A 70847-nucleotide genomic window follows, 5' to 3' on the forward strand; every position below is an offset into this window, starting at 1 on the left:
TTATAATGAATAAATCAACTGGTATTGAAATTTGTAACGCTGCATCATATTTTATGAGCTAATCACAGGTTTAAAATGTAAAATCCTGGATTAGATTATCCTACAGAGGCTAAACATTAATTATAACACAGTTTCTGATCTGTGAAACCTTTATTCTATTTGTGAAAATGCAATAAAGGCAGATTTCACTGTTTTCTCAGCATATAGACCACATTAGAACAGGTCCTGATCAAAAACCATTATGCCTAGACTTCTCAAATCTGGATTAGATTATCCTACAGAGGCTAAACATTCATTATAACACAGCTTCTGATCTGTGAAACCTTTATTGTATTTGTGAAAATGCAATAAAGGCAGATTTAACTGTTTTCTCAGCATATTGACCACATTAGACCTGGTCCAGGTCAAAAACCACTGTACCCAGACTTCTCAAATCTGGATTAGATTAATCTACAGGCCCTGAAGATTCATTCAGACACAGTTTATGATCTGTGAAGCTTTATTCTATTTGTGAAAATGCAATAAAGGCAGATTTCTATTTATTTCTATTTGGGAAAATAAAGCATTTTCACAAATAGAATGAAGGTTTCACATATCAGAAACTGTGTTATAATGAATGTTTAGTCTCTGTAGGATAATGTAATCCAGATTTGAGAAGTCTGGGTACAGTGGTTTTTGACCTGGACCAGGTCTAATGTGGTCTATGTGATGAGAACACGGTGAAATCTGCCTTTATTGCATTTTGTCCTTTGAAGGGAATAAAAGTAACTTCTCCTTTTTCTTGTTTTCACCTGTTTTGTTTCAGTATTCTGAGAGACAAAATGGGCTCCAGTGTATTCAAGGCGTCCATCTCATCTTCCCAGATGAAACCCGTCCAGCTCCCCAGCGGATATGAGGTCCTGGACGTCTTGGGAGAGGGCTGCTTTGGCAAGGTGTTGAAATGTTGGAGAAAGGACATCAAACAGACTGTGGCTGTGAAGATTCCTAAATTATTCGACAGGGACTCCATCAATGAGGTGGGAGGTGTTGGTTTTGGTGTTCCCGTTTGTAAAAGATATTGTATAGTCAGAGATGCAGTAAGCGCCTCGTGCAAACAAGCAGCTCCTTTTACTTTAAGCTACTTTAAGCTAATAACAAACGTCACTATGTAAAAATATAGTGATTATCTGTACACTAAGTTCTTCACACGTTAACACATTAACTGACTGTAAAAAACTAATCATGTCAAACTTGCTGTGTGTCTCTAGGTGTGCATGCTGAGACAGTTCAAGCGTCTCAAACTCGAACAACATAACATTGTCGAGTTCATTGATTGCTTTCAAATCAAACATGGAATGGCAATCGTGTTTGAGGTGCTGGATATCAGCCTAGGCAACTACCTTGCAAAGACAGGTTTTGCGCCTATGCGTCTGATTGACATCAGAACCATCATCCAGCAGGTATGAACTCGGCACCATCAGATGGAAAGCAAAGCACTGAGCACTCTGTCACTTTTCAGCTTTGGTACATTCTTACCAACATTGTACTTTCAGATGGCTAAAGCATTAGACGTGCTGAAGGGGATCGGGGTGATCCACGGTGACGTGCATCTCCACAACATCATGATGGTGAATCACCAAAGACGACCCTTCAGAATCAAGCTGATTGACTTCGGTTGTGCCATTTCCAGATCAGAAGCCAGCCAGGGAGCACTCCTACAACCACTGGCTTTTAGGTAGGTTATTTTTATTATTACACTGGAGTGAGTGAGTAGTTTACCATTTATTGCTCCCTTCCCAAGTCTGACAGTGTAAACATCCCGTGTGATATTTCTCCTCCACATTCAGGTCTCCAGAAATTTTGTTGGGCTCTCCATTTTCTGAGGCCATTGACATGTGGTCCCTGGGCTGTCTTTTGTTCATAATGATCTGCGGCAAACTACCGTTCAAAGGACGCTCTGAGCATGCACAAGTAAGTCTTCTCCCAAAGTCAGACAATTTGTCAGTTACTCGTTCTTGTGTGTCTTCACTCTTGCATGTGGTTTTTAGTGTCCATATACATCCTACATGTATGATGAGAAATCTTAAGCTGGGAATCAAAAGGAAATTTAAAGAAAATAGGGAATGAGAAATCATCTTGGTGTTTCGTTCAAACAGATGAAAACATGCTCTAAATTTACTTTGAGTGTGACGGAAGGAAGTAATCTGATGTTTAGTGGTTCAAAGAACTTTTTATCTTAGCTACGATGGGATAAGCATGTTGTCAAAAAGACAACAGAAGCTTTCCAGGATGACCTGCCCTACTCTGCCTCTGATTGGGTGACCCTTATATTCTTACTCAACCAATCTCACTCCTCGTGCCAAAACCTAACCAGCCGGTGAGAGCTGGCCATTCAGATATGGCGATTCATGACTTTGCCCTCCTGAGAACAATATTCTGCTTCCTCTTGCATATTTTGATGTGATGTTGTGTTTCATCTCCAGCTGCAGTGCATTATTGATATCCTGGGTCAGCCAGCGGACCGCCTTCTCAATGCTGGTATAAAGACAAAAGACCTCTTTAAGAGGACTGATTCTAACAACTGGGAGCTCAAGGTACCACAGTGAACCCTCTCTGACCTTTAATCTTTTATCAGAATATTTTCTTGTTTACGTTTCTCAGCAGTCATTCATTCAGACTGATTTTGAGGAACATTCATACAAACACTTTGAACCTTCTTTCAGACATCTTTCGAGTTTTTCAGATGTCACCTCAGCAGTGTTAACGAGGACCACAAGCTCCAGTCTCTGGACAATCTCAAAGAAGTAAGTGTGAAGTAACTTTCATTGTCACTATGATCGATTGTCTTTTCATGATGGTGGATTTGACCAATTGTTTCCTCAACTAGATGCGTCTTGAGGAAAATAATGAAACTGAGGCCGCAGAGCGAGAGCAGTGCATCGAGCTCCTGAAGGCCATGCTGAAGGTGGATGTGGATGAGAGGATCACTCCCTGTGAAGTCCTCACTCATCCATTTATTAAAGACTACCATTACCCAAAGTAAGTGTGTGTGTGAGATGTGAGTCCTGTAGGTGGTGCTTTGTTAGTTAGTGATAATTTATCATTTGATCAGTGTCCTGTCGTGTTTCTGGGACATCAGTGTAACAGTGAGTGTGTCTTTTTGTAGCAATGGGGCTTTGGCAGCAGCATTCCGTCCACGCAAGACAGAGCAATCCAAGCAGAACCTTGAGAAGATTCTGAGACCAACGAAGTCAGTCCTGAGTCCTAAAAGACGCCCCACTCTTACTACAACGTGGCCATCTTCCACTCTTACTTGGGTTCAGCCTGCAGCAGCCAAACTCACACAAACTGCTGCCACTCCTCTGAAGGAAGATCAGGGGAGCGAACTCAGGTGAGATGTCTTACTCTGGTCACAACACCCATTTCTCAGATGAGAAAAAAGTTCAGATCGCCAGAAATAATAGCAGAGACATGATTCTTGAAGATGTCACGACAATAACAGGATCATTCTGTGTGTGTGTGTTTTCATGTTCAGTGGCAGCACTTACATTTTCAACACCTCGGGAACTTCAGCATTCACTTCCCCGAGTGAGGACTTTGACTGTGAGCCTGCTGCCCCTCCTCTGACAGATGATGACATCATTAATGTCCGACCAGACAACTGCACGCCATCTCCCACATTTCTGCCATCAGGTGTGATCCTGGTTCGGCCTGCGACTGCTGAGAACACGCTGATGCAGGAAGGTCAGGGGAGCGAAGTCAGGTGAGATGTCTTCCTCTGGTCACAACACCCATTTCTCAGATGAGAAAAAAGTTCAGATCGCCAGAAATAATAGCAGAGACATGATTCTTGAAGATGTCATGACAATAACAGGATCATTCTGTGTGTGTGTGTTTTCATGTTCAGTGGCAGCACTTACATTTTCAACATCTCGGGAAGTACAGAATTCATTTCCTCGAGTGAGGACTTTGACTGCGAGTCTGCTGCCCCTCCTCTGACGGATGATGAAATCATTAACGTCCGACCAGACGACTGCACGCCATCTCCCACATTTCTACCATCAGGTGTGATCCTGGTTCGGCCTGCGACTGCTGAGAACACGCTGTTGGAAGATCAGGAGAGTGCAGTCAGGTGAGATGATGAAAAATAGTATCAGAACCTGTATCAGAACCACACGATAGCTAGATCAAGATCTTTACTATAGGATATTTTGGTGTGCAGGAGCCTCAGTAACAACAAAAATGAAAAGTCCTTGTTGTTGCTTTAAGATGTGATGACAATAGCAGAAATAACACTCTCACTTTTTCTGGTGTTTTCAGTTTTCAGTCTGGCCTGAAGGAGACGTCAGGGTCCTCAGTGACCAACACTGAAAGGAGCATGAAGTCCTCAATATGTGAGGACTCAGGCTCATGTGGTAAGGAACAGTCACCTCCAGTTGTGTCTGAAGTGCTGTGCATTTTGGAGTACGGCTGACGTCTTTAATGTCCTTTGACTTTCAGAAAACACGGGGGCAAAGAGGAAGAAGAATCGCTTCAGACGTGTCTTCTCTTGGATGAGGAAGACCTTTGGTTCATGTTGTACCTGTGCTGAGGAGGATTAGGGATGTTTGGAGGCCATGCTGAATATGGATGAGGATGAGATGTGAGTCCTGTAGGTGGTGCTTTGTTAGTTAGTGATGATTTATCATTTCAGTGTCCTGTCGCGTATGTTAAATAGTTGAATCTGTAACAAATTATCACTTTTTCCTTAACCAGTCATATATTTTGTCCATATCTGCTGTCATATAAATGCAGTGAAGTACAGTATATCTCTAAGTGAATATAATATATGTTAGTCCTGGTACAAGTGTCTCTAAAGCAGCTTCTTTACCATGTGTGTGACCAGAAACCAGCAGATGATACTTTGAAGGCTGCACACCTGAACAATTTGCCCCGTGGACTTCGTGGACGTCACGTTTCTCCGCTGATCAGCTGTCAGCCCTGCTGATCAGCGGTTGGCCTAGCAACGCAAACTTTCAAACTGGCGTACTCAATACTCTGTGGGCTATCCAACATTACTCCGCTGGTCCTCCCTCCACCACAACCTCAGGATTATTCACCGCCTGGCTCCTGTATCCCTCTCCTCTGCTACTGTGGCTGCACACCTGAACAATTGGCTCCGCGGACTCAACTTTCTCCGCTGATCAGCTGTTAGCCCTGCTGATCAGCTGTTAGCCGAGTTACGCTAACTTTCAAACCGACGTGCTCAATACTCTGCTGGCTATCCAACATTACTCCACTGGTCCTCCCTCCACCACAACCTCAGGATTATTCACCGCCTGGCTCCTGTATCCCCCTCCTCTGCTACTGTGGTCAGACTTCAAACAGACAAACAGACTTCTCTGGAGAACTTCAAATAAGACTCAAAAACCTCTCTTCAATAAGGCCTATCAGCTCTTGGTCCAGCCCCAACAATCAACTTTTCCAGTTCTTTATCTTGTATGTATTTTTGTTTATCCATCTATTCTTTGTTTTGTATGTTTCACTTTGTTAAGCATCCTTGGGTACCCTGAAAGGCACTATATAAATTAAATGTATTATTATTATTATTATTATTATTATTATTATTATTATTACTCTCCAGGACGCCTTTATTGACTTACTGGACAACCAACCCATCCCTCCACCCCATCCCTTCACCTCCTCTTCCCGGCCCTGCTGTGCTGGAACTGAACACCCAGCCTGAACCTGTGCCTGCACACAGTCCGGTCAGACTACGTGGTGGAGGTCTGCAAGACGCTTACATCCAGGCACAGGTGAGATACTAAGTATAGATTAGGCAAAGATGTCATGAGAATTAGATCAATGTCTGTATTGATACAGATATTTGCCAATGGTCGGTGCTTTGTGGCAAAAGAAGGCAGGAAAAATGTTCATTTTAATGTAAGATGACTTTGTTTTCCTGAATGTAATGTATGTATTCTTCTGTGTCTTCATGTATGGAGGAAGGGTGTCATGGTTTTGATAAATCTCTCTCTCTCTCTTTCTCTCTCTCTCTCTCTGTCTCCACAGTTCCTGCTGTATCAGTGGCCCGTGTACGGCGTCCTGATACCCGCAACAGCAGCCGTCAGTCACCCTGCCGCTCCTCCACACACAGTAAGACCCTGGTTCACCAGACACACTCTGAACATCTCCACTGTTTGGCTGCAGCAGAGGTTTTGTGCTGTAGGAGAAGGATATCAGTGCAGGAACAGTTGCAGCTTTACAGGACAAACACAAGTAAAATCTGACTTTGTCCTGTGGTTCCAGTTCAAAGGTCCCTTAGAAAAATGGCACGTTTTAGAATTATTTAAAGGAAAGTGAAGCTGTGTGCTCTTGAAACTCAGTTTTATATTTTGCGAGGGTTTCTGGTGTCAGGCTGAGGCCAAGTACATCTTAACATTAAATGACTCTGCAGGTTATTTTGGAGATCTCCGGTGTAGTTTCTTATTCCTCAAAGTGCAGCTGGAGACCCGGGGTACCCTCCGGCAGCCATAATCCTACTACACTGGAGATCTCATCAGGGTGAGTCGATAATGACTGAATTTTGTTTTAGAGTGGACTATTCCTTTAACAAATGAATGGAGGCATTAATCAATTCATAAAATAAAAACAAAAATTGATAATTGTGTAATGTGCTTCTGTATTTCATTATGTATTTACTCCATTATGGGGGAAAACTGGTGAAGGAAATGTAGAAGAAAATATACTGAAATAATTAAGTTAGTGGATTTAACTGGGGGGCAAACGCAAAGGGAAAATAATACAGAAATAAATGCATTAAAAATGCCTAAATAAATGTTAACATTTTAAAATGAATATATAAACCTGAAATGAGATGGGAAAGCAAATGAAAAAGACATTTTGGCACTTTCAGTCCTCCACAGTCCCTCAGCAGAAACATGCAGACATGTCATGGCTGAATGCTGTAGACTATCCTGATGTGTTTTAATCCCACAGATGTGACAGCAGCTCATTGAAAGACTTATGATAATTAATTGTGAGGGGAAATCCTGACACCTGGTGGACACAGGGCACCATCGCAGCTCATCTAAGCACCTGTTCTGTGTGTGTTTGTGTCTACAGTATCACAAGGTACCAGTAGTGAGGCTCCCTGGAGGCTTCAACCACAACCTGCAGTGTGCAGGAATGATGTAAGTAACACACTCGAATGCAAACAAACACACCAGTACACACAGCTATAGAGCTTCAGTTTGCACCATCACACACACATGGACACGCACGCACACACACACACACACACACACACACACACACACACACTATTTCTACTGTCTGATCATGTGTGCATCTGACTTGTTACCTGTGTAGGAATGGAAAGCTGTTGTTCGCTCTTCCAGCTGGAGTCTTCCCTCCTCCTGCTGTCCCTGCTGCTCCTCAGCCGAGCACCTCCAACTTAAAGTAAGTTTGCTGTGGACACTTTTGATCAACATGTACTTTTCTCCTTATTGTGACTTTCTCATAATCAGTCTTTTTAAACTGAATTCCAACAGCTGTTGTTTTATTTAAGGTGACTGTTAATTATCTGTACATTTCTGATAATCAGTGTCTTTTAATGGGTTAGGCCCCTTGTTGAGGAGGATGTTAAGAGGATGGGCAGTGCAGCTGACAATAAATTCCTGGGACGGAGAGTAAGTGTGACAGTCAGTGTTAGAAACTTGATCAATGCTTGAAAAAAAAAAGTTTTCTACAGTCTAAATCATTATCGCTTTACAGTGAATGACACCATTAATGATCAACTGTGTGCATATTTGTGTCTGTTGTCAGTGTGTCGTGTGTGTGTGTGTGTGTGTGTGTACGCTAACGAACAGTGTGTTGTCCCTCTGTCCACAGTAAAAGTCACTGTCAGCGGAGGAGCAGACCATTTACTACCAAGAGGCCGACAGAGAAAAAGAGCTCCACGCCCAGAGACACCCGGCTGGTCTGTCAGACAAAACTATGGAAGTACACACTGCTCACACACAACTCATACATGTTTGCAATACCACATACATCACTGGACAAAAGTCACTGCTAACCGTTTTCATTGGCTGATGTCAGATGTAAATTGTAAAGACTTGTTTGTTTTTGTGTCAGGCAAAAAAGAGGAAGAGGGAGAGCAGAAAAGCTCCTGAACGTGAGGACTGTCGTGTACATGTGATGAAAACTAGACGAAATTTAATTGTTGAGCTACATTGATTTTACAAACAAGAAACTGTAGATTTTAAGGTATTGAGTACAAGTAGTTCAACATTTTGGAGACCTTATTTTCTTCTGAGAACAGCTCGTTTATTACGTTATTGAAAAAATATATATTTCTGAGTTTGTGTTGTTACCTCATTAATTTCTACTACATAGTGGCCCTGATCTGTGTTTTTGTTTGTTGGTGTTGCAGCGTTTAAGATGCTGTGTGTCACCAGTGGCATCCACCTCACGGGCAGCTGTGATGGAGGCCTCGACCTCACAGAGAGCTGTGGAGGAACCACGCTCCCCGCAGACAGTCCCAGTCCTGTCACAGCTTGATCCTCCACCAAGTCCATCCAGTGCAGAGCATCAGCGGCCCTCCTCTCCTCACTGTGGACTTCTGGGATGTCGTGGAGATGGATCGATGGATGTGTAGATAGATGCACAGATAGATGTAGATAAATGTCTAGTTGTATGTATAGATTTATGTATAGGAAGATGTATAGATGTATGTATTGATAGATAAGATGTATGTTTAGATGTATGTATAGATAGATAAGATGTATGTTTAGATGTATGTATAGATAGATAAGATGTATGTTTAGATGTATGTATAGATAGATTAGATGTATGTATAGATAGATTAGATGTATGTTTAGATAGATAAGATGTATGTTTAGATGTATGTATAGATAGATTAGATGTATGTTTAGATGTATGTATAGATAGATTAGATGTATGTATAGATAGATAAGATGTATGTATAGATAGATAAGATGTATGTTTAGATGTATGTATAGATAGATTAGATGTATGTATAGATAGATAAGATGTATGTTTAGATGTATGTATAGATAGATTAGATGTATGTTTAGATGTATGTATAGATGGATTAGATGTATGTTTAGATGTATGTATAGATAGATTAGATGTATGTATAGATAGATAAGATGTATGTTTAGATGTATGTATAGATAGATAAGATGTATGTTTAGATGTATGTATAGATAGATTAGACGTATGTATAGATAGATAAGATGTATGTTTAGATGTATGTATAGATAGATAAAATGTATGTTTAGATGTATGTATAGATAGATTAGACGTATGTATAGATAGATAAGATGTATGTTTAGATGTATGTATAGATAGATTAGATATATGTATAGATAGATAAAATGTATGTTTAGATGTATGTATAGATAGATTAGATGTATGTGTAGATAGATTAGATGTATGTATAGATAGATTAGACGTATGTATAGATAGATAAGATGTATTTATAGATGTATGTAAACTGTAGATAGATTAGACGTGTGTATAGATGTATGTATAGATGGATAAGATGTATGTATAGATTGTTTTACAGATGTATGTATAGATGTATGTATAGATTGATTAGATAGTTGCCATCATTTTAAGTAAATCATTTTAAACTATATTTATCTATATGATTCATTTTCTGCAATTACATGGTAAATACACAAATAACTGTGTTGCATCACACTAGCTTATTTTTTTATTTTTTCAAAATGATTGTGTTTTTTCACAGTGGAGTTTTACTAAATGGTACTACAGAATACATAAAGCTGTGTTTAACATGAGACAGAGACAAGAGCCAAAGTTCAGTACACATTAAGTATCACAAACGACAGCAGGCATTTAAGCCAATAACTGCAGAGGTTCATCAGTGGGAAAGTGTTTCATATACAAGATAAACAAACCAAACAACAATACAAACAAATAATGTCAGGGTGCTACTTCTAGCAAATATGAATAGGGTGAATTTGATGAAAAAAGTGACTTAATCCACGGTGATACTGCTCCTACAGCCTAATAATATTTAATAAAAAACAAATGTAAGCAGACTAAAGTTATTATTTTATGACCAGTGTCTTTAGATTCAAGTATATGTTAGAGTAACTATTCAGTTTTAAAGAGTTTTAAAGTAAACCAGCTCTGCTTTGCAGCACAACACAAGATTCATGACCTACAAACTGCTGTGCCACAAAAATGCACAATGCAGTGCATTTTGAAATGTATTCATCATAATTGCATGTTATGTATAAAATGTAGCTTTTTCAGGTGCTGCACAGGCTCGTTTCATTTCAATGGAGACAAATACTGTATGCTAATCCTGTTTAGCTATTAAGGATCACTAATTTAATAATTTAAGGTTACCTTTATGCATAGAATATTAATCATTTTGTAATCCAGACATTATTTATCCAGCCGACAATAATTTATGTTTCCCTCTTCGTATCTCTCTTCATCACCTGAGCTGCAGCTGTTCACTGTGGATAACAGTATGCTAATCCTGTTTAGCTATATAATCACTAATTTCATACTTCAAGGTTATCTTTCTGCAAATAATATTAATTATTTTGTAATCCAGAGATTATTGATCCAACTATTCTTATACTTTATATTCTATATTCTACACCCTGAGCTGCTGCCCATCACTTTGGACAGAGCAACACAGGACCGGCTGGAGAGCCATGGTCATCTGTGTTTCAGTTAACTAATACCCCTTTTCTACTGGTCAGAAATCCTACTTAAACCTGCTAAGATCGGATTTTTTGTGCAATGGGAATGTGTAAACTCTGCATATGTACCCGGATCAATTGACCCTGCAGTAGACATGGGTTTTTATCACGCTCAGCTCTGATCTAAACATAAGACCCGGGTGAAGACGTTAAATTGTGCCATGCGAAGTGATGACGTGTTATCAACATCTGGTGGTGGGGCGTGAATAAGGAAGGAATTTGGGATACAGTCTATTCAAGGACGTTTTATTACTGGACACAGAGCCCCAGTCATTCCTATGAAAGTTGCTCAGTGGTGTTTTAAAAGTTTGACTTCCCGGCTGTGAAAATACCTGGATCGCAGGTGGCTAACTTCTGGTTTAGCGCCTGGTTAACTTGATGAAGGATAAAATAATTTAATCTAGACTTTCCAAAAGTTATCTGGCCAAACGGCTCAAATTATGACAGTGACACGAGTCATTTTGCAGGGGCTGTGACACTCAAAAGAATGTATTCACCTTTATACAGACGCTTCTTTCACAATGAGTCTATCACATCACGAACACTCTGGAGAGACTCGTCTTGGTGCAGCTCGGGCCCTTGGTCAAACCACTCTTGGACTCCCTACAGTTTGCCTATCTGCCCAAACTTGGAGTTGAGGATGCCATTGTCTACCTGCTCAACTGTGTCTATGCCCACCTGGACAAACCAGCTAGTACTGTGAGAGTCATGTCTTTTGACTTCTCCAGTGCATTCAACACCATCCGTCCAGCTCTACTGGGTGAGAAGCTGACAGAGATGCAGGTGGATTCCCCCCTTGTGACCTGGATTGTTGACTATCTGACAGGCAGACCACAGTATGTCCGCTTACAACACTGTGTATCAGATAGAGTGGTCAGCAACACCGGGGCCCCACAGGAGACTGTCCTCTCTCCCTTCCTCTTCACCCTCTACACCATGGACTTCAACTACTGCACAGAGACCTGTCGTCTCCAGAAGTTCTCAGATGACTCAGCAATAGTTGGATGTATCAGTGAAGGTCCTGAGGATGAGTACAGGACTGTTGTGGACAACTTTGTCACATGGTGTGAGCGGAACCATCTACAGCTCAATGTGAAGACCAAGGAACTGGTTCTGGACCTGAGCAAGACCAAGGTGCCGTTGACCCCTGTTTCCATCCAGGGGGTCAGTGTGGACATTGTGGATGATTATAAGTATCTGGTGGTCCACATTGATAATAAACTGGACTGGGTAAAGAACACTAACGCCCTCTACAGGAAGGGACTGAGTTGTCTCTATTTTCTAAGACGGCTGAGGTCCTTCAACATCTGCTGGACTATGTGTGACCCACACTGAATGTGTTCACATTTGTTTTAAATTGCATTTTATTTGTAATATAATTCTGTTTCAGAGAAGTATTAAAGGATAACTACCGTTTTTTACAACCTGGACCTTATTTCTAGCAAAATATATAATCATTTACTCACCCAGATAACTTTGGTGTCATTTGGCGTCGTTCGGACGAAACTAGATCCAGTGTAGTGCCGCGTGTATCCATATAATGCGAGTGACGGGGGACCGAAGCGCAGCCTCTATGAGCATTATCTGCCACGAAAGTAGTTCATTTCACCAATATTTTGTTACGATACGCTAGTGTTATTCCCCTCTGAGTCCGGGCTCGTCTATTGTCAACATCCGGGGTCTGTAGGTTGCCCTACTACCTCTGACCTGGAAGATGTCATCTCTGAGCTGCGCGACAACCGGCTTGTTTACCTGTAACTGCTACTGCTAGTTTGAACCCGGATGTTGATAACAGACAAGCCCGGACTCAGAGGGGAATAGCGCTAGCGTATCATGATAAAATATTAGTGAAATGAACTAGTTTCGTGGCAGATAATGCGTTATATAGAGGCTGTGTGTCGGTGCCCCGTCACTCGCATTATATGGATATATCGGCGCTACACTGGATCTAATTTCGTCCGAACAACTTCAAATGACACCAAAGTTATCTGGGTGAGTAAATGATCATATATTTTGCTAGAAATAAGGTCCAGGTTGTAACAAAACGGTAGTTATCCTTTAACAGTACTTGTGCGCTAGATAATCTCATGCTGTGGCACTAATGGACTAATTGGTGTCCAAGAAGGGAGACCAGGGAAGAGGGTCTCGACCTGCAAGGAAGCCGAACTGCTAGCTCATCAGGCGCAACACATCAACGCACATCATGTCTACAACACGCAACGAACTGATCTTGAGCATCAAAAAGAACTTATACAAACTGTCTGGTCCTGGAGCTTACGAGGTGGCAATGGCACTAGGAAAAGACCAGGGAGCAGACAAGTTGAGTCCAGCTGATGAAGAAAACTGCATAGACCATGGCTGTGTCTCAATTCAGGGGCTGCAGCCCAGGAAGGGCGCATTTGAAGGCCAATTACGTCACAACGCCGTGCGAAGGCTGTCCCAATTTGACGGCTCCTTCAAATGCAGCCCACAAATGCAGCCTGCCCTTCCCTCTTTTCGGAGGACGCACCACAGCTATCCTTTGCAGCTTCCCATATCCCAAGATCCTTTGTGCACCGCTGCTCAGTCCCGAGACTGAAGAGGAAGCAAGAGAAAATGGCGACATCAAGTGGCGCAGACATGACATGCAATTTTAAGTAATGGGTTTATACTCGGTTTTTAGTCATTTGAACATCCAACGCCAGATATGTTAAACTTCAAGGGACTATAAAACCTCCAAATTTCAACTTTCAGTTAAAATATATGACGCTGGTAATGCTATGGTAAATATAGTTGTTATTCACCAATGGGTTAATGTTTATTTTGTAATGTTGGTAATTCAATTTAGATTTGACACATTGTACACACGCAAATTAATGTACACGTTTGATAGATTTGAACCAAGACAGACTTTAATGCATGAACACCTGGTGACGCAACCAGGAAATACTCCGAAGGCTAGACCGTCCCATTTAACAATGGTGGACGCGGCCTTTAAGGTCTCTCCGAAGGACCCGGCCTCCGTGGGCCGCAAAGGCCGCGTCCTTGAAGGCTGCAGCCCCTGAATTGGGACACAGCCAACATCCTTACATATATGCAATCCGAAGATTTAGCTGAGTCTGAGGACGAGGGAATAGGTCATTTGCTGTCATTGAATGATGTTGTTTTGAAGGTTATGCATCACTGTGATTAGGGGTGTTCCAACAAGGGTACCTCACGATTCGATTCAATTTCGATTATGGGAGCTTCGATTCGATTATTGGCCACGATTCTTTGATTATTACAATTTTTTATGCTTTTTTCCATAGTGGATAAATAGCCTATCAATTAACTCAGTTCCTCTAAAACTACACTCATCAAGTAAATAACAAGGTTTTTTGAACATTTGACTTGTATTTTTCAAAGACACAAAATATTTTATTTTATGACTATGTAAACATTTGCACTTTGACCTACTTAACTTTGACCAGGGAAAGCTCCACTTGCAGGAGAGCCCCCTCTATTGGCGGAAAACACTGAAAACAGTCAAGCCCTGGATTTAATGAGGCGTAAACATGTGACGTGACGTGGCGTAAAGCACGAAGTTGGGCAGTGATCAGTGACAACAAAGTTGTCTTCAAAATAAGAGCTTTACATTGCACCCCATTGGATTTTAGAACTGGGTTCTTAGCGGGGGGCTTTTAATTTGAAAGTAGCGACCGTTCGTAGCTTGCCGCTACACAACAGCTGACAGTCAGCAGCTACTAGCTGTTTGGTTGTGTCCGCTAGCTGTCAGCTACAGAGACCGAGGAGACGGTAGCATCTCCCGGATCTCAGTGGCTTTCCAGTTGCTCATCTTGACATCCGCGGATGAAGTGATGAACTGACTGCTGTGATCAGATGTTCCCTGGTTTTAAAACTCCCGGCTGCGGGTCGCACAACAGTGCACGTTATCGACACCTCCGCCCATGTCCCGCAATTGCCGGCACATTGACGCCTCGGTTTTAGATAGCAATGGAGGCGGCATAAGTGTACCCTCAGAGGCGTCAAATTGGCGGACCAAAACAGACCGCCAATTTGCCGCCTTCTGTCTAAATGCGCGGACGTAGCAAAGCATCGACGTTAATTAATCGATGCCGAATCGTCACGTGACGCATCGCGATGCATCGCCACATCGATGAATTGCACCCACCTCTAACTGTGATTTGGTTGAAATGCCTGTTGTTTCAGATGAGGCTGCAAAGACGTCTACCTCAATTGTACAAACTACACCACCACATTTCATTACACAACCACAGCACCCTAACCCATACAACCACACCAGAGGTAGAACAGCTACAGCAGATGTTATTATTATTATAACGTATGTATATATTATATATGTTATTATAATATTATTTTGGGTGGATTCAAGGAATATTAATTCATTTATTGAACTACTTATTTATTTCTTCATTTCTTTATGATTTGGGTAGTTCCAGCAAGTTGTGCATGTAAAAACTGCAATACACATTTCATGGACTTTCCATGTCCAAAGCAGCAGAAGTAATGTTCTACTGTGTATTTTCTACTTTGACTAACCTTTTTTAACCAGTGGTCCCATAATGGGTCCTTATGGGGATATAGGGAGGAACTGGTAGATGTAAGTCACAAATGTGAGAAGTTTTGACCTTGAGACAGCCTCCTGAACATGTCTGGACAGTGATTCCTGAAAGATATTTTACTGGGACATTCTGCAGACATGCCTGGATTAGTGAGATGAAACCACTGTTGTAGTTCACTGTTGTCTTTTGTGCGACATGTATCCCATTTACAGTAGGTAGGACATTTCCGCAGGCAACGGGCGAGCACACATCTGTGCGCACAGCCTCCAACGGCGCCACAGCCTGACATGCGTGGACTGCGAGGGCCCGTTTTTCTTTTTTTTTCTTTTAAAAGGGTTCAATAGACAAGTGAGTGTATTTAATAAAGGTTATGCGTATTTGTGTTATTGGACCATCACAGTACCGACATGGTGAATAGACACTGCAGTCACAAGTTGATCTGGCCACCTCTGCATCCAAAAGGTGGCTGTGTGAGTGCTGTGAAGAGTGAAATAGGCTGTACCGCCAAACACCTGTGTGACTTCGTTGGCATGGTGTGCTAATTACTGCCTTTAAGTCCTTTATTTTCCCTCAATCAATGTGAGTTTGAGTCCCGTATTTTTTTTCTTTCTTTTTTTCCTTTCGTTTAAAAGGGTTCCAGTTCTTCTATGTAATGCATGTTTACTCAAATAGGAAGTGAAGACAAGTAAGTGCATTTAATGAATATTTATTAGAGATTAACATTCACAGGAAGAGCAACTCTCCCTTTTCCTGTTTACAACGTCTTCCGTAACAACCAGCAACGTTGATACAGCGACTGAGGGTTAAGCACGTTTACTCAAACAGGAGCCCACCACGGATCAGGTATGTTTTGCACAGAGACAATCTGAACACAGAGGCATATCCGAGGACAGCTACATCTTTTCTTCCCGTTTTCAACATCTGCTGTGGCTACGGCAACCACTGACGCATTCGGCTCATGGTCGCCAGTTAACATAGCCCCGCATTAATTGGAAACACCGGGCGAGAGGTTGTTATGGAGAAACAAATCCGGACAAATAAAATAAAAATCCGGAAATAAATCTGAAACCCCAATGCGAATTTACCATTCATTCATCTTACTTGCATTACTTGCTGCTTCATTTAGCTGCCACGAGCAAATAAATAGGCTGATTTGGTGTAAATATGATAGCAATGTTAGCTTGCTGTTAGCTTACAATGCTAGCATAGAGGCTAACGTCTCCTTCAAACAAATAAACAAGTGTTGACAATAATGCGGAGACAGAAATTGTCTCGACCGTCTAATAACAGAGAAACAAACTAACGGGAGCTTTCAGTCATAAGCCAGCATCAGCATGAAAGTTATCTGTGTCACAACATCCACAATAAAGACGAAAGAATACCTGTTCAACAGAAACTCCGCTGTATTATCATCGGGTCCATATCTTCACGGACCTTTAGCCACAGTTCAAATGATGACCCGATGTTAACTTGGGTTTGAGCCCTCTTTGTTTCACATCTCCGCTTTGTGTCTTTTCAGTGACCTACTTTCTGTCTTTGACTCTTTGTCAGTGGGGCAAGCAGATGCAGCTGGGGGGTATTCCAGAAAGGAGGTTCAACAAACTCTGAGTCTATCCCTGAACTCCGAGTTGACTTACCCTGTGAAGTGAAACTCTGAGTTTTCAGTTCCAGAACAGCTGATCTGAGTTAGGTAAGTCGACTCTGAGTATGTTAACTCTGAGTTGAGCTCATGCCTGACGACTAGTGAAAAGCCATCATCAATGGAGCTCCGATACTATGATTCACCATGGCAACAGGGGAGAAAACAGGAAGCAGACATTTTCTGGGAAAAAAAAAAAAAAAAAAAAAGTAACACGGCAGCGGCCGTAATGAAAATCACTGACAGAGTTTTAGATGCGGTCGTCTTTTCATTTGGAATTTAACACCAGTTTCTTTCATATTAGCCTTTGGGGAAGTGGTTGAATGTTGTTCAATGTTTTATTTTAGGCTATTTTATTTAATTTAAATCGGCTGAAAATGAAATAGCCGACCTATAAAAACAGTCTCACCATGGCTCCTCCTCCTTCTGGCTGCTGAAGGTGATTGATTAACCTGCGAAGTGATTAAAAAAACACAAAAACACAAAAAGAAACCACAGAGGATGGTTCGGTTACATGCTGGCATTCCGACATCCCAAAATTCCGACATACCGCCATTCCGACATGTCACCATTCCGACATACCGCTATTCCGACATGCGAACGTTCCGCCAATCCGACAAAGTTTCGTCCCGGCGTTCCGACAAGACTAATACTAACCCAACCCATAACCCTAACCCTAACCTTAACCCTTTTAAAAGATGTGTCGGAATGGCAACACGTTTAAAAAACAAAAAAATACCGCCATTCCGACAATGGAAACAGAAATTGTCGGAGTGGTGGGACGTTTTCAATCAATGGAAGTGCCGCCATTACGACAACTAGACGTCAACGTCGGAGTGGCGGTATGTCGGAATGACCCGCGGATACCGGATGGTTCAGATCTGAGAGCACGTCAGCGATGACGTGTAGCCTGATATTCGCTGTGCGGCCGGAGAATATAAATGACGGACTGATGAGGAGCGGTCTACTGTTCGGTTCAGTCCTCGTCAGGGAGTGAGAGCTCATCTAAATTAATTTAAATTCTCCTCCTGGTGTAAAACTATGTGAATTATTTCTGCTTCAACATGATCGGACTGAGAAGGAAAGGACAGCCGCTGTCAGACAGCTCCGTCAGACTCGGGGTTTCTTCAGGTAAACCTGCCAGTGAGCAGGTTATGTTCACAGAGTAAGTTACCGCAGTAACAGACCCAGAGTTTAAGTTATCTCTCTTTCTGGAACTGAAAACTGAAAGAGTTTCTCTCATCTCAGGGTTAACAAACTCAGAGTTTTCACAAAACCCGCTTTCTGGAATACCCCCCTGAACTGCTCAGGGCAAAACAAACCTCTTGTCCGCTTGTAGTTTCAAATGTGGAAGTGGGTCAGGACCAGACGTGAGCAGGAGCAGGAGAGTGAGCAAGGGGATTGGATCGGCAGGCAGGACGAGACATGAAGGCATCTGATTGGTTCTTCTTCTTCTTGGTTCGGAAGAATTGGTCAGAGTTTTTACAGGCCTGCAGCTGCCACAGAGGTCTGATTTATTTTGATCCTTTTTCTGAACACATTATGTATGGACTACTCTCAGGATGGAACGACCATTTCCCCTAGTATAACAAAAAGTGTTTCTGAACAGGATTACCAACTATACCTTTAAGTTTACTGCACAAACTCTGGTGCCCCAAAAATGCATTGCATCTCTTTAGACTATCGGATAGCTGCCAACTCTCACACTTTCACCGTGTGATATACGGTTGAGTGCGTGTGAAAACAGGCAAAACCATGTGTCACACGGCGAAAGCGTGAGAGTTGGCAGCTATGAAGCAGAAAAGTTCAAGCACCACACTTTACTTGTGACAATATTTCACATGAGCTGTGTAGATTTCAAATAAGGGTCAGTTTCATGAAAATTGATATTGAATGGAAGCTCCACAAGTGCTTGTGTCCTTTGCCTGACCGGACGTCTTGCACAAAAAAATCAGAAACTGGCTGTGCACCATCTGTAGCTCCATATTTGGAGTTGGAAATAAGGTAGACAGTCATACTTTAAGTAATTTAAGTTTAACAGTAAATGTTGTTTAACAGTAAACTTGCTTGACTGTTATTGGACCACAGAGAGAAAATGGGCGGGATCTATAGAGGGTCAATTGAATTGATCACATTGCGCATGTGAGGCATTGAAGTACGCCTGTATAGTTAACTTGAAGTTTGTTTACATTTAGGGACTGACCGTGATATAGCCTGCAGATAGATAGATAGATAGATAGATAAACTTTATTTCGGTGTCACTCCACAACACACATTAAAAATACATAGGCAATATAAAAATACAGTTTTCATTTTATAGATAACCCCCCCCTTTACAAAATTAAAAATGTTGGGGACCACTCAAAAAAGAGTTGTGAGACACCAACTAAAAATAAAAAGTCATGAAAAAGATACGTAAAAACGTTCATTATGGTACCATACAGACAAAAACACAAGGCAGTTGTTTTATAAACTGGAATTCATGAAAAACAATCTTCTATGAAGGATGAGGTGGCAGGCTTTGGCACATTCCTTGATGCAATGTTTACCAGCTAAAATGACACACAATTTATTTGTATCATCAAGATCATTAAAATTAACATACTTAGAAAGTGTACTAAATAGTTCAGCGCGAATGTCCATATAAATAACACAGTGTAAAAGAACATGGGCTTCTGATTCAATGGAGCCAGTATCACATAAAGTACAGTAGCGTCTCTCCACTGGGATGTTCGTATATCTACCAGTTTCTATTGCTAAAGGAGCAACTCCACATCTAAATTTAGCAAGGGCACTTCTAAGCTGTCTTGATAATATATTTTTTACATACGGCTCTGTCTCAAATGCACCCTTAAATAGGCAGTAAGTGCGTAATTTATTCCCTTCTGGTTTGTTTATTAACTGTAGCCATGATTCCTCGTCTGCCTTTGACACTGCCATATCAAAACATTTAAGATCGTTACTTGAGTAAACCATATCTGTACGAGCGAGATGAGATAAATTCATAGAACCAAAAAATCGTTTTACCATTTGCACATAGTTTTTTACATTTGTCAAATGAGCCGCCCACTGAAAAACACGTTTACATAATCGGTTATCAGGCATACCACAGAGTCTTTGCCAGTTTTTAAAGATGCAAGACCACTGGTGTTGCCATGGAGTTTTCCAACCCATATCACCCTGTATAGCAGCATTTGGGGTGTATTTACCCACACCTAGGTAAAATCTACATGCCCGATTAAACACAGCATTAACAGTAGAATAACTTTTGTAACCCCAGACAGCAGCAGCATAGGTCAGAATAGGCAGGACCAGGGATTCAAACAGTTTAGTGTAACATTTAAAGGGGAAACCACCCATACATTTACATTTTGCTATGATAGCACCTAGAGCTCTATTCGCATGCATTGCTAAATTCTTGACAGTTTTACTATAATCTAGAAATTCAGTTAACATCAAACCCAGGTATTTATACTCTTTAGCTGTTTCCAAGGAGAACAAGCCGCAGGAGAAACTAAACTCAGACAGGGGCATTGATGGATTTCTAAAGTGCACCACTTTGGTTTTATCGTAATTTACGTTCAATTTCCAGTCCAGACACCAGCTATGGACAAGATTGAGCATCTCCTGAAGCCCCTCCTCAGTTTCAGAAATCAAAACAATGTCATCTGCATATAACAGTATGGATATTTTTTCATCACCAATAGAGACACCTTTACCTAAGGCCTTAATTGCTAAAGACAGATCGTTTATATACAAGGCAAACAGAATGGGAGATAAGATGCACCCTTGTTTAACTCCAATCTCAACTGGGAACCAATCTGTGAGACATCCATTAACCCGAACACAACATTTGACATTTTCATACAAAGCAATAAGACTACTAAAAATATTACCATGTAGGCCTAGTGCAGACAGCTTATTCCAGAGCATGTTTCGGTCTATATGATCAAAGGCTTTAGAAAAATCAATAAAAGAACAAAAACTAGCTTTCTTCAACTTTTTCCTTGTGTCTATGATTGTAGTTAAAGTAGCAATATGGTCAAGGCAGCTCCGTTTCTTTCTAAACCCATTTTGCTCGTCTGCTATAATATTGTTAGCCTCAGCCCATTCAGCAATACGATTATACAGTACAGAACAAAACAGTTTATATACAGAAGATGTCAAAGTGATTCCTCGGTAATTAAGAGGTATTCTGTTATCTTTTCCCCCAGCTTTGGGGATAGGGTTAATAATACCATATTTCCAGAGCTCTGGTACCACACCATTTGAAAAACAATAATTAAAGAGCCTATATAAAATATTCAGTGTGTTACCATTTTTCAATACATCAACTGGCACCCCATCATGTCCATAAGCTTTACCTTTTTTAGCTGCTTGTAGAACCCTTATAATCTCATGCTCTGTAATCTGCTGGTTCATGAAGGAGCCCTGGTTATGTGCATATGCAGTAACTCTAACTCTGCTGGAAGGGTCACTGTGATTGTTAAGTTGGAACAGGCTGGCAAACTCACATCTCCAGGTTTCTAAAACAGCATATTTATCAGTCTGTACGGTCCCATCAGGCCTCAAGACCTCCCAGGGAATCTCCGGGTGACGTTCACTACCAACACCAAGCTGGTTAACCTGCTGCCAGAAGGCCCTTGGGTCGTTACTCACTAGTTCTTGGATGTTTTCCTGCTGTAATCTCCAGTACCGTCTTTTAGCAGCTTGGACTGAACGGTCAAACTGCTTCTGAATGTCCTTCATTACAGCTTTAGCCTGTGTCTTAACTGGACCAGTGGGGCAAGATGTCCATTCCTTCTCTGCTGAGCATAAAGCCTTCCATAATGAGGAATGTTGCTCTGTCCACCAAACTTTTTTACTCCTCCTCTTTTTGTTAGAACAGCCATGTTGAATAATGACATCTCTGTGAGGAATCTGTTCTCGCATCTCCTTTTTTAAAATGTCACAGAACTGTGTATACACAGCATCCACAGCAAGCTGGCAGGCGGCAGGGTCCCCCAACTGTGCTACACAGTCCCTCAGTGCTGTTTGACATGAGACACTTGATAGAAAATGATCAGGAATGCTGGATAAATCAAAAGCAGTGAACGAGACCATATCCTCATTCCTCTGGTTGGTAGACATGGAAGGAGATCCTGCACGTCCTGCACGTCCAACCGCCGTAATTTAACTAAGATAAAATATATGAACAAAACATAATGTGACACTTACGTTTCACATGTCGTCTTAGTACACTTCAACAGCAGCAAATCTCTTCTATTTCTTCTTCTTTCTCTTTTACGTGGTCAGTCCCTAAATGTAAACAAGCTGCTGGATGCTAATGTGCTAACATCTAGGTGACCAACGTCCTCTTTTGCCCCCCGAACATGTCCACTTTTTACATCCTGTCCGGGGCGTCCGGGCAGGTTTTATAAATTCATGAAATGTCCAAGAAGGGTTTCATTGTTTTTCATGGGACCATTAAAACATACTTGACTGGCACTTTGCACAGAAGTAGGCCTGTATAGTTAACTTGCTATTTATGTCCGTTAAACAATGATTCATAAATGAAACATTAATATGACACACATTGATTCATACCACACTTTATTATGTTGGTTAAAGCAAGGGAAACAGTCTGTATTTAATGGAAGCGATAACATTCTGACATAACTCTTCTGTCTTCACTCACATATTTAGCATGCATATCGTGTAATTGCAGATAACTGAATAAAATGCAGATTTCTCAGGGTTTGAACATTGTTGGAAACATGAATGCACACCGCATCCAAATATAACACATAGGTCTAGTCACTTGTAGACATTGTAGTGCGGAAATGTCACATATTGTACCGCCTTAAAATACTAGTCTTGAAATAGGTCTTTTATATTGTAGCTACAACAGATATGTCCCTCTCCTGGTTAAATCACATTGCTCTATAAGCATGGATGGATTACTGAACAAGCCAACTGGGCAAAAGTGAGATGCAAAATGACCAAACCAACCAAAAAGAGATTGTGGCTCCTGCTCTTATAGGAGGCCCATTGTATAATCCATTCAGGACATACAGGTCTGCTTACTCAGGGGAGCAGAACCGGCCAGCAAAGAGAATGCTCTTGGTGTCGTTATGTCGAATGAAGAAGAGAAAGGGGTGGTCTGCTTTGAAGATGGGAGTAGGTATAAAGGATAAGGCTACAAAGACAGGAGCAGTGGCAGCAGCAGCCTCGGTTCCCTCCTCGTTGACCTCCACAAAGGCCTTGTGGACGACTTTCGTCAGGGACAGGTCGTTGGTGGTAGACATTCCTGTCAGCAGAGAGGAGAGAGTCTGTTGCTTTTCCACGCACAGTAAATACATTCTGCAGACTACATGAGTGGTTTCAATTTACATCATGCTTGTTTTGCAAACTTTGTTTTCGGTAGACTAATCATTTTAAATTTTGTTTACCAGGTGATGGATAATGTTTTCATTTGAGTGTCTTTTCACTGCACTTCTCTAATCTATTCTTAGATTGTCAACAGATGATGTTTGGATTTCCATAAGGTAAGTGGAGGTCTCTTATTCGTCTTGTTGTGCTCTTGAAATAATTATTCAGCATATACTTATGACAGATGTCTCACCAGAGAAGTCACTCATTGCAGGATTAAAAGCATCCACCATGCCCATGCTGATCAGGACATCGTTCAGGTTGTACTTCTCCTCCATCTTGAATCGAGGCAGGCTCACCTCCACCTTAACTTCATACATCTTTTCTGTCCATTCCATAAATTTCTCATAGGTCAGCGCCTTCTCCAGCTAGTGTGGATACAATTTCAATTATTAGTCTGTCTCTTAAAAATTGTGCATTTGTTTACTGTGTGTGTATATTTGTCCTACCTTCTCCAAGCCTGTGGTGTCATCCTCTATCTCGTTAGGCAGGAAGATGAGCATGCTGAGGTCGTTCCCTTTGTAGGGCATCACTAGGATCTGTCCAGAAACATTCTGTTTTATTTTTATTTCATTTAAAAAGTAAACACCAAAAAAAAAAGTCTGACTGAAAAAAAGACTCTGAAAAAGTCCCTGCTTTTATGAGTTTAATAGTTACGGCTTTGGAAATTATCCTTAAAACCATGAGTCTGATGGTTTGACTACTCACCAAAATGTGGCCAGTAGTTCTTTGGGTTAATCTGTCCACCATTTTTCATTTAAAACTCTTCACAAAATATTCAAATATCAAATCTCATGGCAGACAAACATGGACATGGACATACCTTACAGTTGACCTCAGGAACATCGTTGAAACGGAATTTACTTGTCTGTCTCATCATCTTCACCGGCTTTGCGTCATTCTAACCAAAACAGCAAAAAGAACGAGCACTTTTCTTGGAGTCATTCATTCCCTCGGAAATGACACTCTCTGAACAGCATGTATGGCCTTCTGCTTAATTCCATCATTATAGTTCCGACTTATGATATTAAACACACATCATAGTTGTGAGCTGAATTAATCAGCACATTCATAGTTTCATATCACTAATGGACACATGATTAACCTAGTGATGTTCACTGCGGGGGGGGACTGGGGTCCTGTTCCACTGTATATGGAAAATGGAAATTTTCCCAAACAGATATTTGTATCGCCCAGTCTTTAAATGCATCTGAGGGCTAAAAGAAAAGAAGTCAGTCATTTCCTGTCTTACTCTTGTCCTTTAGCGACCACTTTCGTTAACTTTCCCCAGAATCAGTTAAAATACTTGACTTTCCATGTCTAAAACAAAAACTCCATGAAACACTTAAAGGACATTGCATCAACGTTGGCACTGTCCTCAAAGTGGACTTTCCAAGTTTGGTGCAGTTTGCACACCAATGGTTTCATTTCTACATGATGATGTGAAGCTGCAGCAGATTGAATTACAAGCACGATGCATCATAATGACAAGTATCACTTTCAAGCTGTACATTTAGACCTAGCTGAATCATCTCCTCCTTTAGCTGTTTTATCTACTGCTGATTTTAATGTGTCTGATATTTCTCTTAGTCTTTTGTTTATTTTGTTTCTGGTTTCTGTAGCACTTTGAGATTACTTTATGAAAAGTGCTTTACAAATAAAATTTATCATTATTATTATAATCAACATGTCTACTATCAGAGTGCCAGCTACAGAATTACAAACCTCATGTAAACTGTGCAGTATCAAGCAAAATCATTTCATAAACCCAGAATGCTGCTTTTTGTTCCTGTGTTTCTTCGTTCAGTGCTGTCTTTGTGCTGTGTTACCTTGTTGATTCTGAACTGAGCATCCTCAGTAACTTCCTCCTTGAACTGTTTGGCCCAGTTGCCTTTGAAGTAGATGGCATTGACGAGTACCAGCTTGGTCATGTCATCCACAACACCCTGGGCCAACAAGTCCTTGATTTTATCTGGTGAACAGTAATGAGCAAAACCACCATCATCCACAGGATCTAGCAACGTTGCTTGATATTGGATAGAAATTAAACTGGGAAACTAAACATATAGAAAACAATGTAACGCTTTTGACTTAAAGTATGTGACCTGATTGCAACATGTGAAAAGAGATTAACAAAGGACCAAGGACTGGTCCCTGAGGATTTACAGTGGCTGGGGAGGATTTCAGTACACAAATGGCAATGCCCTTTTAGTCTGCTGGATGAAGAAACAAACAGTCTCTACCAGTAAACTTGATGTTTGAGACACTGGAAATAACCAAATAATCAATAGCACCAAGGCTGCAGTGAACTCTGAAATAGCTTAAGGAGAAGGGTCAGTACTTTGAGAGAAAGGGACTTATTAATATAGAATTAGGTACAGTACTATGGCAGTCACAAGGGCTCCACTGATATAATTTCTTTCATGGAGAAGGCTTGACTATGGTAGGGCTGCGCAATACACATTTCAGCATCGATATCTCATCTCGTGCATATGCGCAATAGTCAGAAAGGGAAATTAACTTTAACAAGTCATGCTTCAAATGGTGACTTATGCTGACTTGTCAAATGCTTTTGCTGCTGCTACAAAACAAAATTAGTCAAATGGTCATTTCCCATTACTAATGTATAAGAGAAGTCTGTCTGACATTAGATAACTTCTGTATCCAAGAACGGCAACCATCCTCCAGGGCTGAGTACCCAGAACTGCAGCTCCTCAAATGTTCACTTGAGGCTGGCTCCAAATGCGAGTCAATCCCTGAAATAGTCCACATTAAAAGGCCCAACTTTACAGCAGAAATAAGCAAGTTTACAGCCTGTTACAAAAAACGGTTTTGGTCCGTATACCTAATCTATCTCTTCATGACAACTGTACGGGGGGATAATTTTTATACCATTCACTCATTTAATATCATCAAGGCTTGAAGCCTTAGTAATTAGAGGCGTGGCCTTTTTGAGTGACAGGATTGATAAGCCAAGCCGCCGTCCGCGTCCCACTGGACATCTCACGACCGCGGCCAACCTGTAACAAGCACCCGTCTCCCCCTCAAACAGGTGTGTTTCAAATCAATACTCAACTCATGTCTGTGCAGGAAATCTGAGAGAAAGACGTTTGTAGCTTATGACTGAATCTCTTTAGTTTCACTCTTCCTGTTTATACTTTCAAACATTTGCTGTCTTTTTCTGTTTCATCGTGTTCGCTTTTTGCTGTTTCGAGAGTCATGTTTAATCATGAGGCGGAATTTGCTAATCTTTATGTGTGAACAAAGCTTTGTTAGTATAAGTTAGTTTGTTAGCTTCCAGCTAGGTAAGCTTGTTTAATTAATAGGCTTGCTTCAGCTGCTTTGGTTGTTTGATGATTAGTAAATGTGAGATCTACCTTGCGTCTGCTTCTCCACCCAGCTATTGATGTTGACCCTGGCCGCCTCGGCTTTGGTTTTGAAGTCGACAGACTCCAGCTCAGCGCTGTAGTGCTTTCCGGTTTCTGCTAAGAAATCCTAGAATGATAAAACAGCACATTCAAATAGTCACACCACAACTAAATACCCACATTAACCAATACAGGGAGCACACTCTTATACTACTCTCTCTTATTTTGAAATAAAGGCAGCATGAGTGGAGAGCTGAATGCGCTCATTCACTATGAGCTGATCATCTAACTGTCGACAGTTGGCTGGTTGAGCAACAAAGGGAGCACCTTGTTTTAACGGCATGGCAGGTTTGATTGATTTTAATGGTGAGGCATACATTCAATTTTTTGGGTTGGGTAACAAACTACAGGGCTGCAGTTCACTCCGCTTTTGCACAACAGGTTAACACACACATACACACACCTTAACAAACTGGTAGGACTGCTCCCCATACAGCTTGTTGGCCACACCGAGGGTATACGGAGCATCTGCCTTGTTGAGATCACTCAGCAGTTTGGCAAACTTAGCGTGGACATCATCTTGACTGCTCTGGGGTTTCAGGCACTGCAAACAGCCAGAAAAGACATGCGTATGATAAAGACACACTGAGCTACCTTGTGCTAAAGATAATAGACACCAAAAATCATCATTAACCCTGCTTCTCCATGCATACGCTCTGTTGAGGCAACTATTAATAGAAAACTGAACACTTTTTGCAACTTAACGGCTAAAACTGCTGACAGAGTTAATTAATACTCGGATATTGCTGCTGTCCTTTTATAAATACTACTCAATTTGTCAATGCTAATGTGCTTGCATGGAATGCTGTCTGGTATTAATGGACAAAACTGGATGATTTAGGTGTCACTGTGTCATTAGTTGCTGTAAAGAGACCAAAGGCCAAACCTGTGGAATCTGTGGCTTTTGGGTGACCTGCTGCATCATCTGCACCTGCTCTGTCGGTTGCTCTGTCTTAGTGAAGCGGAGGACCTGGGGTTGCAAACAACAGTTTCTGTTATGAATAGGTTCACTGTTAAGGCATGCATGTACCCACATGTTTACCTCAATACAACTCTCAGGGAGAATTACATTGTTTTGATGAGCACAAATTCAGAATCACTTGCAAGTAAAATTCTGTTGAATGGCTTGGAAACATCAAAACATTTACCACCACACTTTGAAGCCTCCAAATGGCAAATGTTGCTTCATCAACATCACATGACTTGACAAATAGAATAAAAAATATGCCTTAGAGAATACAGTTGCAAATCAAAAATTCATATTTTCCTCTTACCTGTAGTGCTATTCATCCATCTAGAGTGTTTTGGTGTGAGTTACAGAGTTTTGGAGATATCTGTCGCTGAGACGTCTTCTCTCAAATTTAATGGAACTAGATAGCAATCTGTCTCTTTTCATAAATACTGCCCTGGTTAATCCACAGACCTCAGTGTGAGCACATAGGTGGGTGGATGGATGCATTTCTGCTGACTTTACCTGAGGGAATTACCCACAGTTCATAGTGTTTTTATGTTAAATATGGGGTTGTTACTAGGGGAAAACAACAGAAACTCAGATGATAGCACTCTGGAATATATGATTCATTTCATTAATTTGAAATTTATACCATTTCGGGCCCTTGCAACCTCTCTTAATCAAACACTTACCAAGTGATATAAACTAGGTCCTTGAGGGTTCAGTACTTAAGGCGCCATGGACGAGAGGCTCGTACTTGTCACAGCACGAGTTGTAAACTCAGCGGTGTCTGTCTCAGCTGAGCCTCTCTGCCACACTTCGATGCCTGTTTCTTATCATTCTGAAGCAATAATGTGGTGGCAAAACTCCAACACGATGATGCACCAGATTAACTGTCCTGACATGACATCTGGGTGTATATCAAAACCATATCAACACTGTAGTCCAAATGGGTGTTTTCACATGAGAACTGTAACTGTGTGTGTGTGTGTGTGTGTGTGAGTGAGTGTGTGCGTGAGTGTGTGTCTGTGTGAGTCTTCTGTACCTCTGACATCTGTGTGGCTGTGTTGCCTCTGGCCCCCAGCATCACCATAGCCAGGGCTGAAGAGATGCTGAAAGGGGAGTAGAAGACATTCGCGGTCTTGTTGTCCTCACTCAGCTTTTTGAACAAAGCCAGAGCGAAGGTGGCGTTGGCCTCAGATAGCGGGGTTGATGTTGCCATTTTGTCTAATACAGAAAAGAATGACAGTGCATTATTTAACACATGATAAACTGTAGCGTGTAAGTCTCCTGTTTAGACAAGACACACTGATTATGTGACATATGAACAACTCAAAGCCAATCTTACCGACAACAACAGCAATAACAACATGAAAAATGGATAAATAATCACAGAAGACATTCAGCATTGGATCATTATGGGTTTATTTTTACAAAGTCTCCAATAAGACACTGCAATTCACGGCTGGATTACAAAGCTGCTGAACGGGATACCTTTAGCACGAGGGTCCGGGCAAAATAAGTCTCTAACATGCAACTTGAGATTATGTCGTATATACATATTTGATGTTGCGTAAGAGATTGTTGCTGATGAGGTTGAGGGGTTTAATATGTTAATATAACTTTTTTTAACTGCTAAAAGTAAAACATTTCCGTCACTTGTTCCCTTCCCAATACTATTGGGGACTAGGGATGAGGTGCTACTGAAAAAGATTAGCTGAGAGCAGCTCATTATAAAGAAAACAACTTTCCCCTAAAAGTCATTTTTTCCCTCACGAATCAAAACTGATTCAGATTTAAACAAAAGTGAAATATCACCAGACTCAATACAACGTCCATCACTGGTTGACATGTTGTCATTGGAAACCGGGTGAAAAGGGGAGAAATCAAGAACTGCAAGTTGCATATTAAGCCTCTTTTCACATCATCATCATCAAAATCAATTAATAATCAAGTAACAGTACTTACTGACAGACATACTCTTCAAGTCACAAGTGATTCTGAAAAATCAGCAGAAGGACGCCTTCTGTTCTGTTTGAGCAACCTCTTATAAAAGACTGACACACCCAATATCATAAAGGTCTTGTCGCAACTTGAGAAAAGTGTGAAAAGTAGAAATATCAGTCAAAGACACACCCGACCATGGTAAAGTAATTTGTCTTGCCTCTACCATTGAGTAATTCAGCTGGTGGGAGTTAAACTGGTAGGACTACTACCAGCATTCACTGTGACCTGCAATGGCATGGGGCTTCAAGCACAGGAGCTCAGGTGAGAAGAGCTTTAACATCATCAAAAGCTCTCTGACAAAGATCTGATCTGGAACATGAGGGGGAGAGGTCTTCCCAGGCCAGGTGATTAAATAGGGTTTGCCAGTTACCTTTAAAGAGATCAAGTTTACTTATAATCTTTGCAGCACTAACCACCACATAATCCTCCATCCGAGGGCAGGATAGCCGTTTTGCTAGTCTGTTTGGCTGGTAGATTTTGGCATTCACTTTTTTGGCAAGATTGTCCAACATTTATTTAACGTCCAACTGCTCTCGTTTCTCAGGGGAGGTTTGATAGAGAACTGCTTTATCGGTGCCGCGTCTCCAACATCAATGTCATGTTCCACCAGATGTGTCCGTGTGGCACCAGTTGAAATTAATGAAGCCTTTACTGGTGGTGGTCTGAAGTATTTTATTCCTTTCAGCAATTCTTTATGACCAACAACAACAACAACAACAACAACAACAACAACAAAAACGTAAGAGCTAAAATAAAAACAAATATGTATATAATCATCTATAATTAACTTGTGGCATTTAGCTTTACTTTACATAAAATTAACTTAAATTTCAACATAAACATAAATGTACCGTAAGCCTTTACCTTGTTGCCACTTTCAACCGGGCTAATAACTCACTCTTGTAGTTTAGTTCAACACCGTAGTTATTTTCCTTTATCCGTGAATTTCCGTGTCCTGCTCGTTTACCCTTCTCTATCAACTCCCCATCAATTAGCTCCTTTTCCGTTTACCAAACCCTTCCAAAATAAAATACGTCCGTTTAACAGGAAGTGTCAAAATACAATACTATCTAAAATAATACAACGCAAATAAAAACCAACATGCACTATGTTGATGTCCTTTAGTTTGTGAGCGACCATCTTAAGAAAACAGCACATCTTCATCAGAAAAAAAACAAATAGGTTTATTGTGAAAGCAGGTCATCACAACCCTTACTAATTCTTCTTTTTAGGTGGGGACCTCTAATGGCTGTAGTTATTATTACCGCTGTAAAGGAGGAAGTGGGGGGCCTTTTGGAGACAACAATGCATTTTTGTGAGAATTGGAAGATGACCATGATAATGGAATTTGATATTTTCTAAGACTGTGGAGACAATATTCAAATTTAGAATCAAAATCGAAAATGAAAATGCAGTATAGACAATGCAGCCTATAACATGCCTAGTAAGTTTTATTTAAGTTGCACTATAATGAAAATGCCATTTTCTCACAATTTGAAAAAATGAAAATGAAAACAGCACTTAAATCATTTTCAAAGACTTAAACTGCTGTAAAGTGGAACATACTCAAATACAATAAGTGAAACGGTGTCCCGGGTATACAGCAAATACATTCACATCACCACGCTCTTTTGAAGACACAGTAGGATTGAAAATGCAATCTGTCATCTCTCATCAAGGTGTGTGTAAGATTATGACATCACGTCTGTTTGTTGCTATCGACAACATTATGAATCACTCACTTGTTCTGACAAGACAAAAAAAGAGACATTTTAATGTAACCTGCAAGTCTCAGTTTTGATAAATCCAATTGTACATTGTTCCGAACGTGAAAAACTCTTTTGTTTTGTTAAGTTTTTTATTCCATTTGAAATATGAATCTAGCTTTATTATTCTCTATTTCAACAGTACAGTGATTCAAAAAACAAGAGTGCATTTCTCAGCATTAATTTTTAATGACATTAACTGTAATATTCTAAAAGCCATTACAAGAAACTATGGATCATGTTGCTGCCTCTGCATGCACATCTTCCACACCACACAGTCACACCACTCTTTCCCCTCAATGAGTTGCTGACCCTGCACCTGACAATACTACACAGCTGTTGTTTTAACTCCAATTTGTCATTTTGCATTTTAAGTGTACATTATCATTTTAATAAAGTCTCCTATGGGTCTGGTCTCAACACACCAGTTGATTGAAGTGGACGCATAATCATTGCACATATGAGGCGCTGAAGTGGGCCTGTATATTTAACCAGATGATTATTTATATCAATGAAACACCAATAGGACATAACACTGATTCATATCACACTGTTTATTCAGTTTGTTAAGGCAAGGACATAGTTTGAATTCAGTGGCAGTAGTAAACTCTGAACTCTTTTGTCTTCACTCTGTTCTTTGTGTGCATATAACGTAATTACAGTACAGATAATTGCACTTAGAAAGGTGAGACTAAAATACTGTAGGTTCCATAATGTAGTGTCACACAGGTTTGGAAGAAGCTAAGGTGCTTCTATTATATATAAATATATATTTATTTTTTTACTCAGTATCAATGGCAGATTTATACATTCTTTCTGGATAAAGAGGAAAACAGTTTGAATTATACCACACTGTGATGGCCAAAAGATAGAGTTAACACAATATTTTGAGTCAAATACAGGAAAACACACACATATTCATGACCAGCAAGAAATTTGTTGAATTTGAGATTGAATTTGTTATTGAGCACAAACACCTCTGCAATAAACAGACTGAGGGAAACAATTGCAATCACTGTTTAGTGATAAATGAATGTGGGAATGTATAAAGTATAAAGACAGAATTATGCATTCATGCAAAAGATTTAAAAAAGATTCAACCCCACTGTGAAAAAAAATTAAATAAAAAAGTTAACCATAGTTTCCATTTAAACGCACTGTATTCTATGTATTTTCTGCTACTAGGGTTCTCCCAATCAAAACAATAAAAAAACTGTTGTCATGTCACACATGTCTGTGCCCAGAGGCCCATTGTCTCATTATCTGTCCATGTCTACAGGACATACAGTTTCGCTCATTCAGGGGAGCAGAACCGGCCAGCAAAGAGAATACTTTTGGAGTCGTTATGTCGGATGAAGAAGAGGAAGGGGTGGTCTGCGATGAAGGTTTCAGTAATCCTTGCAGAACGCACGGAAACGACAGCAGCAGTGGCAGCAGCAGCCTCGGTTCCCTCTTCGTTGACCTCCACGAAGGCCTTGTGGACGACTTTTGACAGGAACAGGTCGTTGGCAGAAGACATGCCTGTCAGCAGAGAGGAGAGAGTCTGTTGCTTTTCCACGCACACTAAAAACCTTTTTTGGGGATATTTTGAAGTTCTGATTACTTTCATTTTTGTCTTCCTGACAGTCCTGGTGATAGATAATGTTTTTATCTGAATGTCTTTTCATTACACTTCTCTAATCTATTCTTAGATTGTCAACAGATGATATTTGAATTTCTGTAAGGTAAGTGGAGGTCTCCTAATCGTCTCGTGCTCTTGAAATAATTATTCAGCGTATACTTATGGCACATGTCTCACCAGAGAAGTCACTCATTCCGACATTAAAAGCATCCACCATGCCCATGCTGATCAGGACATCGTTCAGGTCGTACTTCTCCTCCATCTTGAATCGAGGCAGTCTCACCTCCACCTCATCTTTGATCATCATGTCTGGACTAGTCCACTCGTTAAATTTCTCATAGGTCAGCGCCTTCTCCAGCTAGTGTGGATACAATTTAAATTATTATTATTATTCTGTCTCTTAAAAATTGTGCATTTGTTTACTGTGTGTGTATATTTGTCCTACCTTCTCCAAGCCTGTGGCGTCATCCTCTATCTCGTTAGGCAGGAAGATGAGCATGCTGAGGTCGTTCCCTTTGTAGGGCATCTCTAGGATCTGTCCAGAAACATTCTGTTTTTATTTTTATTTCATTTAAACAGTAATTCTTCAGTCATCATCAAAATAAAGTCTGCCTCCATGAGTTTAATAGTTGCAGCTTTGGGAAATTTGCTTAAAAACCATAAGCCTGATGGTTTTATCCCTTACAAAAATGGAACCAATAGTTCTTTGGATAAATCTGTCCACAAAATATTGAAATATCAAATTGCATGGCAGACAAACATGGACATACCTTACAGTTGAAAAACATGCACATACCTTACAGTTGACCTCAGGATTATCAACCTTCAAGAGATGATATTCACTTTTCTGTCTCATCATCTTCACCGGCTTCGTGTCATTCTAAAGACAACAGCAAACAGAACTTACACTTCCTGAAACTGTTATGCAAGCTTGGCTTTTTGAGTAATTTATGTCACCATTTGTCAAACTTATGACGTAGAATATACATCATAGTTCTGACCTGAATTAAAGGTCCAGTGTGTCGGATTTAGGAGGCTCTATTTGAATAATACAATTATTCAACACCTGAACCTCAGAAGCAGTTGGTGAGGCCAGTGGGTTCCAGTAAATCCTATACACTGGACCTTAAATCAGAATACTTATAGTTTTCTGTCTATAGAAGGCAATTAAAAACATTTTATTATTGCGACGGAAGCTTGATGCCTGACACATTTTGTGAAACATGCAAAACTGTTCCATCACAGGATCATTCCAGTAATATTCTGGGATCAAGTGTGCAAACACTCAGGGAGTACGTGGGTTCATGCCCAGTCAACAAATCCCCCTAAGGGTTAAAGAAAACCAGTGATCTCCCCTCAACATTTAGTGTTAGGCCCACTCCAAAACACACTGGATGGTCACTGCACTGACTCAACTTAAACTGCTTCATGTTGGATTACAAGTAAACCAGCAAGAGTCAACACAATGGGCCCTATTTAAATGATCTATGTGCATTGTCTAAAGCGCATGTGTGTTAAGGCCGTGTCGAACTCCACTGCTATGTAAATGGCTGATAATCAGGATGCAAAGTAAGGTGCAAGACGCTGTTGTAGTTAGACTCTTAAGTCTACCTGTCCTTGGGCTTTCCAAGTTTGGTGCAGTTTGCACACCAATGGTTTCATTTCTACATGATGCTGTGAAGCTGCAGCAGATTGAATTACAAACACGATGCATCATAATGACAAGTATCACTTTCAAGCAGTACATTTAGACCTAGCTGAATCAACAGGTCTACTATCAGAGTGCCAGCTACAGAATTACAGACCTCATGTAAACTGTGCACTATCATGCAAAATAATTTCATAAACCCAGAATGCTGCTTTTGTTCCTGTGTTTCTTCGTTCAGTGCTGTCTTTGTGCTGTGTTACCTTGTTGATTCGGAACTGAGCATCCTCAGTAACTTCCTCCTTGAACTGTTTGGCCCAGTTGCCTTTAAAGTAGATGGCATTGACGAGTACCAGCTTGGTCATGTCATCCACAACACCCTCGGCCAACAAGTCCTTGATTTTATCTGGTGAACAGTAATGAGCAAAACCACCATCATCCACAGGCTCTAGCAACGTTTTCATCCAAAATTCAGGAAAATGTGTTTTCTTATTCTTTTACAAATTCTAGTAATTGTAGTTGCTTGATGTAACATAGAAATTAAACATGGAATATAAACAAATAGAAAGCAATTAAACACTTTCAGAGAAAGTGACATTTTTAAATAGAAGTTGGAAGATGGAAGGAAGGATCAGCTAAAATCGAGACTCAGTCTCTCCACTGATGCAATTTTTTCATGGGATGGGGAATGCGTGGCTACGGACCCTAAATTTAGCTCCCAATCTATGTAATGTACTTATGGGTGCATGTTAATGTGAGATCTACCTTGCGTCTGCTTCTCGACCCAGCTATTGATGTTGACCCTGGCCGCCTCAGCATTGGCTTGGAAGTCAACAGACTCCAGCTCAGCGCTGTAGTGCTTTTTGGTTTCTGCTAAGAAATCCTGGAATGATAAAACAACACATTTTAAAAGGGGCTCTTTGTAACCATTTGTAGCAATTTACATGTATTTATCACTTTTTTTATTGGCCATATGCTTGGCCAATAAAAAACGTGACGTGAAAAACAAGACCTTCCCCGTACGTCTCAGTTACCTATACAAGCCTGTGGAGAATTTGTTAAAGTTGTTTAATGCATCTGGACAGTGGATTTCTTTTTAAGGACTTGGTTGGACACACACACACCTTAACAAACTGGTAGGACTGCTCCCCATACAGCCTGTTGGCCACACTGAGGGTATACGGAGCATCTGCCTTGTTGAGATCATCCAGCAGTTTGGCAAAATTTGCGTGGACATCATCTTTACCATTCTGGGGTTTCAGGCACTGCAAACAGCCAGAGAAGACCAGCATGTTAAGTTATGTTTAATGGATCACTGGCCGCGTGGTCATCTTGCATTTAAAATGATGAGAATAGACACCAAAAAATTATTAACTGTGCTACACTTTTGCATTGATTAAATTAGGAAAACTAGATTTTTAGCAGCTTTTAAGCTTACAGTGAGAAAACTGGGCCATATTACATGAACATTACATGACATGAAATAGAGGATTTTGGAAAATCACTTTTGGCAAGACCCCCCCATGATGCTACATTTTTCAGGAGTCTAATTCCTCTTTATGAGCCCCCAATCATCTTTTAGAAAGATTATGGAAAAGGGCAAAAACAGAACAAACCTTCACACTGTTAACGTCAATATTAAATAGCCCATGAGGAAGCTTATTGTGTGAAATACTCTGGAACTAAACTCTCAGGTTTCCACCTTAAATTACTCCATCAGCTCTAGTTGTTAAACATTGCTTTAATTTTGGCTTTGTTAGTACCCTGCGCAGATACCCTGGCAGTCTGGATGACTGCTGCATCCGCATTCGCATCTGCATCCGCGTCTCCATCTGCATCTGCATCGCTGCCTGCAACCCCGTCTGCGTCTGGGACTGGGACTGCATCTGCATCTGTTCTTCTTCAGCCTCTGTTGGTGGCTCTTTCTCAGTGAAGCAGAGGACCTGGGGTACAAATGGTAGTTTCTTCTATTAATAGAATCACTGTTAAGTTCAACATTTTTGGAGTGTGTGTTTGTAGGGGCAGATTGATTTAGGCAACTGCACCCTCTGGTGACTGGCTGGAGAATGGTAACCGATCCTTAGCGTCATGTTGAATCACGCACCAAGGCATGCAATGACTTTAGGCATGACTCTTTGCCAGGATTATGCTATTTTGTTAACCCACAAAGTCAGAAGCACTTCTTAGAAAGGCTCTCAACGCCTACTTGGCAAAACATTTACTACCACACCTGACGCCTCCAATTTGTCTGACAGGCAACTGTTGCGCCAATGACATGCTGTGTCTTAGCTTGTGTTGGGAACAAAATTAGCCTTAGCACACAAGGTGAAGCCAGCACTTTTCAGTTCCCATTGATTTCACTAAATACACTATATGCTTATTCTGAATTTGATGGCAGCAACTTGTTTCAAAGAAGTTGGGACATTGGCAACAAAAGACTGGGAAAGCTGTGGAATGCTGAAAAAACAAACTGTTTTGAACAGGTTCATTGGCAACAGGTGATAGTATGTTGTCAAAAATGAACGATTTTTCAGTACATATTGATATTGAAGTGTTTGAAACTGATTAAATACAAATTTTCTGCACTATTGACCACCTGTGTTTTCCCACTCTCATAACTTAAAGTGAAACTCTCGCCAAAAAGCAACCGAGGCTTTATTTATGATTGGGTATGAGTCAAACCTTCACGTACAAGCACACTCATGACCAAAGAGGCACTTTTAAGATTTACCGTAGTTTCGTTTTGGGGCAAGCTCATTTTGAACGGGAGTACATAGGGCATACCACGACGGCATCAAAATGTCTATTTTTAGACCACTAAGAAGGCTCCACACATCATGAAACTTTACTGGTAGCATCACCAGGGTCTCTACTCATGACACGAGCAGTAAGAACATTGTTTGTGTACACAAAGTGTGTGAAAAAGACGGTTTTGAACTACTTACGCTTAGCTACTGGGACTCCGGCGCGCCGCCGCCATTCCAGGCAAAAAGTGTCGATCTCCGAGTGCGGCCATCATGACGGAGAGTAACGGTGGGACGCCAGCATGGACGTCAGTGTTGCTTTTGACTAACGACAGAACAACGAATTATCCGCGAATTCATCTGGAAATAAGCCCGAGGAGCGTCCCACCGTTACTCTCCGTCATGATGGCCGCACTCGGAGATCGACACTTTTTGCCTGGAATGGCGGCGGCGCGCCGGAGTCCCAGTAGCTAAGCGTAAGTAGTTCAAAACCGTCTTTTTCACACACTTTGTGTACACAAACAATGTTCTTACTGCTCGTGTCATGAGTAGAGACCCTGGTGATGCTACCAGTAAAGTTTCATGATGTGTGGAGCCTTCTTAGTGGTCTAAAAATAGACATTTTGATGCCGTCGTGGTATGCCCTATGTACTCCCGTTCAAAATGAGCTTGCCCCAAAACGAAACTACGGTAAATCTTAAAAGTGCCTCTTTGGTCATGAGTGTGCTTGTACGTGAAGGTTTGACTCATACCCAATCATAAATAAAGCCTCGGTTGCTTTTTGGCGAGAGTTTCACTTTAACGCAGAGGTTGTGTGCGCAACGTTAGTGAGTGTGCAGTCAAGAAAGAGAAGTCAGTGAACTGACCTTGAAGGTGGATGAGCTGTCATTTGAGTGACAAGCTGCTTCAAACAAATGCACTAAAAAGTGTAGTATTTGCCCCTGAAATTGAACTATTATGGAATTTAACTATTCTTTTTCCATCAGAGTTAGAGCAGAGCAGTTTCCCATCGTTTTTGCTCACGCTGTGACGCAGAATGAGTAATTTATGTGGGTGCAAGCCCTTTCTCCTGCCACACCTCACTCTGACAGACAGTGAAAATATTCCACTGAAATACTTAACAAAACCTGTGCACATGATGAGCAGAAACCTGAACCCACGGCTGTTTCCTGTTATTCTGACGCAATATTTTGGTGATAACATTGCATCACATTGATGAAACGGATCAAGTGACTGTGTGAGTGTGCCTGTATGAACACTTTGGTTTTAATGGGTGTGTTAGCACAGAGTAACTTTTGTACTGCTCATTTTCACTGTGTGTATGTGTGCGTGTGTGTGTGTGTGTGTGAGTGTTGTACCTCTGACATCTGGTTGGCTGTGTTTCCTCCAGTCCCCATCATCACCATTGCCAGAGCTGAAGAGATGCTAAAAGGAGAGAAGAAAACATTCCCGGTCTTGTCCTCCTCGCTCAACTTTTTCAACAAAGCCAGAAGGAAGGAGGTGTTGGCCTTGGGTAGATCAGTTGTTGATGCCATTTTGTCTGACAGAAACAAAGGGGGGGAGAGCATAATCACTAACTGTATGTTACAGCCCTTTATTTAAAATTTGCGTTGATTGACTGCAAATATGAAAACCTCATTTATCTTGACTGAAAGGCTACTGTGCAGGATTTCTTGGTTGCTGTTTGTAAACAGTCCATTCAAAGTTGATTTTTGAGTACCATTTATCATTTATTATTTCACTTATTTGGGTTGGCGAGCTATCAACCCAAAGTATCGGTGTTCTACCTGGGAACACTCAACAATCAGCTAACTTTTAAGAATCACCAACGCCTAGAAATGTCCAGAACACAGCAAAATAAAAGAAGACAATGCAGGCAGAGGGCAGGGTCTCTATAGATACAGACACCATCACACACTTGTAGTGGGTCATAACTGATGACTGAGAGGGATTGTTTTCCTGTGAGTCTAGCCATTACTTTACAGAAAACCCTGCATTGTATAGCTTCTAGACTTTCTCAAAATTGGGTGGACACTGTCACTATTTCAGCATGCATCAAAAAGTAACACATTGTGGTACAGCTCACTTCTTTACAGTGTAATATCAATATGTGAATCTGGCACTAATCGAAACTGAAGTGCAAGAAAATGGTGTTAACGCTGATATTTTGCAGAAAGTGTACTTCACAGTGACAGTGCTGATAGGTTGCAACACTGTTGATAGCACAGTTACCCCCAAAAGTATTGATCGATATCGCTACTTTATTTATTACAAAAAAAGGCTAACAGAGCATTATTCATCGCATTGTAAAAAGTAGAAGTGAGAATTTGTCTTCTCCTGCATTCTTGCACTTTTTATGAGTGTGTGTATGAGAAACCCTAGCCTAAGGCCTCTGTATTTGCTAGTTGGTTGAATTTGCCAACTACCAAATAGCGCTTGGGTTTAAAATTGAAGCAGCTTGTGCAAACCTTAAGAATACTCTTCTCAGCAGTGACCTCAAACAACCCTATCCCTCCACAGATATGTGTAGACAAATCCCCATTTTGGAAACTTTGCAATCATTTTTTCACCCACCGATAAAACCAAATTGATTTAGATACTTTTGACGGAAGTGAAATGTCACCAAACTCAATAAAATATCCACCACTACTCAACCACTGCTGCATTTAAAAAAAAAAACAGGTGAAAAGGGGATGAGCTGATGGCTGTTATCTTTTCACATCACTCTTATAATCAAAATCAAGTGACAATAAGGAAAATACTTACGGACGGATGGACACTCTTCTTCAAGTCACAAGTGAGCCTCAAATAATCAGCTAAAGGAAGATTCCTGTTCTGTTTGAGCCACCTCTGTGTTATTAAAGACTCTGACACACCCAAGCTCACTCAGGTCTTGCCACAGCTTGACAAAGTGTCTCGAACTCATTTCATCACTGAAAGACACACCCACACACATCATGATTTAGTTATGCGTCTTATGGGTGTGCTTTCTTTGTGAGAGTCTGCAAACCACAGACAAACCACATAAGGTTCAATAGGGTAAACTGATACAGAAAAGTACGGATAAACGGACGGATGGATAGATGGACAAAGCAATCGTGTTCAGAAACATCAGTATAAGAAAAACATTTAGATGAGTTTAATAACACATTTTATCAAACACAAAGGATTGAACAGAGCTTATAAATTGCTGATATTGTGGCAGTACATCTGAGATGCTGACTACAGTTTCACATTATCTGCCATCAGTTGTTCAGTGCAACAGTGTCTTCAGGAGACAGGTGAAACATGAGCAGCCATGCAAGGAGGAGACAATTATAATAGAAGATATGTGAAGAAGAAATTTCATATGTGATCCTTTGACACACAGCATTTGGTCCCTCGTTGATCTAGTGAGGAATATAAAAAATGTAAGGCTTGCTTCCACCTGAATGCTAAATTTTGTGGTCTACTGCTAACAGAAGAATCTGACTCTTCCTCTTCCTGTAACCTGAACTACCACAGAACAGATTCCCACCTTTCTTACTGACGCTAGGAGACAGAACAAATAAACAATGCATGTGCAGGCGCTTTCTTCCTGCCACACCTAAATCTGTCAGACAGTTCAGTTGAAGTTTTCCTAACACCTCATACTAAATACTCATACCGTGTTCATGACGAACAGGATCCATGCCTTTTTCTTCCTCTTATGAAGCACCAATATGGTGACAACATTTTATCAGAATAATGAGCCAGATCAACTTAAGTATTTTGATCAGGTACAGCACTTGAGTGAATTTTCATACTGTAGATACTTTCCACTGACAGAACTGAATCGCTTGAACACATGAGCGTTCACTGCCTGACCACACAGACTGTCCTGTAGCTCTCACTGGTGTGTGCCTAACAAGGAGATGTATTAGCAGCTAGTTCATGATATTCAACAGGCTCTCTTAGATTTTTAGACTAATAAATACATAAACGAACAACTAGAAATTGAACAACAGAAATTGTGGCTGCACTTTCTCTGCCATTCTTGTGCCGCTAGCTCGCTAATAGCTTGAGCAATACATCTGCCCCGTGTGTGCAGGCTGGCAGGTATGAAGCAATGTTTCGTAGACAGACAGGTAGCTTTTCATGCAGGCGGAATAAGAAGATCAGATGGGCTTATTAGAGGCCTGAAACAGCCACAGTTGGATTTTTTTATTTTTTTTGCCATGGCATTTGATTTATTGATTGCTGTCAGGCTGTTTTTTCAACTAAACTTACAAAAACACTAAAAATAACGTACCAACCCTAGCTTTGAAATACTTAATAAAACCAGTGCACATGACAAAGAGAAACCTGAACCCACACCTGTTTCTTGTGATTCTAATCCATTGATACAGTGATGAAAAAACACAATGAATCATCACACTTTGGTCCAAGTGTGTGTGTTAACATGAGAACCGTAATTTTTCCACTGTTCATTTTTAAAGTGTAAGTGTGTGTGTGTGTGTGTGTGTGTGTGTGTGTGTGTGTGTGTGTGTGTGTGTGTGTGTGTGATTTACCTCTAACATCTGGTTGTGTTGCTTTTGGCCCTCAGCATCACCATAGCCAGGGCTGAAGAGATGCCAAAAGGAGAGAAGAAGGTAGACCTGTGCTTCTGGCTCAGCTTTTTGAACAAAGCCAGAGAGAAGGTGGTGTTGGCCTTGGATGGAATGGTTGATGTCACCATTTTGTCCAATACAAAAAAGGGATAACAGTGCATAATTCAAGACATTATACAGGCACATCCTTTTATCTGAGAAGTTGCACTCTCTCATTTGGAGATTCCCTGACTATCTGACACATAAATAGCTTTTAAAAGTCCTAAAAAGTAAAAATGGGTAGTGATCAGTCTCATTCAGCCTCAGTGGAGGTAAGAATATTTTTCATCTGCATTCTTGCATCTTTGCATCCTCTCTGATGATTTTCAAGGACCATAAGATTATTTCAAAGAAGCTGAATGAAAATGATGTTGTTTGTCTCTTGGTTTAAGGTTTCAGGTGCTGAGGTGCAACAGTTTCTTCATGACAAAAGTGCAACATGACAAACCATTCAAGTAGACAATGACTATTTGCAAGAAAATAGTTATTATAGAAGAAGATATTTAAGGGAAATTTTCAAATATGTTCCTTTGTCATGTAATGTCCATCTCCTAATTCCTTGTGGGTCTAGTGAGGACTTTAAAAATATAGCTAAGGCTTGCACCAGCCCTACGGAAGCCCTTAAGAGCCATGCATTCATACATTTTATTTCCTCCATTTTCCTGTGATAACGAGTTAATTTCATTCGTTTTCTCGAGATCTCGAGTTATTATCTTGAAATAACAACTGCCGTTTTCCCGAGATAACAGGAACATTTTCTCGAGATCTCGAGATAATGAAACTTTGTTTTTCCGAGATAACGATATAATTAATTTGAGATCTTGAGAAAACAAAACAATAGTGTAGTATATTAAATCATTGCAGGAAACATCATTCAGTGTAGCAATGTCAGAGGAGCAGGAGCATATCGATCACTGCGTCACATATCTTTTCAATCAAGGCCTGACACAGGCTGAAATAGCATTATGCCTTGCTATTACAGATAATATACACATTAGTGTGCGTAGACGGTTAGCAAGGCTTCAGCTATATCAGCAGCGCAATCTAAGTGAGCCTGATGTCGTCATTAACTACATAGCTGACCAGCTACGAGGTCGCGGGCGTCTCCATAATCTCAGGCCTATCATATCACAGTCATTATCTCGAGATCTCGAATTAATTATATCGTTATCTCGGGAAAACAAAGTTTCGTTATCTCGAGATCTCGAGAAAATAATCTCATTATCTCAGGAAACAGCAGTTGTTATTTCGAGATAATAACTCGAGATCTTGAGAAAACAAATGAAATTAACTCGTTATCACGGGAAAACGGAGGAAATAAAATGTACATGTATGAATGCATGGCCCTTTAGGGCTTCCATACTTTAGGGCTTCCGTACCAGCCACTACTTGAATGCTTAATCTTTTTCCGTGTGCATGCAGAAAATTTGTGATTGTGTTGTTCACATTTTGTCAATTTATAGATATATCAATGCCACCTATTTAGCTTGTGTATGAATGCATATGAGAAATTTGTATAATTTTATAGAGAAATTTTGAGGGATGAGATTGTGCAGGTCAAGCCTGATTTGTGTTCAGTCAGTTGCTCCTTTGTGGTTAAAGGTGTGGTGACCAATGATATTAAACTGCATATTTGGTTAGAAGAGTCTGTATAGCTTAATTTTCCATGTACATAGTGCAGTTCGAGACTCATGTATTCCTCTACTGCAGGTATTGCTCAAATAGATTACAGATTCTAATTTTAGACATTTTTAGGCATTTTTTTCCCTTTGAAAGATTTTTTAGGATCCATTTCATTTTTAAAAAAGGAAGAAAAAAAAGGGGATAATTCCCAAATTGTATGGATGAACATTTTTTGAGTTACTGAGACTTTTTTCATAATTAGTGCCAAGCACCTTTGCAAGTATAACCTTAGCCACGCAAGAAATCTGAGGCACACACACTATGTGTCTTCATTCAGTAGGCTGTAAAGAAGAAAGATGACAAAGAGCTCACATTGCAGTACAGTACAGTACAATGCACTGCAGTATTATGTGTGCAACAGCGCCCTCACGTGGTTATCCTGACGCACTGCAACTGTCGTAGTCTGAATTCAAGCGAGCTAACATGAGCAGGGCAGGAAGAGAGGCAGTGCAGTGGATAAACAGCAACAGGAGAATCGGACATCGGGCTACATATATGTAATAACATTAATTTCTGAAGAGGAAAGATACTGACCTTCTACGGTAAGCGAAAGTCCTTGTCATCATGCGTCATCCTAGCTTTGTCCATACAGGCTGCCCGTCCTAGCTTACTAGCTAACGTGACGGTAACGTGATAGCCATATATCCCGGGGTCTAACAGGGAGACAGACGACAAGCCAAATGTGGTTTAAAAACGAGTCGGTTAAGCGTTGCCTTTAAATATTATTGGCAAAATACCTTAAAGAAAACAAACTAAGACATGTGACGAACCATTCGACAATGCCACTCTATTCGGCACGAGTCTAACATCATATGCAGCTCTGATTTTAATGCAATTTTAGTTAACCTACTTTGTTGAGACTTGTGTGAATAGGAGGCAACTGCAACTAAGTTACTTAAGGTAACCCAGCTAACGTAGAGGTGACTGGTTTGCTTGGAGAATACGTCATTTACTACATTAACTGTTTTACTCTAAAGTCTTTGCCATTGAAGCCAACATTACCAAATGTACATGGACCAATAACTGGTCAGCAGTCCATTCACTCCACTGACATATTCTGTTAATGGAGTTCGTAACGTTCAGCAAACGGACGTTGTTTCAGTTAGGTTAGCTCGCGTGCTAACCTTCGCCTCCCGAACGTTAGCCACGTTGTTAGCCACTTTTTAAAAGACGTGACATAAAAGTACGAAACATTGTATCAGCAGCCACTGTTGTGTTGTCATGTTGGCTCCAGACGCAGCTCTTTCGTCATGTGCACCGAAATAGCCGTAGTCGAGAGTGAGTGAGCAATACCTGTCATTTTGTTTACACCTGATATATTTACCTTTTCATCCTTTCTACACATTCTGTACTCCCAATGACATGTAGCTACATTAGTAGCATGTCACTAGGATTTTCATTTCTAATCATACAGAGGCACAGGGCTGCAGCAAGGGCAGCGGCAGCTAGCACTGGCTCCTCTGCGCTCCAGTGGTGCTGAATTAACGTGAGCGCGGTTGACAGGTAGCTGCCAGCCTCTCAGTCTAAATAGAAATCGATTTATGACCCGCTCTTCCATGTAAACCAACACGCAGGGTCCTCCTTTATCTCCAATCAAAGCATCATGGCTCATTCCTTTTTGCAGCATCCGCTGGGATTGGTCAGACTTGAATCGGAACTGATGGATAAAATCTAATCACCAAGATAATCTGACACACCGATTATCGACAGGTCTAACAGCCTTTCCTTCCATCATGAATTTTACACATAATGCACAAATCCATAAATAATGAATGACATGTGGCTCATGTCAATAATTCATCAGCCCTCACAGTCTAGTACCCGTATTTCAGGGTAATGTTTGCTGACAGATTCTGCTCCATTAGTGCGAGTTTCAGATTTTTGAATACCATTGTTTCCTTCCAGATAACAACTCTGATAGGGGAACTTGTGTATCAGCTGACACCGTGCACAGATACCAGCGCATTAAAGATATAATATGTAACATTTCTGCCTGAAAATGTCTGAAAACAACCAGACCTGTGTTGTATATTGTTGAGTTGTTTACTACGCCATAATTTTCAGGAGAGGGTCAGGGAGTGAGGAAGGAAGTCAGCGAACGGGACTCAACCTAACACGGATAAAAATTAATAACATTACCTCATCTGTGAGCACGAAGGTAGATTTTCATTAGCAATGGCGGTTGTTAAACAATGAAGGCAACAACTCCCATGATCCCACACATGCTGTGCATTTTTTTAAATAATTATTTATGTTATTATTTTTGATCATCTGTACACTACTAACCCTGTAATCCTGTCATTGTTATATGGCCTGGCTAAGGTTAAATCCCTTATAAAACATAAGTGCGGAAGAACTCTCTTTTATTATGTAGTTTAACAGGCACTCATAACTGAAAAATAACACAAATAGATAAATCTAGGAATAAATATTAATTCTCTTAAAAGACTAAAGCAAATGTACACATTTCTGTTTTACTGGAGGGATTTCTCAGTGTATAATATTGCCAAATTGATGACATGCTTGCTCTGACAAATTACCAGAAATCAATTCACTCCACTCTAAAACATTTGTTGCCAGTGGCAGCACAATGAAACTTGTAGGCTACTGTTATGGAGCAGCGAGGAAGGTTTGATTCACTGGAAAACAGCTGTTTTGTCGGTGTGAAAGTACCTTTAACTTGATTTATTTTTGTGCTTGGAAGATACACAAGTTGTTTTGTGTTTATGGATATTGGCTCCTTGGGCAGTAAAACATATGTTCGTCCCATGCAGGTCTACTGGACACTGCTGGGAAGAATATTTTCGCACTAATAAATTGCACAATATTAGATCAGTGCACTGACTCATGTACTGGCCTCTACCCAATCCTGAATTTAGGCTGTATTGGAGGCATTTCCAATACTGGTATCAGTATCAGAACAATCCTTGTAAGTTTTAGAGTATTCTGGAGAGCCCTTTTTTCTCTGCAGTCTGTATTTGTTGAAGCTCATAGGCAGTTTTGATCATGATAAATACAATAATCATACCAAATTATTCTTGTCTTTCCTTGTACAGGTTGTTCAGAGTCTTCATCATAACACAGCACCTCTGAAGCAAGCCAAAGTCAGTGTAGGTGTGAAGAACCCTGCTGACTACCTCGGTGGTGGGACAGGAGCACGCAGCTCAGGAAGATGGCATCACCCTTTGTGCCTGTCCCTGTGCCCATGGACAGAGCCTTGTCAGGAGGTAGCAGCAAGCTCAGACGGCCACAGCGGGCATCATCAGTAGGCAGCGTCTCCAGCAGCTTATCCTGTTCCTCCATCGACAGAGCGGCCAGGGAGGACCACCGAAGAGGGAGTGAAGGATTAGGTTCCCAGCACCAATCCCGCTGTACGGACAGGGGCAGCCGGAGCAAGACACCGCCACCCATTCAGAGCCCCGTGACACGGGCCAGGGTGAACGGGACTCTGGATGGCTCTGTAGAGTACTCCAGCTGCCCCCGCTCCATATCAGATCCTGTTGGGAGCCAGCAAGGCGAGGAGAGGCCTATTACACCCACTGTGCTGGGATATGAGGTCATGGAGGAGAGGGCCAAGTTCACGGTATGAAGCCAGGATATCAATCCTGACAGCCTTTTGGAACATGCGTAGTATATATGGCTCAGCTCTCCAGCTTAGTGCTCTGATTAATGTTCAAATGCTACGTTTTTTAGCTTATACTGACATGTTGTTTGGCAGCAGTTATAGTTACAGGACGACACTTTCACACAGGGGAAGGACACGCTCACAGACAGGATGAAGACATGCTCACTGAGGACAAGCACACAGCAGGATGCATACTACAGATACAAGTCTAATGTCAACATTTACTCAGCTCACAGGCGTTTTTATTTTGATAGAAATCAACAATGGAGAAACAAGTTGTTTTGCACTTTTGTTTTACAGAAGGGATGTCAGTATTTTTCTTCATTCCATTACAGGAGCTGAACTTTGGTGTACAAGTGTGGGCTGTGTAGAAAGAGGAGGACAGGAATAATTGACATATATTGGACATATGACATGTTGGCGAACAATCAGGCAATAAAGACTATGCAGTTTTCCAATTAAATTAGGTCTGCAACTAAGGATTATTTCATTATTGATCATTCTACCAATTATTTTTTTCAATAAATCGATGAATCATTTAGTCTTTAAAATGTAAAAAAAAAAAGAAAAAAAATGCTCATCACAGTTTAAGAGAACACAGAGTGATGTTTTCAAATTGCTTCTTTAGTCCGACCAACAGTCTAAAACCCAAAACTGTGTTATCATAAATGAGCAAGAAAAACAGCAAATGCTTACATTGAACCAGCACGTTTGATTTAGCTTGAAAAATGACTGGAACAATAAATCGATTATCAAAATAGTTGGCGATTAATTTTTTTCTGATCCACTACCTGAACAGTCGTTGCAGCTCCAACTTAAATTTTATTTACTTTAGTTTGCTGTTTGATGTAATACTCGGTTGTATGCATCATGTTGGACACAAGTTAAGTTCACCTGGAAAAAAGCAACAACTCTAATCTTTTGCAGTTGTAAACACAGGTTTAAAATTGTGTTTTCTTTTCTCTGCTGCAGGTATTTAAGGTCCTGGTCAGGAAGACGCCAGATGAGAGCTGGGTTGTTTTTAGAAGATACACAGACTTCTCCAGACTCAACGACAAGGTGTGTTTTTGGTGAAAGTGTGGGAAGTAATTTGGCCTGTTTGAAGCTTTTATTCAATCCATTTTTATAGATGCCGTTTGTGTCTATTTCTCGCTTTCAGCATGCTTTCTTTTGTTTCTGAGTGCGCTGGGGGAAGTGATTAGAGCTACACAAAGAAGCCCTCTGTTCCCAAATAGCCAACATTGCCGGAGACAACAAGGGAAACAGGTCTCTCGTGGTTTTGGGTAATACAGTCTGGTCACAGATTACAGAGAGGGAAACTAAAGCTCCACTGTACTGTCTGAGAAGAAAGAACATACAGCAAAAATATGATGGTTGGAAAGCTGACGGACAAAATGATCTCTGTAGGCTGGCAAAATATTGATTCAATCTATAATTCCAATTTACATTTTTTGCCTGGAGATATACTTGCTTTAAACAACCTGTGGTGGGTGCCTCGGGTATGCTGTGTCCATCTGGAGTGTCAGTCTTACACGTCCACAGAAATTAACGCTACATCTCCACAAGATGCTATATGCACATGAACGGTTGGGGCAGTATAGGGCGTGGTTAGAAAGCAAATATATCGCAGGCTTAATGCAGACACAGTACACCCAGGCAAGAAGAATGGGAACACCCTACATTCAACACGGAGAGAGAGGACAGGAGGGGGTGTGGACATCCGTTCCTCCATTCCTGTGGCTTTTCCACAGAGGCAGCTGTAAGCTACTGTGCTGATGGTGTCTTCCCCTGCATGTTATGTAATGTACAGGTCTCATTGGTCATAATTTAACTAGTTTGAAATGTTTGAACATCGTGTGCATTTGTAACTGCTTTGGCATATAAGCACAACATCTGTATGATAATCCCATGTGTAAATATTATTACAAGTACAAGGCAAACATGCACATCGATATAAACGGCGGTTACTTATTATGGGCAGCACATGATCAGGTTTCCATTATTCAGCACTGCCTCCTCACTGGGTGGTTGGCGACAGATATTTGTGTAATAGTTTGGACCTTAGCCAGCATTGCTCCGCACTGTTCATGCACAATGCTCAGGCTACCAAGTGTGAAAACAAGTAGGAGTGCACACATGCATGCACACACACCAGCCCACCTCCTGCCGAGCAAACTAACGTCAGGGCCTGTTATCACTACAGCTGGCTACATACACTCAAGGATAGCTTTATCTTAATCTGCATGCATCTGTTTTGAGGATTTACTAAATCACCAATCAGCACTCACCAGCAATGTCACAGGAGTAAAGGCAGAGATGGAAGAAGGCATTATTAACTTTGAAGGCTCCTGTAGCAGCAGTCAGAATGGAACAATAAACAGTCGATTTTAGGGAAAATCAGGTATCAGGTTATGCAACAAGACAATTAGAAATATTTAGGAACTCGTCTTGAAATGCAACAATAATTGTAACTAAAAGTGACTACCCACAGTACAAAAGTCTAGATCTTGATAAGTAGCGATGACTGGTTATTTTAGATTGAGCCCACATAACTTTTCTTTCTGGCAGAAGCGCTGGAAGAGCTGTAGTACTTGTGTAGTGAGAGAAAAATCGCTGTGCGTTGGTTTTGCTATACATTAGCTTATACTTCTGTGACAGAGGACTGACCACATAAGGTATAACTAACTTACAACACGTAGGAGGATAAAAGCAAAGCAGTCACCAGCAACATTCAGTGTGCGGCTCATCTGCTCCGAGAAATGGACATTTCTGTCTCTCTGTTAAGATAGACGGACAAAGCCTGACAGACAGCCACAGGATAGACAGCCAGCTCCTCTCTTTTCTTGGTTACCAGGGTCACAGTGATGAGTCCTCTGAATAATTCAAAGATTTAGGCTTTTTCCTGGCAGCCTCATGCTGCTGCAGATGTTCTCTCCTCATTGGGAACAACTGATGGTTTTGCACACACAACACAACGACTTAACAAAGAAATTCATCTTTTTAATATAAGGAAAGCTATAAGGAAACTGTCTTGCCCCCCCTGTTTCCTGTAGCAATTTGTAATCGTTTCAGCAGGCATATGTGTGCAAGCAACAAGTTCTCTATGTTACACAAGCTTGGCTTAGGTTTTAGTGTAACACAAAAACCCTCACAAAATGTCAAGAAAGGGATTTTTTTTTTTTTTACCTTTTTTCTTTATCAAACAGAAAATCCAAGTTTTTCTCTTGCCAAACTAAGACAAGCTTAATTACCATGTTAACTCATTATAAAATAACAACATTCAAACTTGACAAAAATTAAATAAAACGGTTTGGACATGTGTATACCTCCAGTTTGTTGTGGCTATGACACTACAACAAGCTATGGATTACATCTGAGCATGTGGGGGACGCGTCCTCCAAGTGAGCTCCGTAGAAAATAGCATACACAGAACTAATACGTGTCCGTTGTGTTCGCAGCTGTCTGTGCACACGTCCGAATAGATTCAGGCCCTCGGTGTCACTAACCTGACACTTTTGTCTTACTGTGTGTGTGTGTGTGTGTGTGTGTGTAGCTGAAGGAGATGTTCCCAGGCTTCCGCCTCTCACTGCCTCCTAAGCGGTGGTTTAAAGACAATTATGACACCGACTTCCTGGAAGACCGACAGCTGGGGCTGCAGGCCTTCATGCAAAACCTGGTTGCACATAAGGACATTGCCAACTGGTATGTGACATTTTTATGCTGTGTTTTTTATGTTAAAATACAGTTATTAAGCCTGTTTGTGTAAACTATATGCTTTGAAACGTAGTCATATGATAATGTATAATTTCTGCTTTTAAATATGACACGTTCAAACATCACAACTGCCAGTACAATTCTTTTTTTATTATATTTTTTATTGCTGATTTTATTGCTTTTATTATGTACAGGCTGGACTGTTCAAGTGCAATAAACACATATTGATGTTATCCCATTCTTTCTCTTTTACAGCCTGGCAGTAAGAGAGTTTCTGTGTCTGGATGACCCACCCGGGCCTTTTGATAGTCTGGAGGAGAGCAGAGTATGTGTGCATTTACATGTGGAAGTGTGTGTGCTTGTGTACCATATGTGTCTTTGTGCTGCTATTCATGTCACTTCAAGGCCTTTTAAAGAGGATTCTTGTCATTAATGCAGCAGCTTTGTGAACCAACCAGGTTTTGTCCATAGCAGAAAGTAGCCTATAGTAAATCATCTTGTCAAACCGTCAAGTATCTTAAATTCAGTAAAGAAATATCCTTAGACTCATAATTTTAACCATGCTGCTGTTGCATCAGGTCCACCAAATTCTGCATCTCAGACGCTGCACGTCAGCCAAAGTTTTTGTATGGCCATTACTCTTAAGACAACATTAAACATGCTTTTAAGAAGTGTTTGAACTCTGGATATGTATGGTTTAAACGATTAATTGATTAATTGTTTAATTGTTTAGTCTATAAATTACGTCTTCAAATTGCTTCTTTTGTCCAACCAACAGTCCAAAACCCCCAAACTCGAGCAGCAAATTATTACCTTTAAGAAGCTATTTGACATCTTTACTTGAAAAATGACTGAAACAATAAATCGTTTAACAAATTAGTCGGCAATTTTTTATTTTTTTTTCAACTAATCAATCAAAACTCACCTTTTCAGAACTTTTAATATGTGATTAATGTTTTTAGATTTGCTTTTATGGTATTTGTTTCTAGTGTATCGCTTTTATGTTCAAATGTTAAGTGTCTTTGGGTCTCTTGAAAAGCGCAATACAAATAAAATGTATTATAATTATTATTATTAATCAATCGATCAGAAGTTGCGGCTTTAGTTACTGCTACACCTCCATGCATGCACTGTATTTAAGCCTTTACAATGAAACCCAGTCCTACATTTTACAGAGAAATTAAGTAGTTCCCTAAAGCTGCCCATGTAAAATAGTCCTTCACCTAGATATTTTTTTCAGGCCAACACCTTGAGCCTGTTTTAAACAGTTTAATACTACATTTAACACATGGCTTGAGATGAATGCATAGTCTACTTTGGGATTTACTGGGTGAAAGTTCCTGCATCCAAAAATGTTGTCCATGGCTTCTCCTCTGTTGCTTGTCATGGTTTGCCTTTCATCGTTTGTTTCCACCGTCAATATTTTCTGTTGTAATTTTCTCCACCGCTGCCTCCAACCAGGCATTCTGTGAGACTCTAGAGGAGAGCAACTATCGTCTCCAGAAGGAGCTGATGGAGAAGCAGAAGGAGATCGCCTCCCTGAAGAGGAGGCTGGAGGAGAGGGAGAAGGCCATCCTGCTACTGGAGAAGCATATCAAGTCAGTAGACGCACACACACAGACACACACAAACACAAACATGAATGCACACACATGTAACATACAAATTACATGCATGCAAGTCACATCTGGCACAAATGGATGTCGTTATTGAGGTCCACATGCAAGTCATCAGTGCTAAAAAAGCATCACATGTTCATGTCATTAAGAACTGTCTGGTTGTGTGTTTGTGTGTGTCTGTGTCCGTTCTACTCAGTGGTGAGTGTGTGAGCCCAGAGTCTTTATGTGGTCTGTCAGCTCCAGGCAGTGAGAGCAGCGCAGATGTAGATGTGGAGTCGTCGGCTGCAGAGGCCGATCAGGACATGCCGGACGAAACTGGGTAAAAGACACACACTTGCTTCAAAAGCAACTCAGACAGCTGCATGATAAGTCCAGTAAGCAATGATAAGTATTTAACGTTTGTACTCACAGGCGCTATTCTACAGAGCAAATTAAATTTCCCCATTTGGTGTTTTCCTGGAAGTGAAACAGAACCTCAGGGCAATTTCCTATTGCTCTAGGAGGAGGTTCAGGGGTCCAGGGCAAGGTTAACTGGTGAAAATGAGCTGCTGCACATGAATCATCTTGACAAGTGAAGATTTTGCTTCTTCCTGTCAGGTTAACGGGCTGTGTACGTAGGAGGTGCTTAAGCCCCTCTATTTCTATTTTGATCAACGCAGCTGTCTTCACAGGCCACGTAATGGCAACCTTTTTTCTTGCACACACACACACACATTTTACAAACATACCCTAAGAACAGTGAATATGATGATGTAGGGGCAGGTCTAAAACAGCACATGGCAGCCCAGAGTCATAATCACTTAAACAAATGTGAAGCAAGAGAAAATGGAAGGCCTGGATCTCTCTTTAGCTGAAGCAATGAAAAACATGACTGATTGTCTATCTAGCATGGTGTACTTGATTGATAAGGAGTAGTGATGGGTTTTTCCTGCCTCAGCCTCTACTATCTAATCAAATTACACAAGTATTGATCTGAAACAGGCACTAAACTAATCACATTTCCTTTGATTCATCTGTCCTGTCCAACTATCAGTCTCCCCTTTTTTTTTGCAGTTTCTTGGTTTATTTTTCCTTATCAGCACCACTTTTTAGAAAACACTCCCAATTACTGCAGACAGTACGCAGACACAGACACAATAAAGTAACTATATATTTTCTACGTTTTTGGTATTACCTATTGACGGCACATTCATCTCTATCTCCATATGATGGCCAGATATCAGTGCTCATTTCCAACAATTATCCGATTTGCTGGATATTGGATGGATATATTCTAAAGCAGACATGTGACTCAAGTATCATATTCCTCTTGTAGAGCAGGTCAAGTCAAGTTGAGTCCTTAGTTATAGGGTAAAAGATCTTGGTGCCTAAAGTGATGTCACTCAGTGGCTAAGTTGCATTGTGATTGATATAGGCCCCAGGATTTAAAAGAATTAGGAAGAAGATAATGAGTCCAGCAGTGTTACAGGAGTGCAACACTAGACCAGTGGACTGCTTGTTGAAACCTGGTACCAACTGTACATTACCCACTGAGTGACATCACAGGAGTCAGTTTATCAGATTACATGCAGCTTCCACTGGAGCCACGAAAGGATTTATACAACTGTTTTCACCATGACCCCAAGACACTGCAGTATCCAGTCTTTATGGGAGGGGTAATAATACCCCTGAAAAACCTGAAAAACTAATCTGAAAACATTGAATGAACAAAGACAGTCATTCAAATCATCATTTCTCAGGTCAAGTCTCAAATCAAATCATCTAGTCAAGTTGCAAGTCATCAAAGCAGTGACCCTAGTTGACTGCAGTCCAAGTCACAATGACTTGAGTTCATATCTCTGTTTTAATGTCAACAAATGCATAACCCAAAAAAAAGTTAGGCCTGAATGAGAGCCACAATTTAGGACATGAGCACATGTCTGGATGAACACACTGGCCTCCAATATTCCCTTTTAAAAATGTTTATTGGCATTACGTGTAAGTAAAGGTGATTAACATTACTATTATTTTATTCACAGTTGTTTGTTTGCTTATTAAAATGTTTTTCCCTCCCTGTGTTTTTTTGCCCGTATACTTCACAGCAGCGCTGCCCCAATCTGAAAACTGAGCCCCATAACATGTGAGGTACTTCAAATACCAGCTCAGCAGGCTAACCCTATGGCATAATGTGTTTTCTTCTTCTTCTACTCAATAACATGCATCCCATGGTTTACTACTGCACTGTAATGAAGGTGTTCTGTTTTATGGTATCAGTGTGTTAAAGAATAGCTTTGTGTTATTTTCAAGTCCTTCTTAATACAGTACTCATGTCACATTACATCTGAGTATTGTATTAAGATTTACTTGAAAAAAGCCAAACCTATTTTTTAATTGGATTGTTATCAGTGTTGGGGTCGATTCACTCTCAGTGCAGCTAATTCAGGAAGTTTACGAAGATCGTCTGTAGTGGCCTCATGGACACAAACCTTAAAAGAAGAGTCTTTAAGCTTCAGATCCTTGAGAGACTAAGGTTGCAAAAAACAAGATTATAATAGCTAGTTGTCTCAACAAACAGTGAAATAATAGAAGTAAATTTTGAATATTATTTCTACTTCTTGAATTGATTGATCTGAAAATGATTTGTCCCCACCTGTGCTGTTTATTCATTGTATTCAATGTTCTGTGAACTTTTGGCTGCTCCCCTGCATCATGTGTCACTAACACGCGCTGTTAGTGCCTCTCTTTCACATGGTGATGTGTGCTCACTACGTGGGCATTGTAGGTCATTGGATTTCAGGCCTTTCATCTTCCTCTCCCCATCTCGTGCCATGATATGCAGGGAAAACATTCTTGTATCCAGCTTTTGATATGAAGGAGCCAGATTTGGATCTCAACTAGTCACAAATAGAGTTGATTCTGCACATAAATTCTAAGTGCTGTATCGTAGGCAACTGGACTTGTTTCAGTTTCTTGAAGACGTTTCACTTCACAGGCTTCTTCAGTTCTAACATCTTCAAGAAACTGAAACTAGTCCAGTTGCCTACGATACAGCACTTACCTGGATGACTGAGAACCTTCATCAACACTCTATAAAATATATCATCATGTGCATGTTATATTTTGGGGATGTAGACCAGTTGTGATCCATTATCTGTCATGCATAGTGAGATGGGAGGGAGTCAGAGGTAAGGCCTGTCTTCCTGCTGTGTTTTCAGTTTTCAGTGCTGGTGTTGTGACATTTAATAACATGTACAATATCTGTCTCCTTCAACAAGTATGGCTCGCAACTGGGGCTGAATAAGCGTCTCTCCTCTACTGTATATGTCTTCTTAGATCCTCTCGGTCTGTCTGGCTTCGTGTTTGTCTGACGTGTACAGTTCTGTCATTACATTTCATTTAATTTGAATCCTGAATGTATGTCCTCTTCTGTCACCTCCCTCTCTCTAGTGGCAGGTGTGAGGTCCAGCCGGTGCGCTCCTCCGCCTGTTGGTGTGGACCGTCGCTCAGCGCCTCTCCTCCGGTCATCCAGGTCACGCAGCTTTACCACCAGAAGCTGGAACACTAACAATGAACGCCGGTCCTCCTCTTTACATTTTTTCCTCCATCTCCTCCTCTGCCACCAGAGCACTCCACCTCCCTGATGCTTGAGAGCTATTACATACCCTTCTTTTGTGTTTTTTATGGAGTCTCTGACTTCTCCTTCCTTCCATCACAACTCCTTTCTCAGCCTTCCAGATTGTAGCTGCTGTTTGACCTTCCGGCCTTGGAGTTGGATCTGACGCAGCCTTTAACTCAAAATCTTCGTATTGGGTTAAAAGGGAACAGTTTTATACTGCGGCAGCCTGGTTCACTTATATTTCCCTGTGTACAGTGGCTCAAGGGATATTTTATATGGCAGAAGACTTCATCCTGAAGACCTTGTGCAAATTCCTACAGGAACAGTATCTGAAATTACATGGTTAAACCTCAGATTAAGTTGATCTTTCTTAAAACTTTGCGGGAATTCTCATTTTTGCACCTCCTACTGTGGCTGCCAGATTGGATCAATTTGATCCTGTGGTCACAAAGACAAAGTTTGGCTTCTTGACCAAAAAAAATAAGATAACTTGAAGACTCACACCACTGGGTGGTTTGATGATTTTCACAAATGTGACAGTGTCCAGAAAACCTGAAGCTTCATCTCACCAGTTTCTGCAGACGTGCATTGCCTTATGGCTCCTCACTTGTGACAAGCGGCCCATCCTCACAGCAGAGAAACAACACCCCCATGTGGAGACAGAAATAAGAAAATAGTCTGGATCAGTTAAATGTCTCAGGATACGTGTTGGTGACCAGGTGGGTATCAAAGAGGACTGATAACTTTCTGTTTGCAGGTACTTCCATGTCACTGCTTTGTACTGCCATTAACTGTCATTGAGGCTGTAAACAGACATTACTCGAGAACAATATGTTTTCACTTTAGTCAAACTCAGTTTGCATCAAAAAGCTGACATTCCCTTATGTTTTTAGTGCCATGCATGAATTGCGGTAAACCAAGCCCTGTGAGAATCTGTAACATACTGCACTAAGAGAGAGAGCCAAAGGAAATAGGGCCTGTCATAGTTTTTCACATTTCCTCTTGTTCACACAAACATGCATCAGTTTGCTTCAAGGCATTGATTATGCCAATGCAAGTCATAAATATTTACAACTCTAGACCTCGTGTGGCGCTTTGGCTGTTAACGGCGTGTAGATTGGGCTATGAGAATGAGATATCGTGATTTGGGTATAATTATAGGAAACTTCACCCATTTTTCAAAAAGACAAATTTCTCTACTTACCCCTCCTAGTATGTAGCTGTGCAGATGGATTTGGTTTTATTTGCCCAAGATTTTAAGATATCCACATGTAAGGTTTCTGCCTCTCATAAAAACAATTAAAGTTAATGGAATATTGTTTGTGGTGCTAGAAGTAGAGAAAAAGTACTTATTACAGCAATTTGTCTTCCAATAATATAGTCATGGGGGATAAGAGCTATCTCCACAGCGCTGGAGAAAAGTCTGGCTGCACCATTTCTCACTCCAGTTTCAGGGGCAAAAAATGCTCTGGCTTGTTTATTTTTTGTGTAAACCAATCACAATAGTCTTGGGCAGGGCTAATCCCAAGGAACCTATAAATAGATCAGATTATAGGTTCCTTGGCTAAACCCAGGATGCAAAGGGGGTGCGCCTGCAAATTAGTGTCAGGGTGAACTTGTTTTGAATGTAGGGAGGCGAGCCCTGGCAATCAAACGGTTAAATCTTTGCAAAATAAAAGGCAAGAGCTGTGAGTTTATTTACGTTCTTACCATTAGCGACCAGGTTGTTAGTATTCGTAATTTGCCATGCAGGTTGCTAGCTCTGAGGTTGTTTTCTGTAGGTAAGGGGATTTTTTGAAAACACTAACATAGATAATGGAAGGAAGGAACAACACCTGAAATAGGTGCCCAATGGCAGGCTTATACCAACAGTCTACATCAGCTGAGTCAAACTAAATGAACAAAAATCCCTCTCAACAGCAACATCCGTGTGCTAGCATCCATTGTATTGGGGAGAAGACAGATTTTAAAGAGCAAGATATCTAAAACTTTCTGCACAGAATACCATAACTATGTGCAATGCTGTAACTGTAAGAATAAGTGAGAAGGCTTTTTGTAATTTGGGTGAACTAACTCTTTAAGGAACAACTTTTGCCCTGGGAGACTAATGAACTACAGTTGAGAAAGCAGAGGGAAATGAGAATTTATTTTGGAGGCAGGCCTTTGTAAATTAGATACATATCTGTAATGCATTTCAGGAAAATCTTAATGACAGAGGTCCATCTTAGAAAGCTTTGTATCAGCATCCACTTTTACCAGACCTACATGTCATCCCCCCAAAGCCATATTTTTAGACGCAAATAACACTTGACAGGTAGGGGTTTCACATGTGGTTGTGTGTGTTGACCAGCTGTTTTCACTCTTCGGTAATGAGTTAATGAAGCGTGTAATTACCACAGCTAATGCTAAATCGTCTCAAACTAGGCCTAGATAAAGGCCATGTGATGCACTTTATAGATGAATGGCAACCCATACTGTTTTGCTAGGATATGGTTTTTACGACTTTATTTGTTTAAGACAGAAACGTGCCTTTTTTAATCACTGAATCTGTCTTGATTCCCAAGTGGATCTAATCTGTTGATATATGAGTGATGTATTTGGATTTTTGTTAATGTTTCATTGTCCTGTAAATTCCCTTCACGCATAATTCTAAGTGCCTTGAATGTCATTCACTTAATTTTTCTTTTGATGTTTAAATAGCTTTATAGACATGGACAGGATACAATTCCCTTCAGTTCCACTCATGGAAATGTTTTAAATGACACTCGTATGTTTACGTTGTTGACGGAATAGACTGAATCAACATGTTTTCTGTAATAATACATAAATAAATAACAAGTCTTAGTTCACATATACACCCATAGTTGCACTGTAAATGATTTAAATGAATAGCATTTGGTGTCACTATCTATGTCCTGGATTTAAAGGGATGATTCACTGCTAAAACCTGGTCTGAAATGCATACCGTAGATGCTGTAACACATACTATAGCAGAGATCTTTATCAGAAATACATCTTTAACTCATTCACATGGAATGATATATTAAATACACATGTACAGTAAGTATGTCACCTCACATTTTAAAGTCTCTGCCTTTATTAAATTACATGGTGTCAGTAGTTCCTGCTTGGGTGAAAATAAACTGTCAGGTCTGATAAGTCTGCACAGATGGTGTGGGCTTATTGTATAGTATGGCCCATTTTAAAAGTGTGTTGCTTTGGAAAATGTAATAAATTCTTACCACAAAAAAAAACCCTCTTTACAATCAGAGTATCTTTTAAGCAGCCACGCCAAAAATAACAGTGGAGCAGTTCACATGAAGAGGGCCCCATGTATTCTGTCTGAGCAGCTTCACAGTATTGATTTTACAACACGCCTGGGTCTTAACACGGTTTGCCTTTCAGATATTTTGAGTGTTTTTATTTACATTCACCCGTCAAAGCAGACACAGACTTCATTTTATTGAATCTATGAAAGATGTTATGCTTTTGACCCTGGTTTCTATTTAATTAGGTAGAAAGTTAGGTCATGGGCCAAAAGGAGAGGAAAAATAATTGGCTTCTTGTGCAGATTCATAGCACCACTACTGTTATTTATGTGGTGCTGTTGTTTTGTCAAGATGTATTTTTTTGTTTTTCTGAATTCTTGTGTTAAACAGAACTTAACAGCCACACCAGTCTAGATTTTCTGCCATTTACAATTTTTGGCAATTTAGCAAAACTCCTAATTGCACAGGATCTGAGGATATTTGTCCATTTGTTTATTGATGCACCATGCTGTTTCTCCACAAGGGGAATTCTGTGGTCAGGAACTCTACACATTAGGCAATTGCAATGAAATTTGGTCCACAGCTGCACGCATCCCCTCTGAGCAAAGCTTCAGGATTTAATGACGCCATGCGGATTGGAGGCACTACAACGTTATAATGAATAGAAATGCATGTATCTCAGGTCTCACGTCTAGGTGTAGATTGAAAAATGTACAACATCGTACATTACACATTGAGATTACTGTGCAGCACTGTGCAGGGGCGTAACAATGCAGGCAGTGTGGTTGCCCTGGGCCCCCTGGGATGGGGGACCTGTAGAGCGAGTGGTCCCTCCAACAATGAGAACATACGCAAAATATAATAATGGTGCCATAGCTTAAGTCTCTATTTGATGAGAAACTACAATATATGGCAGGTAGTTTAGGTGCAAAATCACGACAGACAAGCTTTTACGAACAGTTGCCAGTCCACTCCAGAGCTCAACAGTTACTTTCAACCAGCCATTTTCAACGCATAAAAAATTTAATATTAACACCAGCATTTGTGTGTTTCATCAGTATACAGTCATATGATTTAGTAGTTCTTGTATACTCATGTAAGGAAAGCAAAGGTAACAATGTTTGTACATCTGTTGGGGTCTGGACCAAACACCAGGAAGACATAACGTTAATGTTTTGCAGCATCTGCCAGGGGTAACCAAACTTGTCTGACACTGTGCATATGTATAAAGCCGCATGTAGGCTTGATTCTATTTTTATAAATCTCAATCACGTAATTTTTTATTCCAGCATATCCATTAATTGATGTAGAAACACTCGGAAACATCCATTAGCGTATCAATTAATATAATTAATAAATTGAATGATTTCTATGTTGACACTGTTTGGGTGCTTTAGACAGTTTGTTTATCTGAATTCTGCATTTGCAAACAACATGAATTCAGTATTCAGTCATTTTTATCCAGGCCTGTGACTTTTGTGCCTGGACTAGTGAAAGGTAAATATACTTGGCTGAAGTGTTTTAAAGATTTATTGTCAAGCCCTTGAGGGGGTTTTGCCTGTGGACTAGCAGCTATTTATAACGAAAAAGCCATATGAATCTCATGTATTTGACATTGAAAGACATTTTACGTCAGACATTGTTGCTCTGATAACCAACTGGGCTGTGTTACTGTCTGTCTACCATTCATCATTCACAGCACCTAACTGATGTTCATTGCTCTGATTCCCAGCTAGTTATTCCCAGCTTTGGCCCTAAACTTCAAACTATGACGCTCTAATTTCCCCTCAAGCATCAGTTTTGCACATACGCAGTCAAGTTAGCAATAATAATACGCAACATCAGGTTAGACTTTTGACATATTATGATTTCTGGACTGGGAACACTGTTAAACAGTCACAGTTTGGTTTGGTTCAAAAACTGCTCTGGTAGGCTGAAGAAAAGTTCAGTTATGTTACGTAAATTATAAACAAAGCCAAGTTCTCCTGGCTTGTGTTTTTTTGTCAATTAAGCAAAAATGTAATGAACATAACATAGGGTATTTATTCATTTATTTGTTGAAACACCATGCTGTTTCCCCACAGTTGGCTGCCAAACTGGCAATGGCCGCAAATAAATAATCAAATAAGGCGATGGCAATGAAATTTAGAGCAAAGCTTCAAAATTTTACGTCACTCTGCTTATACTGTGTAAGTGTCACTATGATTATAAATGGCTGTAAGTCAGTAGGGGTGGTATTGTTTAAAAATCATGGTCACATCAGCCAATTGACATTAATGTTTATCACATCCATTTAAAAAAAAATACAACATTCACATTAACATAACACATTGAGACGATTGTGCAGCACGGTGTCCACTCAGAGTTCTTTCTAGTCGATCTAGCTGTTAAGGAGGCGGAATACTGCCCCATGTTTAGCTCGTGACTGCCAAAGCTGTTTATCATTCTTCGAAGGGAGGTATGTGTGTATCTAACTCTGGTTTACAACTGTCCGTATATGTTTATGCAATGGTCACATAGCAACATCTCAAAATCTGACACTCATGGCATGTCGACTGACGAGTTTCATACGCAGTCCAGAGGAGACACTAAACTTGCCACATTCACACTGCAGTGTGGACAGTGAACAGGCACGCCGTCAAGGGTGAGAAGAGATAAACAATTAGTGTGGAAGTTTAGAACCAGGCAATAAACAACAGTTTTAGATCTACAGGGAACAATGTGATTTTTATTATTACTTTTAACAGTTGCAGTAGTCACCTCTTACCCACCTAAATGCTGCCCGTCTGTACGCTCACTGTCAAAGTCATATTTTCGCCAGAATATAGCTAAACACACAGCGTCTTTGTCAGTCTTGAGATAAGAATTGGCACAGGTCTTGGCCACACAATCCCCTTCAGAAGTTGACTATGCCAGTTCTGACACCTGTTGAGTTATCCTTTATTTATAGCCAAGACAGCATGTGTGGAAGTTCTTGACTCGAGATAAGAATCTAAACTTTCTAGCCCCTCAGCTGTGTACGTTGTTGAACAAGACTGGTATTGTAAGATGTACGATTTTTTTACTGCTTGTTTACTCACTTTTGCTTTAATAAAGTCAAGTTTTTTGGTCTATTTTTACATGAGGCTTAAGCTTCTAGTTTTGAGTTTTATCCATCTCCGTTTGTGTAATGTATGATTACATACTGTGTGTTTGTATCAGGTATTTTTTGTGGTTCATCACACGATCAAATATTACTAGAGACCATCTTGTGATGGGATCACAGAGATTGTGACTATGTTTCCCTTGGAGGTAAAATCATATTTTCAGCCCCAATTATTTCCAGCTCCCAGAACAACTGCTGATTTCAAACGAAAACTAGCGTGATTATGTTGTGCCAAAGAGCAATTTGGGTATTGAGTTCAAGCGTAAAGTGAAAATCACCCATACAAATAGTACTTGAGTAAAAGTCCCTGATATTAAACATACTTAACTATCAAAGGTAATTTTCTGGCAATAAATAGCAAGTAGAATTATACATATATTTACATGTATGTACATACTGTGTACTTTGGATTGATATTCAGCATTATTCAGATTTTTGGAATCAGTGTTGTTTTTTTAAAATCTGATCGTTGATAAAATAAATGTATGTAAAAATGTGCTATTTAGCTCTGGTGCACTATGCAATCTGTAAAGTAACTAGGAACTACAGTCATCAAATAAATGTGGTGGAATAAAAAGAACAATATTTGCCTTCAAAATCTAAACAGAGACAAAGTATAAAGTGGCAGACAATGGAAATACTGAAATAAAGCATCAGTACCTCAAATTTGCATTTCAAGTACAGTACTTGAATAAATGTACTTTTACACTATCATTGGTTGTCATTCAAAAGGGTTTTTCTGGGTTTCTGCAGCAGCGAACATGGTTAAATGGCAGGACGCTGTCAGACGCAGCACACCAACAGACCACCCTGGTCGCTCAAGCTTAATGCCTCAGGACACATACCTTATCTGACTCCTCTCTCCGCTCAGGTTACCCATCTGTACACTCTCAAGCAAAGGCACAAACGTAAGAAGAAAAACAAAATCTTACAAAACACCAACAAAAAGATGTATATTTGGTATTGTTGTTGTTTTCGAGAGTTTTTTTTAATTTTTTTTTAATTTTTAGTAATTCAATGTGCCTATTTCATTTGCAATTAAAATATTTATTGCAAATAAAAACAGAACAGGTCTTGCTTGTTAGTCTGTGAATTTGATTTAATATAAGGATCCCTCTAATTATTAATTCTGTGGTGCTGGTTATCCAGTTACTACTGGCTCACTGTCTCTCTATATTAACGGGGGGGACACTGGAAGTATGTTTTGATTATCCCTCCCACTGTTAATTACATAAGAGGGAAATGCTAAACTTAAACTGCCTTTGAAATCTGATTCGCTTAATCAGCAGTAGAAGTGGGTGCTGTTACACTTCCAGTACAAATTAAGCATGAGAGAAATCTCCAGTTTAGCCAAGCAATGTTAAAGACAATGTTACTGTGAATAAACATCACATGGGGTGTGTGTGATAGGTCAAAAGCAGATTACACACTTTTTTTTAATGGAGAGAGGCTTGAGAAAACCACTTAAAATATATTCTTTAGGTTTTTAGACCATTTTATGATGCTTTGAACATACTTTTTATTTGCATGGTGTCATTACATGTATAACTGATACTTGGGATAAAGTTGTAAAATGTAAATCACTAGCTTACTTTTACATTTTCTGGCTCAAAATAACACTTATGTACCTCATTTCAATTATGTCATGCCCCCAATACAGTATAAATACGGCCACACGTAAAGGATTTAATGTATTTTTCTATTATAGGTGGTCACACTTTATGGAAGTGGTATAGTTAATTAAACTTTAGTTAATAGTCACGTCACTGTTAGTAAACAATGAAATGCTTAATTAACCATCTATTTAGCAATTGTAAAGGTTTATAAACATCAGCTATAGCCATCCAAATATGCTTATAGATGAAACACACAGTATTTATCAACCATTTACAAAGTATCATAGACATCAATTGCCACTTTACTATAAACAATTACTCAGTACATGTGATAATATGTTTGTTAACATTAATTAATGTTTAATTAACTAGAAATTAACCATGTATTAATGATGGTTAATGGCTATTGCAGTTACAATGTAAAGAATTAATGAGTTGTATATCAGTGCATAACCTGCTTTTGTGATGTCTCTCATGATTATTATTTTTTCGTGTGAAATGTAAACAAAAACCACCAAGGTCAGGATTGTTGATGCTGCTGAGAGCTGTGAAGACAAAGAGGGGCGTGTGCTGTGCGTGTGTACAGCCTGCCTCTCAAATTAGTGCGCGTCGGAGAGAGGGAGAAACAGAAAATTAGAAGCAAGTCTCCCAGATTACAAGCGGGGTTTACAGGCTGCAGCTGGAGACGCAGCACGCACGTTTACCTCTGTTTATTATTCTTTCCTGGGCTCCATTGTGACATCGGAGGAGAGGCAGCAGTCAGGATGAAGTTGGCAGTCACCTGGTTTTGGATTCTGTATTTGGCCCTTATCAGTGCGGGACTGTTCACCCGCAATGATCTCAACGCTTCCCGCAGAAATGTGTCCGACAGTCAGAGCACAGGTGAGTGTCAGTTTGTCAGGTGAGGGTTAATTATTTCCTATCACCTACTGTGGTTGTTGTGTGATAAATCAGATATAAAAAGAAAAACAATGTGCAATAATAATAAAAATAATAATAAAGTACAACAGAACAGACAAAGGTTTTGTATGACGTTTTATAATAAATAGCCTATTTAGGTGATGTGAAAATTTCCAAAAAATAATAAAAGTACTGAATAACATAAATGATGAAAAGCCAAGGCTGTTATGTAACTGTGAAGTTTAATCTGCCAAACTAGTGTCTGTGTTAATAGAATGTGTACATACATTTTTTTTAACTATAACCATGTATTTTTATTGTGCAAATTGCTGCAATATTAAGACACATGACGCAAATGTTTTCAAATGCACATCAAAGTAAAACCTGAAATCCTTTACATAGTAAATCATTTTATCTATAGGCATCTTTATTTCACTTGGGGTCGGACCGAAGAGAAATAAGATATGAGAAAGACACTATGTGATTTGGCACAATTTGATATGTAAACATTGTCATCCGTCTATATTTTGTGTGTGTGTGTGGGTGTGTGTGTGTGGTAATGCATGACACAACTATAAGAAGCATACCTCAACCAAAGCCCAGCTGTTCCCATTAATTCATAAAGCCTAATATTTATATACATATTTAAATCTGCTAGATCTGGATTTTTATTTGCATCCGCATCAAATTAGACCAGCCACCTAAACACACCAGATTTTTTGTTCATCCCGATCCATGCATTATACCCTGAGAAATGGACGAAAATGTTGAAAAAAATGTCTCACAATGTTAAAGAAAGTGAGCAAACTTTAACCGGATCCGCAACAAAAGTTAACGGGGTCTATTCTGGGCTGAAATCCATCCTCCATCCATTTTTCCTGAAAATCCGTTTGGTAGTTTTTGTGTCGTCCTGCTGACAAACCAACCAACAAACAGACACGGGCGAAAACACAACCTCCTTGGTGGAGGAAACACAAAAACAATTAAACAATATATATATCTTTTTTAAAAAATGCTCATAAAAAGCTGTAGTAAGTGTATATATAGCATGCACTTTTACACATGTATGTTCACCAATGGAAAGACTGCAAGGGGATCTGTTGCTCACCTCTGACAAGACATAATTCTTCAAGTGGAGCTTCCAACAAAACATTGGCTGTTGCATATGTCCATACCCCTATAGGAAGTGATACCGCATACGTTATTCTACACACCCAATGTATAAAGTGTTTTTATTTAGGTTTCTCCTATTCCACATTTCATCTCTACATACGTAAACCGCTGCATAAACGCATAAAAGTCATTAAAATATGGCATAGTATAGGTCTACTGTTCATTTTGGGTGGAAAATGTCAAATACTTGGCTCGGGTTACCACGCTGATGTATTGCTAACTGAGAAGATTAGGAGTGTTTGTAGTTAAACAAGTAATATAACTTTTTAATGAGACAGTTTTACGAGGCACATCCAGATTTACGACTGCATAATTTTAGCAAAGTTGTAAATCTTGTTGTTAGTTGTGCTTACAGGGTGAAGTCAAGTTATCAAAGCGGCACCAAAATGTTTCTATTTAAAAGGTTTAAGGTGAAACCCCAACAAGGTCTGGCAGCTCCTGTGTTGGATTGGCACAACATTATCTGGCAGAGGGAGGCCCTCCTCTTCATAGTGCAACACAGCTGTTATCCGATAAAACAACTTACATCAACAGTTGGCCATTTTTGGCAAATCTGCTTTTTATATGTACAGTTTGACTTCAATTTCCCGTTTCAGCAGCGGAATTAGACACAGTCATAATGTTGTAAGTCTCAGCATGGTGTCACCATCTAACTGCATGAAAAAAACTACTGTTAACTGTACACCAGTTTTAGAAGATAAGAAGGTGAAGATAAGATGCAGCTGGCGAGTTATGTACAAAGCATCTTAGCCCTAAAGAGAGCTCCTTAAGGTGAAAGTCTGGTAAAGGAGTAGGGATGAGGAGTTTCTTAAGAAGAGGAGAAAAGACAAAGAGGGAAGAGAAAAATTCTCCACACATTCAATGGTAGTCAATTACTGAAACGCTACAGATGTTTGTGTCACACCCAAGCATTAACACAAGAAATAAAAGTGATCACAACACTGAGATATTTGGCAACTGTAAAAATTGCAGGAATGAGGACTTGCATCTATTACGACCTTCCATCAGCAGTGATCACACAATGAATTACAGTTCTTACTGTATCACAGTCATCTTCTCCCCTCTTGCTTTACACTGCAAAACATAGTCTACCCCACTATTTACACACCTTGACTGGTGCGCACAGCTGGTGGGAGTGAGGCATATATCTGCAGCACTATATTCCCCCACGCCTGCCTCTTGGCGTGCGCTGTCACACCAGGGCCAAATTTTCCTTTAAAAATATTTTGACACTCGTAAATATTGAATAGATTAAGCAGGCTATTAAATATTCCCCCAGCAGGGTAAATACATATGAGCAAAGAAACATACGGACTGTCAGCATGTTAATAGGTTTCTACTTAAGTAGGTGTGTGTTTCGCAACATTCTGTGGGCTTCTTGTAAAGCAGCCCTGTCTTACATTTTTTTAAACAGAGATGTTCATAATTACACCCTGTCTTAATAGAGACTAAATGCTATCATCAGGCCGATTGAATTTAATGTCAATCTTTTATTATATTTGATCACAACTTTTGAAAGACGGATTCATATCTAACAACAGGATCAACCACACCTCCTCACTGAAATACTGAGAAGTTTTTGCCCTTTCCTTGCTCAGAGTTGCTCTTCAAAGTTTAATAAATCCCTTCAGACCTAGGACTCTTTTTAAATTAAATAATGCTCAGAACATTTGTCAATATGGCCCTTGGCACCTGATGGAATTTCCCTGAGTCATCTGGTGGATAGAGACGGAAGTGACAGAAAGCTAGAGGGGCCTGAAGTTGAAATTGTTTCTTTGTTTTGTTGTCTCATGATTACAGAATGCTTTATGAGCAGGGTTGCACCGTAAAAGGTATTTTACTGGAAAACTGGGCTCTCAGACTGATGAGCAGATGATAATCCTGAGGCACAAAGAGAATGTGCACACAAAAAAATCACGAGGAAGCAAAAAAAAAAAACAAGGAGCAAAGAATAGGAGGCAACAATCCGGCTGGAAGTGGATGGAAAAGCTGGCATAGATGAACTGCAGGATGATGATTTAATGAGAGGCAGGTTTGAAGACTGGGCAGAGTGATGAGTCGATTGCAGGAGGATGGAGAGAAAGGAGAGCCAGGAGGGATGAGCATACTCATGTCAGGACACAAACACTTCCTCTGTGTCACATAAATGACACAGAGGGAGAAACACACGGGAGCATGAGAGAGGGGGAATACCACAGGAAAACAAGGAAACCTAAGGGGAGCAGGCCACTACAAATAAAATACAAACAAATAACACTAAAGTAAGAATATAAAGAATATAAAGTAATATAACACTGGCAGGGTGCAGTGAACAAAATTACGGCTCAGCTCCCTCTTCACCACAACAGTCCAGTGCCTCATCCACAGTACTGCGGGGGCCGCACCAAACCGCCTGTCCATCTCTGTATTTTCCCATCACTCGTGAACAAGACCCTAAGATACTTACACTCCTTCACTTTGGGCAGGAGCTAACCCCCCAAACGAAGTGGGCAATTCACCATTTTCCGGGCAGACAACCATGGCCTCAGACTTAGAGGTGCTAACCCTCATCGTAGTTTTGTAGTACTCGAGATCGGTCTTGGTCTCGAGACCGGTCTCAAGACCATTTTTTGAGGTTCTTGGTCTTGTCTTGGAATCGAGGGCATTTTTACGCAGTCTTGTCTCTGTCTCAGACTGGGCGGACTCTGTTTTTTTTAACAAGACCACCGCTGATAGGCTTTTTGTCCATGCCTTACTGATAAGAGTGATAAAGGACCCTCTCAAAAACAGCTAATAACTTCAAATCATTGGTAGTGTAAAGATTTTCCCCAGCTAAAAAAAAAGAAAACTCACATTTTGATGTTTTGTTATGATTTTCCTTTGATATATATGGTCTTGGTCTTGTCTCGGTCTCGACCTTTAAAAGTCTTGGTCTTGTCTTGGTCTCGACCTCCAAATGTCTTGGCCTTGTCTCGCTCTGGGTACTCTCTGGTCTCGGTAATGTCTTGGTCTCGGTTGGTGTGGTCTTGAGTACAACACTACCTCATCCCGACCGCTTCACACTTGGCTTCAAACCGCCCCAGTGCCTCCTGGAGGTCACGCACCAAAGAAAAAACCATGTCACCTGCAAAGAGCAGTGATGCAATTTTGAGGTTCCCGAACCAGACACTTTCCTCACCACAGCTGCGCCTCCAGATCCTGTCCATGAAAATAACAGGATTGGAGACATGGGACAACCCTGGCAGAGTCCAACACCAACTGGAAATGTGCCTGACTTTGTGCCAAGTATACGGACACGCCTCTCACTTATCCCGTAGCAAACGGACTGGTACCCCATACTCCCGCATTACCCCCCACAGCTCTTCCCGGGGGACCGAGTCGTAGGCCTTCTCCATGTCTACAAAACACATGTAGATTGGCTTGGCAAAGTCCAATGACCCCCTCAGTAAAACCGTAAGTGTAAACAGTTGGTCCGTTGATCCACGACCAGGACGGAATCTGCATTGTTCCTCCTGAATCCAAGGTTCGACAATCGGTCGCAGCTTCCTTTCCTGCTGTGTGATACCCCGGTAATTGGAGCACACCCTCCGGTCCCCCTTCTTAAAGATGGGAACCACCACCCCAGTCTGCCACTCCAAAGGTACTGTTCCAGACCTCCAACTGTGTCCAGAGCCTTCAGCATCCCAGGGGTGGATGAGATTCTCAGGGTGTATCTCATCCACCCCTGGCACCTTTTCCCTGGGGAGCTTCTTGACTACCCCAGGGACCTCTGCCAGTCTTCAGACTCTGCCTCTACTGCAGAGGACATGTTAGTTGGATTCAGGAATTCTTCCCATCACCTGACAATATCCCCAGTTCGGGTCAGCAGTTCACCTCCACTTCTGAGCATAGCCTGGGCTAAGCACTGCTTTCCTTTCCTGAGTCGCCGGATGGTTTGCCAGAACAACTACTTTTACTTAAGTAAAACTCCTAGATACTTGTTCCACAACTGCATTCAAGTCATATAATTAACATGCAGCTTTTACGGAAAAAAAAGATCTTCTTTGAAAATCCCCAGAAGGTCATCCATCAACTCTTACTGCTGTCCTGAGGGCATTTTAAAAATGTCAATTGCACCTCTGTTCCCTCCTTCAAATAAAGATGTCTACATGGTTGATACATTGAATTGTTCTGTATTAGACTTCGCCAACTCTTTGGAGGTTCTGGATCATGGAAAGGTTTAAAGTATTGTTACCCAACCATCTGGGGTTTATAAAGATTTCCGATTATTAATTTTAACAAAAAATACATGCACAGTTCTGTGTAAGCAATACATGAAAGTCACAAACTGGGACAAATGGTGGTTGTAGATTAGACAAAAAGCAATCTCTGGCAGACATGTTTCTTTGATTATTTCCTAATCAATAGTCTCAATGTTATT

At 40.5% G+C, this 70847-nt stretch overlaps 5 protein-coding genes across 20 annotated transcripts in view; 3 read left to right on the forward strand and 2 right to left on the reverse strand.

The window, feature by feature from the left end:
• The window catches only part of LOC311249283 (homeodomain-interacting protein kinase 2-like), an 11107-nt gene extending 1485 nt beyond the window's left edge, over positions 1-9622 (forward strand). The window contains exons 2-21 of one of the 4 annotated variants that reach the window (XM_084340204.1): positions 806-1016; positions 1248-1439; positions 1533-1714; positions 1827-1950; positions 2463-2573; positions 2703-2783; positions 2867-3018; positions 3146-3370; positions 3515-3742; positions 3887-4111; positions 4300-4394; positions 4480-4621; positions 4865-5457; positions 5603-5774; positions 6031-6114; positions 7084-7151; positions 7330-7419; positions 7583-7649; positions 7852-8134; positions 8393-9622. In XM_084340204.1, coding sequence (XP_084196330.1) covers positions 822-1016; positions 1248-1439; positions 1533-1714; positions 1827-1950; positions 2463-2573; positions 2703-2783; positions 2867-3018; positions 3146-3370; positions 3515-3742; positions 3887-4111; positions 4300-4394; positions 4480-4580 — 1911 coding nt within the window. In that variant the 5' untranslated portion in view covers positions 806-821 and the 3' untranslated portion in view covers positions 4581-4621; positions 4865-5457; positions 5603-5774; ... (4 more) ...; positions 7852-8134; positions 8393-9622. Of the gene's footprint in view, positions 1-805; positions 1017-1247; positions 1440-1532; positions 1715-1826; positions 1951-2462; positions 2574-2702; positions 2784-2866; positions 3019-3145; positions 3371-3514; positions 3743-3886; positions 4112-4299; positions 4395-4479; positions 4631-4864; positions 5458-5602; positions 5775-6030; positions 6115-7083; positions 7152-7329; positions 7420-7582; positions 7650-7851 lie in introns of all 4 variants that reach the window. The other 3 variants (XM_084340203.1, XM_084340202.1, XM_084340205.1) reach the window with 3 other exon arrangements.
• A 12881-nt stretch (positions 9623-22503) lies between these two features.
• LOC311249063 (leukocyte elastase inhibitor-like) lies at positions 22504-30699 on the reverse strand. 2 transcript variants are annotated; one of them, XM_084339765.1, is made up of 10 exons: positions 30591-30699; positions 28765-28946; positions 27654-27737; positions 27171-27311; positions 26717-26834; positions 25169-25311; positions 24163-24240; positions 23789-23878; positions 23533-23707; positions 22504-23217 (listed from the first exon to the last, which is right to left on the reverse strand). In XM_084339765.1, the coding sequence occupies exons 2-10, from the start codon at positions 28939-28941 to the stop codon at positions 22991-22993; spliced, it is 1233 nt and encodes a 410-aa protein (XP_084195891.1). In that variant the 5' UTR covers positions 28942-28946; positions 30591-30699; the 3' UTR covers positions 22504-22990. The 2 variants fall into 2 exon arrangements, with proteins under 2 accessions (XP_084195891.1, XP_084195892.1); XM_084339766.1 differs by lacking the exon at positions 27654-27737.
• Positions 30700-31676: 977 nt separating this feature from the next.
• On the reverse strand, positions 31677-45973 carry LOC311249062 (leukocyte elastase inhibitor-like). Of its 7 annotated transcripts, none has more exons than XM_084339760.1 (13): positions 45932-45973; positions 44327-44445; positions 42032-42171; positions 40269-40435; positions 38861-39042; positions 36522-36701; positions 35883-36023; positions 35524-35641; positions 35022-35164; positions 33910-33993; positions 33559-33648; positions 33291-33471; positions 31678-33013 (listed from the first exon to the last, which is right to left on the reverse strand). In XM_084339760.1, exons 5-13 carry the CDS (start codon positions 39035-39037, stop codon positions 32787-32789), a joined length of 1341 nt encoding a protein of 446 aa, XP_084195886.1. In that variant the 5' UTR covers positions 39038-39042; positions 40269-40435; positions 42032-42171; positions 44327-44445; positions 45932-45973; the 3' UTR covers positions 31678-32786. The 7 variants fall into 7 exon arrangements, with proteins under 7 accessions (XP_084195890.1, XP_084195888.1, XP_084195886.1 ...); XM_084339763.1 differs by lacking the exon at positions 45932-45973 and adding an exon at positions 45117-45304 and having other exon boundaries at positions 42032-42118; XM_084339761.1 differs by lacking the exon at positions 45932-45973 and adding an exon at positions 45117-45304 and having other exon boundaries at positions 42032-42135.
• On the forward strand, positions 44113-59403 carry snx16 (sorting nexin 16). 6 transcript variants are annotated; one of them, XM_084339771.1, is made up of 9 exons: positions 44113-44334; positions 46849-47375; positions 48390-48476; positions 50971-51119; positions 51387-51456; positions 52593-52729; positions 52947-53069; positions 54835-54874; positions 56177-59403. In XM_084339771.1, the coding sequence occupies exons 2-8, from the start codon at positions 46965-46967 to the stop codon at positions 54848-54850; spliced, it is 993 nt and encodes a 330-aa protein (XP_084195897.1). In that variant the 5' UTR covers positions 44113-44334; positions 46849-46964; the 3' UTR covers positions 54851-54874; positions 56177-59403. The 6 variants fall into 6 exon arrangements, with proteins under 6 accessions (XP_084195897.1, XP_084195898.1, XP_084195895.1 ...); XM_084339772.1 differs by having other exon boundaries at positions 54835-54869; positions 56177-56294; XM_084339769.1 differs by having other exon boundaries at positions 44114-44334; positions 54832-54874.
• Positions 59404-65139: 5736 nt separating this feature from the next.
• Positions 65140-70847, forward strand: part of LOC311249419 (uncharacterized protein) — a gene marked incomplete at its 5' end in the record, with an annotated part of 7185 nt that continues 1477 nt past the window's right edge. Inside the window, one exon of the mRNA XM_084340434.1 lies at positions 65140-65257. Within this exon, the coding sequence (XP_084196560.1) occupies positions 65140-65257 (118 nt within the window). The remainder of the gene's footprint in view (positions 65258-70847) is intronic.

This window comes from Pagrus pagrus (genome assembly GCF_965226575.1).
Source record: "Pagrus pagrus genome assembly, chromosome: 20".
In the NCBI taxonomy this organism is placed as follows: Eukaryota; Metazoa; Chordata; class Actinopteri; order Spariformes; family Sparidae; genus Pagrus; species Pagrus pagrus.

Coding starts and splice junctions, on each gene's coding strand:
- LOC311249063 (XM_084339765.1), bottom strand. CDS start 28,941: ATGGCAACATCAACCCCGCTATCTGAGGCCAACGCCACCTTCGCTCTG. Junction 25,312..26,716: donor GGTGGAGAAGCAGACGCAAG/GTAGATCTCACA, acceptor ACTGTTCACCAG/ATAAAATCAAGGACTTGTTG. Junction 23,708..23,788: donor ACACCACAGGCTTGGAGAAG/GTAGGACAAATA, acceptor TATCCACACTAG/CTGGAGAAGGCGCTGACCTA.
- snx16 (XM_084339767.1), top strand. CDS start 46,965: ATGGCATCACCCTTTGTGCCTGTCCCTGTGCCCATGGACAGAGCCTTG. Junction 51,120..51,386: donor CATAAGGACATTGCCAACTG/GTATGTGACATT, acceptor TCTCTTTTACAG/CCTGGCAGTAAGAGAGTTTC. Junction 51,457..52,592: donor ATAGTCTGGAGGAGAGCAGA/GTATGTGTGCAT, acceptor GCCTCCAACCAG/GCATTCTGTGAGACTCTAGA.
- LOC311249062 (XM_084339764.1), bottom strand. CDS start 39,037: ATGGCATCAACAACTGATCTACCCAAGGCCAACACCTCCTTCCTTCTG. Junction 35,165..35,523: donor GGTCGAGAAGCAGACGCAAG/GTAGATCTCACA, acceptor ACTGTTCACCAG/ATAAAATCAAGGACTTGTTG. Junction 33,472..33,558: donor ACGCCACAGGCTTGGAGAAG/GTAGGACAAATA, acceptor TATCCACACTAG/CTGGAGAAGGCGCTGACCTA.